The sequence below is a fragment of the Octopus sinensis genome, unplaced genomic scaffold, assembly GCF_006345805.1.
Source record: "Octopus sinensis unplaced genomic scaffold, ASM634580v1 Contig08756, whole genome shotgun sequence".
Classification (NCBI taxonomy): domain Eukaryota; kingdom Metazoa; phylum Mollusca; class Cephalopoda; order Octopoda; family Octopodidae; genus Octopus; species Octopus sinensis.
The window spans coordinates 174,927-247,015 of record NW_021831286.1 but is presented as its reverse complement, the minus strand read 5'-3'; the positions used below and the strand labels follow the sequence as shown (position 1 = coordinate 247,015).

Here is a 72,089-nt window from a genome sequence, read left to right as displayed (position 1 = left end):
AGTACCAAAAACGGAGATTAAAAACATTAAAATGATTATTATTTATCACGATACTCGATTCAGGGATATATAAGCAAATTTCGTGGAGGAGAGTAAAATCTCATATTGCAAAAATAGAAGAATGGTGGCAAAATAATGACCTAAATCTATCAAGGATAAAGTCAGCTAAATCGCAAAAAGCAGAAAAAAGATAAATCAATTCGTGAATACGAGCGAAATTAAAATTTCGGAGAGATTGAAATATCTTAAAGTATCTATCGACCGAAGAGGATATTTTAGCAAATATATAAAAACGAAAAGGGAAAAAGCACCGGATATGTTCAAGTTGCTGCTTTGATTTTGCTTTGAACCTGAAACGTTTTTGTTAACATACTCTGCGTGCATCGTGCCGTTTTAAAATATAACCTACAAGGATGGTATGAAACTAAAAATAGAATCAATGCAATATACGAGTGAAGTAGAGACATTTATTATTTAAAGACCAATACGGGCAAGCCAGTTAATTATAGTTAATCCCGTGATCGCCGATCCAAACGAGGGAGATCCTTCTGAAAGGTTCAATCCTTCCGCAAGAATCGGCCGAGACGACGATGTCCCAGGGTCTGAGAAGCTAAGAGTCCTTTTTCGGAAGGCATTAAGTGCCTCCTGAGCGTTGCCATATCCGAAGGAATTTCCACTGACATGGTGGACCCCGTCGCCACGCTAAGTAAGCCCGGAAGGTAAGAGATCCCCATTTCCAACTGTGTCGTGCCAGAAGTACTCGTTGCCGCACGGGCAGGGGACGATAACGAGAATTAGCCAGGATGAAAACTGTCCTCCTTCGGAATCGACTCACGACCATCCAAATCCATTATAAGTCTTCAAGCTAGAGACATTCGATGTGCTTGATAACTACCTCTTAAAAATGCAGACTTCTCATTCTCTTTTCTAACTGATGTTTGTGAGTAATAAAAGATTCTCTTCCTTTATGACCGCTAGATTTATGAAAGTGTTCATCCGAGGCTTTATTCCACCAAACATTATAAATTTGACCACATGGCACATGAAAAACTCGATGTCAGCTCATATGGTACGTAAAATACAACAATGATATTTTTTTTTGACCTAAAAAACCGTACTAGTATATTACCTACAAAGACAACACAAAACTCATCCGTGAATCACGGAGATGGTTAATGCCAAGTATTCAACAGGAGAAGACACATGCTCTCACTGTAAGTAAATTACTTATCAAAACAGAATGAGAAGTAGGTTAATTAACAAAAAGTGTTTCCAAGGCATTGATCGAGCAAATCTACTAAAATTGATACAATGGAACACAGTGACATACATTCTTTTAGTAATTTTATAATTTAAATTCCATAGTTAGTGGTACCACTCTTACGGGTGGAAAAATACCGACTTGGTAAACCAGCAGATTTTAATGGTAATAAAATATTTTCTAAAACAATTTTCCTCTTATGTGTTCCCCATTTCATAAAAAAATTTCCCTTGCAGGTTAAACTTTGTCCACCACTTTTTATTTGTTTTGGAAAAGGAAGAGATCAAAATGTTAGTCTGGTAAGAGATACACTCAAAATATATTCCTAGCGTTTTCTTACTTGCTTAAATCGTTTTAATATATATTTTTAATATATTTGGGGAGATGAAAACAATAATAAATAAACATCAATTTATATTTATTATTTATTAATGTACGGTTTTGTTGAGAAGGAATTGAATGCAACTCTCAAGTGTATAGACAACATTCTATCAAAAAAAATCAAACAACAGACTTTGAGAGACCTGATTTACAATCTACGGCCAATTCTGTATGAAAGATTTTTGAAATCCTGGGATTTGAATAACCCTCACTTCGGAAGCTCAACTCGATGTATCCGCAATTCATTACTCCGTGGAGACGACTCGATCATTCTGGCATGCCAACGAGCCTCTTTATCCAAGAAGGCACAAAAACAAATATTTCAAGAACTCGGGGAAACAACTATTTGGACAGATCCTCATTCTGTCGTTCTCCGAACCCACGACGAGGGAAACCAGATTTGTATTTTCAGTGAGAAATACACCCAACAACGCCCAAACGATAACGACATGCCGCTGTATTATCCAAATCCATTTGTTGTTCCGGATTTCTACTACCCTTCTTACGAGGATTATGTTATGTACACAGATTGGGGCCGGGGAGGATATTTCCATTCATGTGGAGGCAGTAACCAGTTTTACTACCAGTCTAAAGGTGTGCCTTCAGATGTTGTCGATGGTTGATTGACTAACGATTTAATCTATTAACATGTTTGTATGCATTGGTGTTGTTTTGTCAACATTTTTGATTTCGGAGTGTTCATTTTTATTGTTTTGTATTAAAAAAAGTATTTTCTGGATTAATTGCTGGTCAAGTGTGTTGATAATTCCGTATGCAATTAAAGACGGTCTGCGTATTGAGGTATTCAAGTGCTGTCATAATTTCTCATTGCTGACTAATCGATGACTAATTTGATATTGCTATTAGCTACTAATTATAAGCTTATTTTGATATTAAAAACGCAGCTAGATTAATCAAAATTCATAAATATGCGGAATTTATGGACCGAATTCCTACAATATGATATGATCTAAAAATATTTTTTGTTTCGTTATTTTTAGATGCACTTTCTCAATTGATTTATTGACAAACAGTATAGTTCATAATGGTTGATCGATTCACTTTATTTACACTCAGATATTGATTCGATTATATATAAAAAGACAATTTGGACATGACACAATCACGTTTTTGCAGGATTTTGATATTCGATCAATTCGTTTTTATATGGGCTTACCTGTTTCACGTCAATTGCACTTTAAATGGATTATGTCAATACGCATTTGAATATAAACCTCAAATTGTTTAAAATGCATGTTATTCGATTATCTGTTGTACTCTTAAGTAGCTTTCTACCATTTCAGAGAGCGTCACAGATTTAGTGTGGAGACGACTTTAAAAATCACTTTTTGTGCGTATTTATTTATCATTAAGTAATAATTAACTTTAATTAGGTGTTATTTGTTAAGTAATTAAATAGCAGAAAGTTATTACCAATCTGAATCGGTTTATTTGATGAAAAATAAAAATGTGATAAACAACATTGTAATATCACCAAAACTTATAAATGTTACTGATCAACACGGAAGAAATATTCTTCACTATCTCTGCATGCTCGGTGCCGACAACCTCCTCCTAGAAGCATTAAATCTGATTTCCGAATCTACTCACATCACTTCTAATCATTCCATAATCGACCAACAGGACATCACCGATGGACGTACACCCCTCCATTATTCACTTTTATACTCTAATCTGATATGTGCCAACCATCTTATTCAGGTAAAAAATTTTAACCACTGCTTAGAAGGGAGCGAGGACATTTTTGTTCGACAAAAACCACTGTCTGGCCTACGACCTTTGCCTACATCGAGTAAAACGTAAATTCTGGCATAGAGATGAAAGTAACCCTCAAAATCAAACATTTTCTAGAAAAATGGGAACTACGTTTATTTACTGACACTGTTATTTACAAACTTCCTGGCGGACTGACAATGGAAGGTCCCTACAAGCAAATTCGACCAAAAATAATGTCCTCACTCATCAGGGACTCAATCACAGTAGTTCAGGTGAGGATGTCTTGGATAGGCATAGGTGGCCGTCTCGAAGGGTCATACTTTATTTCTGACTGATTCGGGACTCGTTTATTCCTGCGGGGTTGGTTCTGGTGGTCGACTTGGTCACGGAGACACGGAAACATATCTGGTTATGAAAATACTCTTTTTTATCTTTACAGGAGCCCAAATTGATAGAAGCAATCAGTGATGTGGAACAAATTGCAGTTTCTGAAGGTTATTCTCTATTTTTGACAAATGGGTAGGTTTTTTGGTTTTTATACTGTAAAGGTCTGGCGTTTATGGATGTGGAGGGGGACAGTTTTCTCAATCTTTTTTTCCTGGAGGACGGACGTGTATTTTGTCCCCAAAAATGATTTACGGAAATGTCGAAGGTCCGGTTCTCGGGATTGTGGCTTCCGTGAATTGTATTTTTGTTTATACGGCAAAAAAGCTTATAATCTGGGGCGCAAATGAAGGACAGGCTGGTTTTGGGTTTTTAATATATTTTAAAGGGATAACCCCTTCTTTGACCACTCTTTCCCACATGGATGTATATGTGCGTGTCCCAGACTTTGCCAAAATCCAAATGGTGGCAGTCCAGTCTAAAACAACGGCAGTTTTGTCGACCCATTCTGACATTACCGTTTTCTACAATTACGGAGTGACCAAAGTGCCTTCCAGGTTCAGAAAGTTCCCTCAATTTAGGCAATTCGACATTACAAAGGTCGCTATTGCCCCATCCAAGCCCCTTCTTCTCATGTTAAGTAATCAAGGAATAGTTGGATTTTTGTTTAAATAAGCTTAGGTTTATTCGTGGACTCCTGACCAAGGACTTGGTCGTCTACTTTGGAATATTCCAAGATGCATGCAGTGCTCAATAGTGGACGTTACAGTTGGGGGCAAATATGTGTATTTTGTTACTCATGGACGTGTATTTTACTGTTTGCATGATTCTGTTGTGGAATATGGGAAATCTCATTTTATCGAGTCAACTTTGGCAGATTCGAAGGATGGGATATTCGTCAGGCCAGTTTCGGGGATTCGCAAGGCTCTTAGAATATGCTGCGATGACTCAACGGGGGCTAATTCTCACGTGATTTGTTTTAATCCTCAGGCTTTGTATGGCTCGTTATTGACTGAGATTTAGAATTAAACCAAAAACGTCATTTCCTGATCCGGTGTTACAAAATCACACAAAATCGACAAATTCGGACTCAGTTTTCACGGAAAATGAAATATTGTTAGAAGAAAGTCTACGGAATTTGAATTTGGGGTGGTTTTAGGTGTTTTCACGGTAGAATCTCGGGGTTTTTGTTAGAATCCTGCGAGGGAAAAGTCCTTAATTTTCCTCGTTCTGTTTTGTGTCCAAAAATTCCGTTTTTCTGTGTTATTTTAAGAGATAAGATGCCATGGGTGTGAATAATGTTATAATTTGTTAGAACGGGGATATTAAGCTAAGGATTGACTGCTCCAACTCGACACTCGACTTACTAGCGGAATACCTGCTGGACGACTCTTTTCTCAATTCTCCCCAAAGTTCTGAATTTTTATTTTTACTGATTAGAGGAGAAATGTGATGTGAGAGTAGTTCAAGAGCTGCTTATTTTAGCAGACTTTTTGATGTTTGATCAATTGAAACTGGACTGTTCTAATTTCCTGGCAAAATTCGGTTTATTCTAACCTGACTGAGTTTGTAGTCCATTCTCAAAATATTTTTGATTACGTAACCTTGTCATATCGGTACAAGGCGGGTGGTCTTTTGAAGATTTGTTTTGAAATGCTTTTGGAGGATTTGGACACTTTCTATGAATTGGAGTGAGATTTTGTGTTATATTTATTATCAGGAATTTCCATCGACTGACCGGAGATGCACTTTTGTTGTTTATTTCATTTCTGAAAACTAATTTAAGAGTATTTGTTTGAGTTATTGTTCAGAATGATGTTTCGGATTACCCTCTGATGGAAGATCAGGAAATATGGGAATGCATTGATGGACTGTCCGCAACCCCAAAACAAAGTCGACGTCCTCGAAAAAGTAAACCAACTCCAATAATGAGCCCTCCAATTGGAGATACGACAACTATAAGTCCACCCAGTTCGGAAAAATGTAGCCCACATTTTTTTTCTTGGCCTTCCACTAAAAATTGAAAGAAAAGACTAAGAGGGAGTCCCCGAATGGATGGTATCTTTAATTTAGTGACCAATAAGGGCAATGTCCCCGCCGAGTGGAATTGAGCGTAGTCCTTTGATTGAGATTATGCGAGAGCAGATTGTTAGTAGAAAAAGTGTGTCCGAACAGCCAAAGCCTTTTGAATTGTTGCAGGTTATATTTTTGTTTACAGTTGTTAGATTGAGGCTAAGGCCGTTGAAGAAATACGAGAGTATTATGAGGCGATTAATGGAGGGGATGATTACGTTCTAACCACGGTGACTGTTGGGAAACATATTTACCCAAGTAAAGCCCCATTGGACTGGTCTGCCCGTTCAAGTTCGAATTATTGCTGATTATTTAATATTTCCAATGAACATTTACATAAAAGATTTCATTTTATATTAAAAACGATTAACAAAATAATATCATAGGAGAGAACCCATTAGTCGGGAGGATTTCTGAGTGAGTGAATTTATTTCCTGGTCAATTCGTTCTATAAATGAAACGGCATCCCCACATATTAACGAATTCCGAGCAAGAAATCGAGTTCCACACCATGAGGACAGTCCATACCCACATAAGACTAAGAGTTAAAAAATTAAAAAACCAGCAGAAAATGTAACAGCAAATGCCATTTTAAATATTCGGACTCTCGGCCCGGCTGAAAGTGTATTTTTGTGTGTGTTGTAGATAAAGTAAATTGAAAGTAATGTTGTTGAAATAGTGGCCGTAGCCTGACACAGTGTGCATGGCTTTATTTCTGAGTCTGCACTTCTTTTGGATAATATGTCCTGGATTCGATTTATCATCAATTTAAAATAAGACCACTAAGTATTGTTAAGTTTAAATTAAAATACTACATATGCTTAAAAAAATTTTAAATAAAATTGATATTCGAATCTATTTGAATTTATAACATTAACAACAATTTCTTAATTTACCAAAACTGCGTCCACGTTTTAATGAACAATTTTAAAACTTTAAATGAGGCTAGATTCAGAATAAAAGAAATCATAAATTCATAAAAAATAAAAAAACATAAAAATTATTTTTTAAGCACCAAAAATACGACGTGGCAAAAAAGCAGGAGGCAAGCCATCAATGAGCACTGATTGGGGAACTTGAGCAACAACAAATTTATTTTCAGCCATAATATCACCGAGGAGAATATCCTATCAACATATAATCAGCTAAACAACAGAATAACAACATGTCTTCTTAACAACAGCCACCCTTCCAGATTCCTTGCATATAGTCCCCAAAGCATTCGGACTGCTCAAATAAACAGCTTTCTCGTCAACGAGATCGTAAAACACGTTCGTCCAGCAAATTTGACGATACCTTAAAGAATTGTCTTTTCCTTCAAGACCTTTGTAGATCACGGAATACTGACACGTCTCGTAATTAAACTCCACAACCTACAACAGTTAAATAACATACAAACAGTTCCATAAGAATAAACTATGCACAACAATGGGAATGAGCTGTGGAAAGACGCACAAGTAACAATATCGTCCAATTTTGGGATTTTATAATGAACGTGATCACAAATGGAAAATAAATTGATTTTTCCAGACGAATCCGCCACTGCCAAAAGACACCCATTTTTGGAAGTGCTCATATAATGAACGTATCCCACTTCTACAATCAAAAAAACAAAAAAACCAGCCATTCCGAAACTCAGCTGACAAAAAACAACATTATCCTCATTGACATTGGCCCAATGGATTATATTTTCACAAGAAAGCACAAAAAGTATTCCCGATTCCATCACAAGCTTGCGAACTGACGAAAAATCACGAAAAAACAATTTTTTGAAATTAAGAGAAATTTTTTGGTGGTTATTTTCAAAAATGTGGATAATAGTCAATTGCTGATCGACTGACAAATATGCAATTTTATTTTGAGCGGAATCAGTCGCAAATGAACTAATTCGCTGTTTTGTGTTGACTGTCCCTTTCAACTCAGGCACTGCAAATAAATTAAAAAAGTCACCTCCCTCAAACTGGGACTTTGGAAGTTCCCAAATCTCCAAACTGCAGTCGTACAGGAAGACAATGAATCGACCCATTTTTTGAACTACTCGGGAAGCATTCTACGACATTATAATGAAACGAACTAAAGAAATGACGGGAGATATCCTGAGTACAGCAGAATGAACAAGTCCTCTGAGAACTGTCATACTTCCATCAACACCTAAAACACAAAATCAACCCAAATTGGAACAGCCAGTGAGAAGATATCGCGATTGGAGTACTTTGAGTGCCACAATGTCATGACTGTGGACTCGCATGTGTGAGGATTTGACCCAACTGGTAAGGCCATTCCCCGATGCTCGGAGATCGTAGCGAACAACAAGCCCGTCCACTCCGGCAGAAAACATTCGATTATTCTATTCGACTATTTTAAGTAAAATTGACTTTTTCGACACAAGTAGTAGCCAAACAGAGAATGTCAGCCTCGTGAGATTGGAATGACTAAAATACACCAAAATGTCCACCTGAGTTAAAAAACCGATCGAAATATTCCAAAATGAAAGTGTCCCCGAAGAATCTCCAGTAGCCACAAGTCCGTCACTAAAATATATAAATTACGGACAACCTGCAAATATGAATTGTCCAAATAATAGTCTTGTTTGCTGATTTAGTCGAATTAGAGGCCGGAAGTAGCAGACATTGAATTATTAATCGAGAAGACAAGTCCCATACTTTTAAAGCGTCACCACAACCCCCCAAAATAAGCATCCTTTCGTCATCAAAGGTCAGAGAATAGACCGGATCTGAGAATCACACAACACAAAAACCTGTTTGTCTTTGTAAGGAATAGTCATATTCAAAAATACCGGGACCAACCTCCACCATGGCAATCCTCCCACTCTCAGTCCCAAACTAAAACTAACGGAAACCCTCTACAGCGAGTTTGGAGGCTAAATTAGAGCATGTCATGCAAGTAATTGAGCCAACATCGCCTGAAATGTGCATCTGTGTATTTCGGTTTATGGATTTACTACCATCGTCTTTAAATTGTTTCCGTCGATTTGATAAATCACGGAATTCACGTCGTAGGCGAACAGAGATGTCCCGCAGTACACAATTTGTTCGAGATTGCACTCTTTGAAAACAAGAGTCTAAAATTTAATTTTTTCTGGCAACTGATTCAACTATAAAGTTCACTCTGCAGTCACAAATATCGACAGTGTCGTTTGCTCTGGAAAATACGTATACTTTCGATACCGTAGAATGGCTATGTAATCTCCACTGGGGTTTAAAGCTATGTTTTTGATTCGTGTTGGTTTATATTCGTAGAAATTAAGGATGTGGCCATATGTGTTAGCAATCATATCAGACAAATTCAGAAAAAACGTTATAGTTAAAAATCTATTTATAATTTGAAAATATTCTCATTAAATTATAATTAATTAAAAGAGTATTAAATATATTTAATTAAATAAATGATTAAAATTATATTCGCAAATATACTTACATTGACACAAAGTAAAAGAAATATAAATAAAATCATTAAAAGAATATTTATGTTAAAATGAAAAATAAATATTTTATAAATTATAAATAGATGAATTGTTATAAAAAACAAAACTATCATGTGCTAACGTGGGTTTTATGTTTGTTAGGAAACTTATAAAATCAAATTATCACATCAACAAAACAAGTAAAATTTTACTCACATTTGTTAGTTCCAGACGAAATTCGTCTTAAAAAATTAACATGTCCCTCAAAATGTTCCATCCTTTTTGACGTGATACATTTATATTATTAAACTTAAGGTCAACGGAGATTTACGAAATCTTTTAAAATTTTTAAATAAAATTGGCGAAATCGACAAATTTTTCATCATCAAAAACATTAATAAAATTGTATTCAACATTTTATACAATTAGAAATCCGTTTTGTTGGTTCACCTCAACAAGTCGTTGGTAGGAAATCTGGCTCAATTTGTGTTTAATGGAAAAGTTCCCAACACCCATTTTAGTTCCAGTAATCCCCCATATGTTGGTTTCGATATGCTATTTCCACGAGAATATATATTCAACAGTAAAGAAACCAAGTATAAATATCACCACAAACCTTATATCAAAATGCGGGAGATATTTCCATCTTCTATGGATGTATTTTACAACTCAATAATTCCTTCTTAGCTCGATCAGGAATTTAGAACCAACATATCAAAATTTACTAAAAATTTGGAGGTTCATAATTATCTGAGAGACCACATCCGGTCACAAATTGGTCAAATTCTGAGTGAGAAAATGTCTTGTATGGTCGTCCCAATCGACGTTTTTACATCCGGAATGTTTGGTTTTGATTATCCGCTAAAACTATCTCTCCAGTCACTGAACGATTGTAACAATGAAGTAATAAATATTGTTGTACTTAAAGATGAGTCCCTTTGCTTATGATTCTGATAATTTCGTTCTCAACTCGCAGGAATTCGTCAGAGTTTTATCAAATTTACTAAAACTGAAAATTCCATTGTTAAAACATTACAAAGCGCATCCTTCTGTCGGTGAGTCATCCTCAAAGTATCGTCTCATTAGTTTTACATATGACTATATATATTTTGACATTGAAATATATCTGGAGTATGCGTATGTGAATCATTTTGTAGTAATTACACTAAACAGTGCAAATCAAATGAGGAATATACGCTAATGAATATGCTATTGCTTCAAATTATATACACGTGGTCGCGGAATCTTCTGAATTGGGGAAAGGAGGACAGCAATCTTCAAGAAACAGCACAAATTCGTTCTTTGTACGACACTAGTTACTATAACTCGGTGAGGAAACATCTGGATGTTCATTTATTTACTGTTACGAGGCTTGTAATGGATTTTTTGAAGCATTTTGATAATGAAAATGAGTCTCAGAATTACACTAATCGTATATTCGTCGCTTGGATTATTTTAGGTGATATTTTATGTGCTTTTTTTGCATTTTACAGTGATCCTGCACGTCTGCCTGCATTCTTAGGGTCCAATGAATGTGAAGCATCGAAATTCGTAAATATGTGTATTAAATGCATTCATGATGTTAAAAAATTCAAATTTGTAAGAGATCTTTTTTAATAAAGTATTATACATTTTTTCCCCGAATATTGGTTTCTCAGATTTTAAAATTTAAGTAATTATAGGAAAGACGATTTAAATTGTCGCTTTTTTAGCACAAATTATTCATTATTGTTATGAAAGAAATAAACTTGATGAAGTAGAAGTTGAGGATAACTCAAAATTGGGCATAAAAATTGATAACTGAAAACCAAGATCCAACTACCCTTACTGGATGGCCTCAAGAAAAGAAGTTGTGCACAGATTTGACAGACAAGGCTTGAAGATTCAATATTATTAGAAATACAAATGTCATTTATCATTAGATGGTTTCTCTCTTGCTTGAAACTATGTTTGAGACTGTTTAAAAACCTGTGACTATTTTTGTCAATTTTTACAATAAATTTAATCGCTGGCTCTAGTCACTATCAATATTTCTACGTATATATTATTATTATCAGCACTGCCGAGAACACATAAAACAAAATTCAATTGAGGCTTCCTTGTGCAGCGCAGACAATCTTTTGCGCCAATCCATGCCTCTCTGTTTCGCAAGATCTCTTAGTTCATTGAGGTCATCCATTGTTTTCAACTCTCTGCTTATCGCTTTTAAATCCTCATTTAGCGTGATAGGTAAGGTTGTTCCAGGTCTTCCTCGAAATGATTTTGTTTTTCCATGAATTATTCATCTATTTCGCGATTTTCCGGGACATCTAAGGTCCATCTTTAGAATGTGACCGAACAGTCTCCATCTAGATTTTCTGATTTCTGTTTTGATCTTCATTTTGTAGTGAATAAATGCCTTACGAAGCATACTACGGTCGAAACTGTCAATAGACTCCATTACCCGTTTAGACAAACCTCATGTCCCACAGTTATATATTAGAATGGGCATAACAAAGTATTTTTATATCATAAGCTTTATTTTTTCACAAAGTCATCTTTCCAAACTCCATATTTTAGATAGACTTCTGAAAGCATTAGATTTTCCGTCAGGCTACATTTTTCCTCATCCCCCAAAAGCGATCCGATTTTCTTATATTTTTTCCACGTCTTGTCGGATATCCTCTCTGCACGACTGAATGATGTAAATTCCGTTTTGTAAGTGTTCAAGGACCAGGGTCAGAAAATATCTTCAAGGACCATCTTTAAAAAATGTTATGAAGATGTTTGTTTATGTATTTGAGAAATTCAGAATCATCCGATAAAAAGTCCAGGTCAACTCATAATTTTGTTCTTTGATGGATGATCTGAAATTTCTCAATGGAGCCTCAAAATAACTAATAAATAGAATCCCCTTGTGGAACTCTCCGAGTTGTTTTAAAAAAATTAGAAGCGGTATTTCCTATTTTAACAGCCAGGTGAGTATCTTCTAGCAGCAAGGAAATCATTCTAACATCATCCGTGTCTAGAAATGCATTCATAATGTTAAAAAGTAGTCCCCTGTGTACAGAATCGAATGTACGACTCATGTCGATCCCCATAACTTCTAAGCTTTTTTTGTATTTCTGGAATATTGCGCCGTCGACTTTCCATTTGATTCGATTTAATACAATAAAAGAGAGGGTTTTCTGTAACACTGATGATAGAATTATTGATCTTAGACTGTTTTCGGGCCCTCTGGGTTTCCTGGTTTTGGTATTGGAATTAGCTATCCTCTCCCAATTCCAAGATCGTTTTTGTCTTCAAATAATTTGTTGATTATTTCATCGAATTCAGTGGGTCCATATTTTATTAACTCTGCAGGTATATTATCAGGATCAGCCGTTTTCCTGTAGTTTAGTTTTCCTATTGCTTTGATAGTTTCCGCGATATTTATACGTATAAAGAATTTAATGAAATTTGTTAACTTTCGGACAATTTTTAAACTTTTTTATAAATTTAATTTTATTGATTTATATTTATTTAATAGAGTTAAATTTTATTAAAAGTTTTTGTGTGTTTATGTGGTACGTAGTAATAAATTACTTTTATAGATGGACGATAAATCATCAATTCTCCAGGAAGAAATAGCAAAGATAGAAAATGATTTACAATTTCTCCATGAAACAATAATTAAAATTCAGAGTAACAATGCCGAAATATTAAGTATAGCACAGTTTGGGAAGCTTGAGGTCGAACAAATATCAATTTGTGATCCCCGACTGCTAATAAAAATGGAGGAAATTGAAGCAGCATACGAAAAGTGTTCTGATGCTATATCTAGACTATCACAAATATCTGACAATCTAAAGAATGTGTGATCTTTCGATTTATTGCTCTTTTAAATAGTTTTTTTAATTTTCCTGAATATATTCAAGTCAATAAGCTCACAAAAAATTGGAGACATTACTGATTGGTCCAAAAAGCACATTGATAAAAAAATTTATATTTTGTAGCAAATCTAATTTACTCAAATCAGAATTCATCGTTAATATTTTGTTTGAGTCATATTAATGTCTATTTTCTGACTTCAAATGATGTAAGACAATCTAATGCGGATTCTTGGTCAGAAAATTGTCACTTAATGTGTAATTGAGGCTGTTTTTAGATATGTATTTATATAAAATAATTAATATATCATTTATTCAAGACAGTTTGTTGAGAATTTAAGAAATTAGCTCTTGTTTTAAAAATAGCGTTTAGAAATATTTTTCAATAAAATTCTTACAAGATTTTGAATTGTTTACTAAAAATGAATTTCAAAATTTATCAGAAATATATTATCCTTTTTTTCATAATAGGCACAGATAAATCTAATTTAATGAAACCTTTCTGGTTCCGCCAGCGCATCGGCCTGGCCATCGTTCACGGCAACTCACACTGCGTCCTTGCCGCTGCCATATTACTTACTCCGTTTCTCTCCGTCATTAATAAAGGAATTCGTTGGTATAAAAATGAAACCTTTTATTGTTAATAAAAAGTGATTTAAAAATGACTAGTTTACAAATAGTTTGTTTAATATTGAGTAAATTACAGTTGTAAGGTGTCACAAGCCGAGAGTGAAACCGAACCGAGACTGAAATCATGACAGCTGTCATAACATCGACTTCACAAGCTCGTTATAACTACAACAAACACAGAAAAAATGAAAATCATCTTCAAGAAATGTACGAAACAAATTATTGTGAGCATAACGCTCTGGATGCACAGGTCAATTTGTGCTTTTATTTTTCAGTAGGTATTAGTCCGTTTAGGAAAATCGAGGCATCCCGAGCTACAACACCATTGAGAAAAATACTTAACGCAGACAGACGGTGAAGAAAACTTGGAAAGTGTGCATAATATTGCTGAATCAACAGAACCAGACCGTAAAGACATTCCCAAAACATGTAATGAAGATTTATAATTTTACAAAAGGTGATTAGAATTTTGGTTTTCCTCGGATAGACCTAAATTCTGCTTATTATAAAAGGATAAATAAAAAGATGGGAGTGCATGGATTGAAATATGAATTTAAAATTGGAGATAATGTATCAAATTAATAAACCAAAGGCAGTCTAGGTCTTAAACTACTATCGATCGAGAAGACATTGCTCCTCAGGATGACAATGGAATACTCAAAGGGTTTGTATTCAGAAAAATCATAAAACTAATCACTTACTACGTCTGCAAAGGTTTGAGCATCCCTACAGAGATGCTGTTACTATTGTTGCAAAATTTTCCAACAATTTTGTCAATGTTAAAGATAGTGAGAGAATAGTGAGGAAGGTGCATTCTAAACGCCTTGAAAAGATACTTAAAAATAATTAGTTAATGTTTTCTTTGAAAAATATTTGATTATCTTATTTTTGACTTTTAGCGAAGCTCCTGGGTTCGAATCTCACTGTAGACACATGACTTCGTTTGGATTAGCAAGTTTCTTTTTCTGTCTTGATCTTTACGAAAAAAGTGTGGCCGACGTAAGCGAGATGTCAACATGTCGTTCTCATCTTGCGGGAGAGCTCTTAATAATAATATTTTTGACAAGAATTGGCATTGATGATAGCTGTCATGGTTTCAGTCTCGGCTTGCGACATGAGGTATGGAGATAGCCTTTTTCTACCTGTAAATTAGTTGTTTGGCCTATATCAGTGGTTCTCAACCTTTATTTTTGTATCGTCCCCTTGGAATTTTTTTCGCCCCTCCAATTTTTATATCGCCCCCTTATTTCATTTGTAAAAATTTTTATTTACAAAATAAGAGTTTTAATGAGATCCTTGTGGTTGATGAAGATTGACAAGTTTTTCAAAATTTGTACTTCTTTTCGTAAGTGTAATTCTAATGTCGCCTCTTTCTTCTATATTTAGTTTGTTTCTTTTTTTTCCGATCATACTATTTATTAATATCACAAATCTTTCAAGACAATTTCCCTTGGATAACCATCTTACTTCGGTATGTAAAAGTAACCTAACATAATCTTCATTTTGATTAGTGCAGTATTCACGAAAAACACGATCGTACTTGCTGTTTCTTTTAATTTTATTGATAACTTTGATAACAATTTGCATTGATGCATTCAATTCTTCAGATAATTTTTTTGCTATTAAATGATGCCGATGTAAAATACAATGAATTGAAGTGGACATTGGAGATTTTTGTTTTAGAAAAGCTAAAAAAAACACGATATTTTCCAACCATAGCCATTGCGCCATCAGTTGCGCACGATAAAATATGTTCAAATGGAATATCATTTAAGAATAAATAAGATTCAAACATTTTGAATATTGACAATCCTGTAGTATCCGTGACTAAAGATTTTGCAAATAATAACTCTTCTTGCAAAATAGAATCATCATCGAAATATCTTTATAAAAAGTATTTATAAAAAGTAATACCTTACATATGCCATCAAAATTGACTGATTATCAACGACAACTGATTCGTCAAGTTGGACTGAAAACTTGCGTTCTCTGAGAAATAAAATTAAAGATTGTTCAATTTCATTAGAAATTTCATCAATTCTTCTTCGTATAGTGTCGTTGCTTAATGGAATAGTCTTCATAATATTTGAAGAATCTTTTTGTAAGATATCGTTTATAAATAAATTTAAACAAGGACGGATGACATTTTCTGCAATCGAATGGGCATTACCTATAAATTAAAATAATAATGCAACCAGTTTTTGCGATTATCTCTGCAACTTTATATGAATAAGATAATCCAGAGACATTTTGAGATATATTTTTATTAAAGATTGACGGTAAGGTGTTTTTATTTTCAAAATTCTTTTTTAATTCTAGAAAAAAGTCTGGCTTTTTTCCAATTGAATTATGATGTTTTCGCTTTAAATGTTCAATCAAACGAGACGGTTTCATTGCCTCATTCGAAAAAATTGTACCACATTGAAGACAAAGTGGTTTATTAGGATCTTGAGGATCTTTAATAAATCCAAGAGAAATATATTCATCTTTATACATTCTGACTTTTTTTTGAACACGACCCATAAAGATAACTAGAAATCACGCTTAAAAATTTAAATACATATAATATGTGAATATATAAAAAAAAAAAATTTTAATAAATATATAAAATATTAGATTCGATTATATATTTTTATTTTTTCAAAGATTATCGACTTCTAACATAAGATTTTAATTTTTCAAATATTAGCAATCAGCAATCGCCCCCCTGGCAGAAAAAATCGCCCCTAGGGGGCGAATCGCCCACCGTTGAGAACCACTGGCCTATATGATGTAATCGGATAAAAATATCTGCAGTCAACTACACACAATTGACAGTTGGATACAATGCTTCTACAACAGGACAGAAAGAATGAAAGATGGAGCCGAGTCGGAGTGTTGAAAAAAGACGTTCGATAAGTTCGAAGTAATCGACGTGTAAAAATTGGAGTACTGAAACAGTCTATTAATTAAATCTTGCATTTTAGATTTAAAAGACACATTTTCAAGGAAACTTCTCTACAAGTCTGGATCATTCCATTTATCACAGAATTCAATTTCCCGTTATATGGACGAGTCAGTGTCTTCTTGGTGTTCCAATGCGGGCTAATTTAAGCCACCAAGAGAACATTAAAAAAAGATGGAATTCAAGTATAACCATATCTTGAATCAATCAATAATTTCTACTATTTATATGATAAGACCGATTATATTCAGATGAAATTGAAAACTTTAATCTTAGTTTATTTATAGTACTTTTATTCAATGACTGGAATTGCATCATTTGGAAACTTTATATTGTGATTGGTTAAGGTTGGCCAAACTTATTTGTATGCAAAAAATTTTCTCCCGGAGAGCACTTGCTGACCGGATACATGAGTTTATGTATTACAAAAATACAGGTTGATCTAAAGATGTTAAGTATTCTAACAATAAAATCAACATACTCATTTTTTAATACTTTTTACTCTTTTATCAGCAAGAGAAATATTAAGGGATAACTTTAGACAGTGAACATGTTCAATATCAGTCAGAACGTGGAGAATTGTAAAAAATGTTAAAAATAATGTCCACATTTAAGCTTATTTGAATGCTTATAATGTTTTGGAAAACTATTCTGTGACATGTGAATATGTTTTATGAATAAATGGAGTATATCGGCTAACTCTATTTTTAACTAAGATAAAAAAGATTAACATTAATAACACACAGCTATTATTATTATTAAAACCAAGATCACCGTCCAAAACATAGAACTAATTAATCAGATAATCCCGGCTTCTCTGAGGAGGGTCCTCATCTTTGCCCGATGCTGATCCCTAGTCCCAGCACAATTTCTATGAGGACGCGGTGGTGGAGTTTTAGGGCTTGTAGGCCCATGGTTCCTTCACAAGATTTCTTTAAATGAGGCGATGGATAGATGTTCATTCGGTCCTTGTAGTGCTTTCCGAAATCTTTCTTGAGTTTTTTCGATTTTTTCATGGTTCGTTTCACTGACAAACCCTCCCCACGCCCCACAAGCATAACTAATTGAGGGTTCGGTGAAGCGCGCGCTTAACGCCGCTGGATTCCCCTCAATGTTAGAACCGATAGGACTAGACCGTGAGTACGGAAAACGTCCTGATGGGTCGACTTTATTCCCGTTCAGGGAGGGAATGGCACTCGTGTGGGATGTTACCTGCGTAGAGTCATTTTCCTCATCATCGCTGATTGACTCCGCTTCTCGTCCTGGATCTGCATCTCCCCTTGCAGAATCTAGGAAAACTGCAAAATATGGCTCGTTGACCGATACCTGCTGCTTCATTCTCTGGTTTCGAGACCAGTGGGATAATTAGACCCAAAGCGCTCAGAGATTGGTTTAATCATCTCGAGGAGTCACGACAGTCGTGAAACGAGCTGGCATTTTCAGCGGATATCGTTCGCGATATTACGTGGAAATTTCCTGTCCATCTACTTGGCGACTCATCTAATTTAGTTAAATTCTCTTTTTCATTTTCAAATATTTTGTTAGAAAAAGAAGTTGTTTTGCTGCTTTTTAGCTGGTGGTTTTGAATTGATTTAAAATAATAATAGTTTATTGAATGAATTATAACCACTTATTGAATAAAAGTACTGGAAGTTAATTATTTTTTAAGTAGAACTTGATTTCAATTGCTGTAACCTATTATTGAAAATTAGTATTTGAGTGAGCCAAACCTTACAAATAAGTATTCATCTCAAACTTTTTTTACTGTTTTAGTATAAAAATAATCACAATCACCAGATTTGTCTTTTAAAAACCTAGATTTTAGCGAAAAAGTTACTTTCTGTTTCATTTCTAATTCTTAAAATAATAATTCAATTCTATTTTTATGTAATATTTATTGGTATATTTACATATATTAGTTTAATAGACATTCATTATAATTTTTAATATCAATTTAAAGATTTTGTTAAAAAAATTACGAATTAAGTAGAATGTTTGAATTTTGGTAATTTAAATTATATAGCAACTATAATTATTACAATTTTTTCCAAGATTACGTGCGTATAAAATTATTTAACAATCAATGTCCTAGTTTTATATCAGAAGTGAAATTACAATAATTTTGTAATTTTCTATTATAATTCATATAGATAAAATTATTTTAAGTTGATATGAAAAAATTATGGATATAATAATGATTCAAATTGTTTTATTTAGTTTAAATGGAAAATCAAATAACAAAGTGTCAGATGAATATGTAGTTAAAATTATGGTTAACTAGTCAACCTAAACAAAAAATTATATTGCTAAAAATGGTAATTGATTTGAATTATTTTTTAATTTTTAACAGACAATTCAAACTAATCGATCTACGATAGAAGTACGTGCTACTAACATATATAAAATTTATGACGGGATACTAAATATTATTGAATCATTGGTGTTTAGAATATGAATTTTTTATGCTCTCGTATTGAAAATACTGATAATAAAGAAAATATTCCGCCAGAAAATTACAAATCAAATAAAAGACACAAAAATGAACATTTCCAAAATAAAGAATTGGCTAGAAAATTATGTAAATAATTTTTAGAGCGAAATAGGTTCTGGATGGAATGTTCAGTGCCCACTCTGTAAATTGGACAAATTTGTACATTATAAAAACAAAATGGTTAACTGCAGTTATTGCAAACACCGTTTCTGTAAATATTGCAAAATATCTACACATATGTATTCAAAACCTTGTTGGAATGCAGATTTAATATCGAAGGATTCTTATATGAGAGATTTAATTTTGCTACCAGAAAAAATACTAGAAAATAATTTATATCTAAAAACTTTATAGTTTTTTAAAAATCATATTTTTATCTTGTTTTTATCAATAGAATAATAATTACTGGACAAAAAACATATTTATAAAGCTGTTTGTTTTCATCTTGTTCTAATCTTTAGGGTGATAATTAGAGGATAGAAAACATATCCACTAATTGTTTTATTTATTATGTACATTGAGCCTTATAATTAATAACTCATTAACGTGAATGCATTTCAAATATGTTAATGTCAAATAAAACATAAAATGACAAAGTAGTGTCATTACCCTGCATTTAACATGTTGTTTTAGTGCTATCAATAATTGTTTTTTTACAATACAATTAATATTTATTAGACCTTATTAAATTTATATTGACCTAGTTATGGTTTCATAAATAAATTATAAATATTGATGCATTAACAGAAATTTACTAAATATTACCAATTTATTTATAAAACAGAGTCAGATAAGCTAGAATGTGTGAACATGTAAAATGATGTAGATTCATTAATCCATGGATGTTCGAATAGCAAAATGACAATAAAAAATCTTTTTAAAGTCAGGTTAATTTACGCGAATCGTTCTTTCGGTATTGTTGTTTATTAAAGAGACATTTCAGTCACTGTCTTTTTTAAATAAGTTTTAAATAAAAAAGAAAATTAAATTAACATTTTCAGAAAACAGGAATTGAGATGGACCGGAATAGGTGAGATTTGATTTTGAAATAATTTCTAAACACATCAGTATTAGTTTTAAAAACTTGTCTATAATTTTGTAAACTATTTTTACTACAAATTAAAATCCCACAAATAACAAAAATATCGACAATTTTTTAAGTTATTAGTGATGAATAATCACAAAATTTTAATTCTTAAACAATATCTAAATTTGAATTGTATCATTAACATATTGACCACATACCTCCGTTTAAGGCGAAAAAAAATATATTATAGAATATAAATAATTTAACAAGTAGTCAATAATCTAATAATGATATATTTTTCAATATCTAATTCTGGGGAAGAGTAGCTTTTTAAACAGATAAATAAAAAAATTGAATAACAATATTCAAATGGAATAGAAGCACGGTGCTTGAGTTTTACGAGAGAGCAGCATCATACTTTAAAGCAGGCAAATTTCCAGAGCACCGCTTGATCAGTTTGGAAAGACTCTTCACAACCAGAACATATAGGTTTCCTGTTTATACGTTCTCGTTAGTTTAACTAGATCTTTATTGTTTACGCTGATCTTTCTGGGTTTAGACCTTGCATACGAACTATTCTGACTACGTTCTTTAATTCGGAACGAGATACTGTTCATTTTAACTTTGGTTGCTGTTTTTGAACAGAGGCAGCCTTCGTGATTTGTCATATGATTATTATCGACTGTTAATGTACATATGGAATACAACAACTTGATATTCCTTATAAATCCAATTGGTCGAACAAATGACGAATACTCCTCAAATTGCACGTACAAATAAAAAAACAGTTTATTTTTATAACCAAACGTCTTAAAGTCCTTCTCGGGCATATATCTCACTTCGACTACCTTCACTTTCTTCAAAACCTAGAACATAATTAAAAAAAGAAAGAACCAATTTTATAATATCGATGTCAAAATTATTTCCCCGGCTAAACCATTTAATAGCAACTGTCGGAATATAACTGTGTCCGGCTTTTCTGACTTGTCCAAACAGGCCTCCTATTCTTGTCGCATCGGAAAACACAGCTTTTTTGACATGACCTGAACACTCTCAGAACAGAACTAATGCGTCCCGTATGCCACTCAATTTGATAAACCGACATTCAAATGACTAAATTTATTACGTCCTGTGAATCAATTCCTTGAAACTAAGGAATTGTGTGCTCGACTTAATTGTGTGCAAATTATTCAGGTCGAATGAACGGGAAAAGTTCTGTTTAATGATTCAATTTATATTTTTAATGGCTTTCCAGTTTTTAATCGTTTTTCCAATGCTCCGAATGTCTGACAGTTTTACAGTTACACTTATTCTATTTATTGGCTTAAGAAACAGTCCTTATTTGGCCAATAACTCAACCAAATCAGACAAGTCTTCAAAACTGCCAAAGCATAAATCCATTCTAAGGATTCAATCTCATTTAGAGATTGACCGCCATTGAGATCTTTCAATTAGGAATAAACCAATTACAATCAAGTTAATTAGGAGTATAATAAACTAATAAATAAATCAGCCAACTCGAGGTTGAGTGAACGAGCAGACAACTCCACGATAATCTGATTCCCCTCGTCCCCCGAACTCACAACCAATTTTGCAATAACTAACAAATCTTCCCCATTTATTTGTCCTCCCATCATTAAAGTATGAGACATTTTCTGGTCATTCCCGACTGTTTCACTTCCTTCAATTGGAACAAGTCCATAAAAGTTGACCAACAAATCAACAGCATCTAAAGATTATAAAACATGTATAACCTCCAATTCGTCGTTGTCCGGGCAAATTAAAAACTTCGACACGTCCATTTTCCTCACCCAACTCACTCCATGCGATCTTAAAGTCCCCCGCAAATTGAGGACTGCACACAAAATCAGCAAAATTAATGCAAATCTTCTCCAACTACCAATCAAGTCATAAATATACTTCATATCTCTCCGGGGATCCCTCAGAGTCTTCCTCGCATAGTCCGAATCGGAGAGTGCATTTAAATTCAGCACTGCCTGAGATAAATATCGACAAAGTACGACTGTATTCGTCGCTAGGAAGACAGAACAGAGTCGATGTCAGTCCAAATGACTCCCCGTCAATAATATCTGCCGGTGTCTGCCTGACTACATGATATTGGGTCTGATGGGATGGGTTCGTCTCCACAAACACGTCTCTTATTCCCACGTCTGGGAGAGTGTTATCCACATGGAACTATTTGTATGAGGAATATCACATACCACAAGGACAATATAATTGGAATATACCAATTTGTGGCATTTTACAACAAAGTCCGATTCCTGATCACTCAAATTGACAACTTGACTGCACATTTTGACAACGTTTCCAATTCCCTCATATATTAAACAGTGTTCTAAGTAATGCTAAATAAACCACACCTTCATAAATATCGTTAGTAGTTTCAACGAGACAACTAAATTATACATTAATACAATTACCCTTTTCTTTACAGGGGGAGTAAACGGGGACAGAAATAGCATCAGTACTGAAAGGCTCACTCTGCGAGTTGGACTTGTATTGAACCAAGGCAAGCCTTAGTGGTTCCAGCCTCACAGTCATTCCTATCATAGCAGTACAATCTTACTTAGTGACTTTAGACTACACCCAGATTTGAGCAGATAATGATAAAACGTTGCCCGATCTCTGATCTCGTCGTTCATGTCGGTCAAAAGTCTACAAAATTTCAAAACAGGAACCTTCCAAGAATAGTGGCAATGGTCTGGGATAAATCAGCACAGGTCAGTCCTATCCAGGCCAAAGTCGACACAGCAACAGCACGCACTCTTGGGACGTCCAGAGTAATTCGATTGTATATAAATCGAATAAATCGAAAAGGATTGGGGGTATTCGAAGCTTCAGTGGACAGCGAATACAGAATCCTCACTGTAATCGAACTTTCGTCACAGTCTTCGATAAGTTCACACAAATTGAGAAGTCCTTAAATAAAACGAGACAAACACACCAATTTCCCTTGAAGAAGGATTTTCTCGGATCATTTCATTGATTGCACTCACAATCGCCGATTTACACTTTGGACCACTCTAAACACGTCCAAAACACAAATAACTTGAATTCGAAACATTTGAGTAAGAAACTTCATCAGATACTTATGTGTCCTCACAAATTTTTTTGCCACGTTTCTACAAGAATACAAAAAACAATAACTTTATTGACTCAATAACGATTGTACGGAACTGGTCGGGGATTTCTTTCATCATTCCACTCAGTCGTTTCATTAGCTTTTCCACACTGTTTTCGGGACATACCTAAAAACAAAAAACAATCCAACTTTCAGAAGCACATTCAACGCCAACGTTACCACACAGCGATTTGGGTCGTTTAACAAATTGTGCAGAACGTCAATGTTCTTGCCGGGAATTTCAATGCTACTGTCGATGGCCTGTTCATATTGTCACCCATTCTGACCTTGTTAAGTATTTTGAGAGCCATAAATTTCAGCGCAGGTTCGGAATCACTCAAATAAGTGAACATTGATGCGATTATGAGCTTGGTGTCCTTCATTTTGACTTCATCGCCAAGAGGTGAGCTGTTTTTGTGCTCGAAATATTCAGCAATGGCCGCCGAGGCTTCGAGTACCACCATTTTCTTCTTACTGCACATATTTCTGCTAATAAACAAATACAAATCCCGAATTCTTCAAATTAGAAACCAAATCCCTACTTTTCCGAGAAAACGTTGTTTTTTAAGATTTTTAAAGCCACCCTGATCTAAAAATAACACATTTTATACTACATTATAACAAATGGTGTACTGAAATGCAGATCTATCGTCAATTATATTCTGCTGGACAGTCCCACTATCCCTCATGTTCAATTTGTACATCAAAACTGCAGAGTGGTACTATAAAAACATATTGGGAAGACTAAACCTGCATTACTTTGTTATTTGACTGGGAATAGATCTGACGAACTGAGGCTTGGACTGCTTTCCCAATCTCAGGACACTCAACAATCAATTCCTTCCTAATTTTGAGTCAAATCATACGTTTAGGACAGCAAGGGCATGACAAGTGGATGTCCTGGCGTGATTGTCGATAGATTGACGAAAACTACGCAACATGTTGGCAGACTGAAACAAATCTTTCTGTTTTGTCAAACAAAGTCAAAGAAAAACCTCATAAATACTCCACACGACTTTAAATGCAGCAGAACTGATATTTTCAGTCTAAATTTAAAAATGGAAGGACAGACCTGATCTCCCATATCCTTCACGACACTAAATAGATCACAAAAAATGTACAAATTATAAATAGCAATGGCTGAGGTGGGATCAGGGCTCAATTCACGGATGGCCAAATAGCAAAATCTCCTCAAAGTGGGCTAAATTGTTAAATTCATCATTTTCTACTGTTGTGAACTTGAAGAGCCTTGTTATTGCAAAAAACGTGTCTGTTCGTTCAGAATCTGTCAATTTTTCGCCCTAGAGTTATAGTTTAGTGGTTTTTATTACGGTTTGTAACATGTAGACAAAATGAGAGAGTGTATCAATGCATTTGTTTACTTCTGATGCTCTTAAATCGCCACTGCTCCGAATCTATTTTAACTTTAGACAGTTAATAATGATAACATCGTTTAATAGGGCATTTTTGGTGAATTTGTTGAGATTGAATTCTGGAATTTAATAATATAATAATACTCTTTTCATTAATGTTCATTTTCAATTATTATTACAAAGAAATGTTATAAATAAATGTGTAGGAAGAAGGAGACCACAAGGAAGCTTAATGAAAAGTACAACTCATTTAATTATTTTTACTATTTTGTAAATTAATTTAAATAATAAAAATTAAAACTGTTGTTTTAGAGGCGATATAATAGAATAAAAATAGATTTCGTCCAAATCTAAATTTTTCAAATTATTTTGCCTTTAAGCTGTTTAGCTTTCCTATTTCCTTCCTGGGTTTATGTAAGGGGATTAACTTTCTGATTCCGATGTTAATTTTGGAGTGTTCTTCAAAAGTTTTGTTCAGGATGTAAGCAATAAGTTTTTGGAGCTCTTCAGGAGCATATTTCATGAGCTCTGCATTAACATTATCTGGACCTGGAGCTTTTTAGTTGTTTAGTTTGGACAGAGATTTTTTAAGTTCCGATAAGGTGATTTCTTTAGATAGTTTTCTGGGCGCTCCATCGAAAGGGTAAAGCGTTTCTTCGTTTTCAAAATTGAAATATTTTTCAATAGTGGTCGGCTATAGTGTCTGTGCGTTCCTGGTTGTTGTAAATCGTTCTTCCGAGTTCATCATGAATTGTTAGGTTTCCGATTTCTTTTTTCGCGTTAGCATCTTTACAGATGCAAACATTTGCGCTTCGTTTTTGTACTTCCCCACTTCATTTGCAAGGTTTTGAGCCTTGTTTTGTAGTTTTTCTGACATTTTTTCTTGATTTCTCGCATGATTTTGTTTCTTTGAATTTTGAACTCAGCTGTTTTCACTTGGTTTTGGGTATTTATGTGTTTGATACGTAGATCCTTTTGTATATGAGAGAGGTAATCTATTTGCGGGTCGTGTATTCCTTTGAAGGTTTTGGGAATTGTCCCAATCGTATGTTTTGCCACTGATTTTATTTTGTTTTTGAGTTTATTCCATATAAATTGAGATTGATCGATTCTATGGTTTGTGATATTTTAGCTGAGTAGTTATTTCAGTAGACAGGATAGTTTCTTAAGCGTTCGACTGCTAATCTGGCTTCTCTGTGTCTGTTTTTGACTCTGTTAATCCAAAATCTTCTCTTTAGGAGAAGTTTGATTACCAATAGTTTATGGTCACTCAATGTTACCGTTCCTCCATATGTTCTGGCGTCACAGAGTAAAGCTTTCTGTGATTGTTGGCAAAGTATGTAGTCAATTTGGTTATATATTTTGATTGAGTGTCCGTCTGAGTTTCTGCGCTCTCCGATCCAGGTCGTGATATGCCTTGCAGCATGTTGGAATGCTGTGTTGCAAATGAATAATTTTTTATTGTTTGCGAAGTTGGCCATAGTTGCCCCAGACATGTTCCTCCAACCTCTCCCATGGGTACCTATAAAACTCAGTTCTTTGTCCCTTTTCCGATCTTTGCGTTCCAGTCTCCGCTTATGTAGAGTAGATAGCTCGTGGATATTTCCATAAGGGTCGTAGAGTGAACTATAAAGGTCATCCAGTTCCGTCTGGTTTTTAGAGACTCTTGGAGAAGTAGGTGCATATACATTTATAATTGTAATTGTCGATTTAGATCCAGTTTCCAATTGAATTACGCAGATTCTGTCATTTACTTTCCATATTCTTTTTATATATTCCCGAAGTCTGATATCCACCGCGAACCCCATTCCGTAATGGTGACAGTCCGAGGGGAGCAAGATAAGCTCATGATCAGCATTTTGTTCATTTAGTCCTTCTTTGACTTTGGTCTCTTGCAGGCAGCAGATAGTGATGTTGTATCTTTTCAGATCCTAGCAGGGTGACCTCCTTTTGACCGACGACTTTAGCCCTCGAGCGTTGAAGGATGCTAGCATGAACAGAGAGTTTGAGAAAGGTGAAAAAGACATTAGTGCAATTTGAGGTGCGTCACCAACCTCAACCGAAACGTCACCAACCTCAGCTCAACTCACTTCGTAAAATTCTATCACTAATTGCTTTGGAGAGAATTAAAGGCCCACTACGTGAATTTATCGGACCCAGCCAAAGTGGGTTTGTCTCTGGAAGATCAACTTTCGATGCTGTTTGGAGCCACAAATGGATGTGTGCTTCATGCCAAAAATATAAAGAAGAGTACCACATAATGGGAATCGACCTATCTAAAGCATTTAACTCAATCAGTAGAATTAAGATGATACAAATATTAACGCCACTACTCGACGAAGATTGCATCAGAATAATTTGTTACCTACTCTCCTCCACTCAACTATTTATCCAGCTTGGAAAACAGAAATCCAGGGTATTTGAAACAAACAAGGGCACCTTCCAAGGAGACGCCTTATCCCCAGTCTCATTCATCGTATATCTGCAGGCGACCCTACGAAATGTCAGGAATAATATCCCCAGACATATTACAGAAGTCATCTTTGCAGATGACATAGATTTCACGGCAACAGATCGCCAACTAGAAGGTACTATGGACAAATTGGCCAACACTTTTGAAAAATCATTCCTAAAAATTAACACTGAGAAAACAAAATACACTATAGTGAGGCGATGTGACGAACGACACGAGGAAAAATGGAGGCATATAAAGAAACTTGGCACTCTCTTGGGAACTCACAGTGCAGAAAATGGAAAATCTCAATTCCTTCCACAGAATGCAGCTAAAATACATCCTAGGAATCTTTTGGCCAAAACGGATTTCAAACAAACATCTCTACTCCAGATACAATGCACACCCGTTGGACAAAGAAATAAGAAGCAAGAATGGAGAGGAAAATTAGTGCAAATATCGCAATAGAACACCACTACGCCCCCCACCCGGGAACAAACTTCCAAGAAGACCACGAATCACTCTACCAACCCTCCTGCACCAGGACCTAACTTTGATTGGAAAAAGGCTGAAATCAGCAGACGATCTTGAGCACTTGAGAGAACTATCAAGGAACAGAGGGACTTGGAAGCGATTAACAAAACGCATCCAGGAGAGGGTGGCACAAGCGAGATAACTTTATTTTGCGGTGTGTTTATTAATAATAATAATTTTGCCTTTTTAATGTTGCTTGATTTAATTTCATCCTTATAAATCGTTAATATTTATTTTCATAAAAATTTTATTTAATATGTTTTTAAATCAAACAAATTATATTCAATTAATAAAATAAAATTTCAATTGCGGGATGTGGAATGTGGCTGGTTAGCCAAAAAATCAAATAAATAAATAGATGCAAGTTTTGGTTCAGATCTCGGCGAAACCAAGGCTTTTGGTTCCCCAGTTGACAAAAAAGTATTCTTAAAAAATCAAAAATAGACAAAAAATCGTTCACAAACATTGGTGCCTTGTTCAATAGCCCAATTAATGTTATCAAACCAAATAGACGACCGATTCGTTATAGGGAATGTGGAACTATCTCAAATCACAATCATCGGACTAATAAAGAACGTAAAGGAGTCCCCTTCCCGAGTTGATTATGACTTGGACGACCACAGCGGATACTCAATTCAAGTCAAACTATTTGTGGATATCGAGGTACCTTCCAATCCCCCAAAACAGGACAATATATCCACTCTTCATCACGAGGGACAATATGTGAGAGTTTTTGGCAATATTCGTTCATTTTCCTCTTTGAAGAGTGTGGTGGCCTTCAGGATTGTGCCTGTTGTGGATATTAATGAGATCACTATGCACATTGCTGAAGTCATTCACTCCCATATGTCTCTCAGTCGTCCCCCTAAGGAGGTCACCTCTAAGAAGATGGCTGTCAAGTCTAATGAGTCGTTTGTCCATGGAGGGCTCAGTGTTCTTCAACAGCAGGTCATGGAGGCCATTCGGAACAACAAGGATGAGCAAGGAATACATATTAGTGCATTGCAGAGGCAGTTGAGGGGTGTGGGGACCAGTTCATTGAGGTAGTCATAAGTAGACTAGTCTGTTAGTGAGGCAGTTGATCTTCTGAGTGAGGAGGGATACATTTACTCGACTATTGATGAACATCACTTTAAAACTACTGATTGTTGATTTCTTGTTATTTTGTCTTGTTTTTTGAATTTATTGTTTTTTGATAGACTGTTTAATGTCGGGGAAAGGTTTAAAAATTGGGAGAATTCCCGTCAGATAAATTATGGATTAAAAACAATTTAAGAATATATTCGATAAATTATGGATTAAAAACAATTTAAGAATATTTTCAATATAGGAATTGGATTAAGTCAACAAAATGGTTAACCAAATAAAGGACTATGTCGTCCACTAGTTCTCACTACATGGCTGTATCAATAATAATCAAATCAGAGGATTGTGTCCCTAAAAGTATTCTACAAAGACAATTAAAAAGTTAAAGATGTCGGTATATGAATCATATAAACATTTGAACCTTAAAGACAGTGTTCTATTTAAAAAAATAGCTTGGGGAGATTTATCCCCTAAACCAGGGGTTAGCAAATACTTTTGGAAAAATGCAAATTTTAAACATTTTGGAAATTTCGATAAATTGAAGAGCCTCCTTTTATCCACTTGTCCAAATCAAAAATTCAAATTCATAAAATTAATTAGACATTCATTAAAAATGATTAAGAATTCATTAAACAAAATAAAATTAATTAGACGCATTAATGAGAAATTTGATTCCTCGTTTCTTATTTATTAACTGCATGGGCCACCTTTTCCTTTCCCAATTCTTTGCAAAAACGTAGGAAACCCTGTCCATTCTTTCGCGTCGCCTCCTCGGAAGCAAGGCTGCCAAATGAGGTGTCAGTGTGGAGCATAATCTTCCTTCTGAGTAAGTTCAAAAGTTCCGCTTTGAACAAACAATTGCAAACCTCCAGGCTGAGCAGGCATACTCAACCGTCGGGGCAATCACTTGTTGGTATAGACCTTGCTGACACAATCTTTCAGGGGGAAGGGACTCTTCTTTAACAGCGCTTTCAAAACGTTCCACTTTCGAAGACCTTTAGCTAGAGCCTCCTCTACGTGACTTGAGAACGTCATTTAGGAGTCGAAAACTACGCCAAGGATCTTCTGGGTACGCGAAGAGGGAATAGGATTGTCTCCAATGAATAGTTCCGGTCCATCCTTGAATCTTCTATCAGTAGTGAAGAGGGTGAATTGGGATTTAGATGCAGACACACACAACATGTTTGCAGATAGCCAATCACATACACGATTGAGGTGTGACTGTGACTGGACCTGTGACTGGACCTCGTTTCTTTGGTGAGTTGGCTAATTCGTTGATTTTAACCTGAGGTTAGACTCCAGATTTGAATATGTAATTCTGTTTCTTAATTTCGATTTTATATAATTCATGTGCGAAAAACTTTGTTCACGTGGTTTTAATGAAACATGCCTTGATAGCCTGTTTTTTCCGACCCCTGCTTTAAACAAATCGAAATTTGTTTTAAACTTCTCAAATTTTCAGGTTTTAAATTAGATTGCCGAACGATGTACACTTTTTCACTGTAATCAGAAAGTCCCATTTTTTAAATCAGTCTCAAGTCTATCAATTTTTTAAAGACATTTTTATATACTTTTCGAATACTGCTCAGAGTTGTTGATTATGAATTCCTCTTTTTTAAACGGAAATATTATTTTCGGTAAATTATTCATTTAAGTAAAGATTATTGAAGCGAATAAATTTGTGGTGAGTTTTTATTACAAATAATCGACAGCAGCTTAAGAAACATTTCTTTAATATAAATGAGATTTTTAAAATTGAATATTCTAATTTAAAAATGTTTTTTATAAAAATAGGGTTAAATCTTTTTGATTTTTCTATTCTATAAAATATAATGGCTAAAGACTAAGCTATGGATAATGGATCCGGACAGTCGTGAGTTCGATTCTGAAAAAGGCTAGTTTTCATCCGGAAGTCAATTCTCGTTATCGTTCCCCTGCCCGTGAGGCAACGAGTACTTCTGGTACGACACAGTTGAAAAATGGGGATCTCTTACCTTCCTTCCAGTCTTAGCGTGGCGTTATGGGGTCCACCATGTCAGTTGGAACTTCCAATCGGATATGGCAACGCTCAGGAGGCACTTAATGCCTACCGAAAAAAGGACTTCTAGAACTCTGACCCTTGGGACATCGTCGTCTCAGGCCGTTCATTGGGCAGGATCGAACCTTTCAGTAGGATCTCCCTCGCTTGAATCGGGGGTTACGGGGATTATAATAATTAACTGGCTTACCCGTGTTTGGTCTTTAAATAAAATAAAAATTCTATAAAATATGGCGAATTTCTTATTTGAAAATGTAATCGGCTTAAGACACGATCCGCGGGCCGTATCTTTGACATTCCTGATCTATAGCATCATTTAATTACTGAATTTTTCAGCATCCATAACAACTGATCGTTGATTATATCATTTCTAATCACGTGTTTCTGCATTAAAAAATCCAAAATAATTTTATAATTTTTTATGTTTAATGAAAGAGTTTCAAATCGTATTGTTCTTCTAAAATAAGACAGGAATCATTTAAACATAATCTATTCGATTTTAGACGATATTTTTTATTCAAATTGCAAAAGTTTCGTTATAGTTAATTCTTAAAATTTGTATATATCAAAATTCCCATTAAATAACAGTGAACTGAATAGATTGTGTATATAAAAGAAGAATTAATATTTATTTTTATCTAAAATTTCCTTTAGAAAAGTAATTTTCATTTTTTGCATTTCAATTTCTTGTTCCAACTTTGAAATTTCAGTCAAAAGAGAATTTTTTTGTGCTTCAAGACTGACGATAAATTCCGATTTTCTCGAACGAGAATCTGATGCATATTTTCTATTTTTGAGAACTCTCCTTCGGTACTTCAGGTGGTCAGCAGTTTCGGGTGGGATAGATTTCAGCATTTCGTTAAACTCCCGGACACTCAAATCGAGCAACTCATTTTCATTCAGCATGAGACTCCACAAAACCGTTAAAATTAACCACAAAATATTTTAAAAGTTATAAATAAAATTCTAATAGTAATCTATGTTTAATAATTTGTTTATTTGTTATTTTTGATATTTTATAGGATGCTCAAAATCACCTCTAAATTTATTTATCATCTTTTCAAATCTTATCATACAGTGATATTCCCCTGTTCCAGTCCAGTTGAGTATTTTACAAAATGCCAATCTCTACATTAGAATAGCGTCTTTGTTTGGCATAGATTCGAGAAACAGGCGGATTCGAGAATCTTCCATAGGAAATTCAACATTTTTGACTAAAACAAGCGGATTCGAGAAGCAGTGGATTCGAGAGGTTTTACTGTATTTATCAACAAAAATCAATAAATGGCCTTTTTTCAAATAGATTACAACTTTACCAAGTCAGAATCCGAATTACATTGGTTAAGAGAATGGGGAAATAATTTTGCTCATTAATTATTTCAAAAATTATATATGGTAAGATTCACTTTCTGTATAAATTTCCAATTGTTTAACTATCATGTACCGTCACTGTAGTTGAGTACATTTTTATGTCATAATAGAATTGTAACAAAAATTTTGATTCTGACCACAACATACATAGAAATATTGCATGTTTTCTATAATAAAAGTCGAGATTTTTTCACTGTATCTGAACCTTCAACCTTCCAGAGATATATAGCACTAAAAAAGTCAAAATATATTGCCAATGCATGAGACTTATCTATTTTTACTGTAACTAATTAGTGTTATTTTAGCAAATCATTGAACATCTTTAAGCCGATAAATCAAAACAAGAAATTTCGGTGCAAGACTTTAAGCATCAGAATTCTTATGGATATTTCGTTTGATGCTTTCCGATCCAGTTCTTTCTTCCAATTTACTAAAGATACATATATTCTAAAAATTTGCTGTCTTTTAAACGAGCGCGGACTGCCATTAAGACTGTTCACTGTCGGAAAGCGTAGGGACATTGCGCGAGTTTAACACTTAACTTTTCCAGCCCGAACGTCGAGTATGGGTGAATGCAGTGCCATCCGAATTGTGAACATTTTCGTTTACAATTTGAAGTTTATTTACCATTAGTCACAATTTTTCAAAAAACGATATGGCTATAAAATCGAAATTTTTTTATTATATCTATCTGAACTAGATGGAGCAGAAACAGCCACAGCACAAAAGAAAAATAGATGGAGCAGAGACACACTTCTTCGTTTGGATTCTCTTCGTTTGGATTAGCTTGTTTCTCAATAACATGTTCTCTCTCTGTCTTGATCTTATGTGCCGCACAAGCTTTGTCATGATCCATGGCATCGCGAAAGTGCGTCTAATAATAATAATAATCTATCTGAACATTCAGAAAGCATTCGATAATGTTTATCGCTTAGCAATCCACGAATAACTACGTACAAAATGAATTTTAAACGATCTTATTTCAAAACAAATAGGAATTGATTTTTGACAATTTATTGCTATGACAATGGTATGTTTATGCTGCGGTTTGATGGAATCACGTTGTAATGTTTAATCAAAATGTGTAACCACAATAAATTCAATATTGAATGATTAATTCATTTGTGAAACCTTAGAGCTAAAAAATATCGAAAATATAACATTTTTTTTAATTTCACAATTTTTTAAAAACAGACACGGAAAATAAAAGGAAAAATCGACCTTTTTCCTAATGCTGCTATTACTATAAAAAACAATAGTGGTTAAACTTCCTGTCAGAAAAACATAATAAAATGACCAAATCTCACAATTATATGCTGATAGGGTCGCCAAGTATAAATTTAAGTTTTCGAAGTGACCTTTGCAGTTCTTTAATTGTTTTAGACTCATCTTTTATTAGCTAAACAAAAATATAAGCACTTGATACCATTCGCTTTTTTTCAAGTTCTTTTTTGGACTGAATGACTTTTTCTTTGATTTTTTTAACTTCGTTGATCGTGTCAAAAATATCATTCTAAAATCAAATTTCATAAAGAGACTTTCTGTTGACTTTTGAATTTTTCATTGATTTCTAAACACAGTTTTTTATATTCATTTTTAGCCGAATCTTTTCTATAAATGTTTATTTGTGTCTTCATAAACTCTCGTTTGAACATTCGCTTCCACAAAAGCATTTCTAATGTATAAAACTAAACTTACCATTTTCGACGACTGGTGGGTTATTAGTGTCCTCTAGTTTACTTGTAAGTTCATTTTGTTCCAATTCATGCTTTTTATTTTTTAGAGATGAACTCAAATTTGTCGTGTCCTAATAAATTGGATTCACCAACAACTGAAAGTGGATTGTTAGTTTCATTTTCGTAGCAAATAAACCCCGCGGTGGGCACCACGTAAATAGAGGAGTCGTCAATGAGAGTTAAAAGCGTCGATATTGTATTTGTGCATTCCATTTCTCTCGGCATCTGAATAATAGATCATTCTAATAGTACTAGTTTCAAAAAACTGTCTTGATAATACAAAAATTTGAAATTCCCATTTGAAAAGTCTTTTTCCAAGATTTTTCTGAGTCGACTTATAAGAAAACTGACGTTGATTCTAAAATTTTTATAACTTGAAAATTACGTAACAATTTTTGGTTCTTTTAGTTTTTTCAAGGCATTTTTTTTATTTGTTAAAACAACATTTTTAAACATTTGTCGAGGGCAGATGAATATAGAAACGGAACGATTGAACCTCATTTCAAGCACCGTTGAATTATATCGAATAAAATATAAATCATTAACGAGTAATTAATCATCCAAAAAATTGATAAATTAAAAAAAATCGCTTCTAACACGTGTCTGTCAATATGAGAAATATTCTAATATTAGGTCTTTTCGTAGAGTTTATATTACAAAATTCTTATTAAAATATTGAATTATGCTGAAAATATATTTTTAAATAAAATATCAGGTGCTGTGGTATGTCGATCGAGAGCTTGTATTTGTGGTACGAAATAATAATATTGAATTCTAGCGTGGATTCTAGTTGTGTAATGATAAACAGTGACTATAACCCTTCTCGTCTTGAAGCAGTGGTTGAAGCAGCTGGGTCTATTGCTAACTCCACTCTCCACGCTCGACACGAAAACACAATCGGACTAATTTCACTGTAATTTTGCACATATATCACATTCAGTGGTGGCAAATTACACATCACGCTGACTGACAGCATGCCTCTTGTCAATAGTCGTCTCCAGTCACTTAAACCTGCTGGTACTTCCAATTTTGTAAAGTCCCTCTATTTGGCCTGTGTATGTCTGAATATTTCCATTTTCAGCTGTCTGTCCAGAACCGTCCAAACGCCTCTCATCGGCCTAGAATTATCGTATTTGTGGGTAGTCTCATCACCGACACGGAGAATGAGGTTTGTTCTACTCACAGAGTTTAGCTGTTGGGATTATACAAGCGAGTTCGGAAAAATGGAATATCTCTGGATATAGTTAATGTTGAGCCCAGAAATATTGATATTCTTGATTCTTTTATGGACAGATTCTCCAATGATGAGACCAGTCATTTACTTCACGTTCCACCTTCCAGAAATGTGAAAGAAGCGGTTCATTCCTCTCCGATAATGATCCAACGACCTGAAGGAATGTCTTCCAATATGGAATTGGAGGATGACCCCGATTTGATGATGGCTATCCGAGCCTCCATGATGGATCAGCAAAGTAGTTCTTCTCTGATATATTTCAGGAGTGCAGACTGAGTCTAATGTGGACGAAATGGACGAGGATGCTCAATTGCTGATGGCCATTCAAATGTCTCTCCAAAACAGTATTAGGAATGTTGTGATATTGTAGATCTCCCTCAGTCTGAACAGCAGTCCGATGTATTCACGTTTGGTCATTCTTAGAACGACAAAGAGATGGAGGATAAGACTGATCAGGACACTCACTAATATTTTTGTTGGGTCTTTCCTTATAAACTGATATGTTTAATTGACTAAAAACTATTTAGGAATTTAATATTATAGGGTTTCTCGATGTATTTTTAAATTTTTTGCAGTCAAAATTAGAAAAGTTAAAATTCACTCTATTGTAAAAAACTGCAATCAAATTATTCAGATATTAATTAAATTTGTCCTTTTGGTTTCTACATTCTTAAAGTGATTCAGTTAGCCAAGCCCGTCTCTTTCCCTTCGAGGTACGATAGGTCCTGGCGATGTTGTAGATACACTTATTTGGTGATAAATCTCGTTTATTCTTTTTCCAAGTTCAAGCGTTCTTTCAACTTTGTTTATATAAGAAACAATTATGCTCTTAAGGGTTTTCTTAATAGTGAGTGATTGAATGATTGCGTGCGTTCCTTCACTGATGTTAAGCGAACGTGCATATTTTAGGAATTTTTGAGTAACCAGTCCATCTTATGTTAATACAATAGGCACTATTTTCACTTTCGCATGATAGATTAATTCCAGCTTTTTGGATATGAGGTCATATTTTACACTTACTTTAAGTTTTGGAAAGATGTTATTCCAACTTCGATCAACAAAATTTGATTCTTTATCTTGTCGAAAACAAACAAATCGGGTTTATTATGTTCCTGATTTCAACCTTCCATTCGCCGATACAGATTCTACCGAATTTGTTTCGAGTTTTTTATCATTCTTGAGTCTAAATTCTCGACAAAAATGAAAGTAGATGCATCTCACTACTTCATCATGCCTCCTGACATAATCCCCATGTAACGTAATCGACTATTTCATCCAATTTCATCCACATAATCCCCACATTGAGTAATGTTCTGAAAAGAATAGATTTCTATTCAGACCGTGAGAAATTATTGCCTTTTGCCAGCCAGTGACTAGAGTTTTGTTATTCATAAAATCCTCCGTAGCACTTTTGTATAGGATGTAATGAAGACATTAAAAAAATCTGGTCCAGTAGGTACTTGTTCAGTTTTTAGTTAAGTAAAACTGATTCTTCAAGTAGATATTTATGCTTCAAGTATTCTTCAATAATGGCCAGATGAGTTTTTTTCAGCTTTTCGATCTCAAGAATTAAAAAGCTTCTTTTGCAGACACCACTTCGATTGACTTCTTTCATCATTCAAACAATTACATCCTCACTTTTCGAGATAAGTTTCAAGTCATCGAAGAAGAGAAAGTGATTTGTCAAAAATAACGTGCCCAGATTTCCTTGCCCATAGAGACCTTCGGGAAGAAACAAAGACAAATAGCATGGGGGAAAAACTATCCCCGAATGTACTTGCCATTTAGCCTTAGTTCACATTTATATTAAAAGGACATTCATTAATTAAAAGAATATAAAAAAGTATAAAATTTCAATATGAGAAGCATTATCGAACGGATTTTAATAATTTTCATTATACAATGAAATAGCCAGAAAAAAGAAATGATGTTAAAAATTTAAGATTGGAGTAAGTTTCGATCACAAGAAACAAAATTTGAAAATTCAAATTGTATTTTTATTAATAAAGCTAGTTTTGCTGTGGTAAGTAAACCAAAAAAGGTCAATTTAAAAAGGGATTTGACCTTATGTTAAGGTAGCGACTGGAAGAAGTCTCAACGTTTCTTTTTTGCCAGTTTTAAATAAATATGTAAATGATCATTATCTTAATGGTGAGAATTTAAAGCGAGATTTAATAAATTATTGTAAAATGAAAAACATTGAATCTACATCATTATTTGCTGGAAAAATTTAGTTATAAAAGCTGAAACTCAAAATAAAAAAATTCTTTATATAGGAAAATGCTTGGTTACATTTGTATGTATGAGAAAAGAGAAACAATAAATAAATAAAAGTTCTTTTTATATTTTTGATTTTGATTGTGAAAAATCTGTAATAGATCGAGAAACCCTATATTATTTTTCAAATAAAAGTTTACGTGTTTAGTGGTATGATATCTAACCTATCAAATGCAACCCAGTGGCCGATAACCAAAGAAGGTTATCAAATAGGGGAAATAATAGGTATTAAATATTTATTTGATCGGAAAGGAAATGGAGCGACCGCAGTGGTCCACAGGGGTATTTCCGTGTCAAATAAATGTGGATGTGCCATAAAGAAACTCAACTTATCAGTCCACAACATATCAGTTGAGAAACTACATGTAATCAAACCATAAATAAATTGACAGAAAGAAATAGAATCCATGTTAAACTGCAATCATGAAAATGTAGTCAAATACTACACATCGTTTGTTGTGGAGGAAGAATTGTGGATTGTCATGCAGTTGTGTGACAGAGGCTCACTGCTTGATCACATAAAAATGAGAATAAAATCTGGCAAGTACACTCAAAGTGGAATTTTGGATGAAATCACAATCGCAACTGTGCTTCGTGAAGTGCTGAAGGGAGTCGAATATATACACAACTCCCACGAAATTCATAGGTTTTTGTTTTTTCTTATTTTTAGGGACATTAAGGCAGCGAATATTCTCCTAGGGGCAGATGGATCGGTCATTTTGGCCGATTTTGGGGTCACTGCCATTGTTAACAACAATTTTGACAACCGAGATCAGTCTAGACATACCTTTGTGGGGACTCCGTGTTGGATGGCTCCAGAAATTATGCAACAATCCGACGGATACAACGAGAAAGTCGATATTTGGAGTTTGGGGATCACCACAATTGAAATGGCCACAGGAGTTGCCCCCTACCACAAATTTCCGCCATTGAAGGTGTTGATGCTCACTTTACGGAATGATCCGCCCACTCTCGAGACATGTGTCGACTTTCCCGACCGTTTCAAATGTTACTCCAAGGTGTTTAGAAAATTTATTGGGGATTGTCTTCAGAAGGATCATTCCAAGAGGTACCATGATTTTACATTTTAGATTATCTGCCAAGAATCTCCTCAAACATGAGCTACTAAAGAAGGCCAGAGATAAGGCACATATTTTCAAGTCATTTGAGTTGGATTGTCCACTTTCGCTTACTTTCAAAGTACTCTTTTTCTCACTATTTAAGTCCTCTGATTCCAAATTCCCCACAAATCAAGAAAACGAGGCTACATGGACTTTTTCAGATGGGGCTGAGGTGTGTGAGTCGACTATTTCATCCAATTCTCCATTAGTGGGTGTTCCATCAGTCATTAACTTTATTCTCCGTATTCGGTTGAGTAGAATGAGTGATGTGGTAGGAATGAGGACTTTGAGTTGAGGGACATTCGATTTGAATTTCGTCCAGGAAAGGAAACTTCGGATGGAGTGGCCAGAGAGTTGGTCGAGTCCCGATTGATTGAGAGTAGAGATATGGTTGTAGGTGTCCCCATCTGTTCTCATTTTTAGTGGCTGCTAATCTTGAAAAGTTGATAGAGTCTTGTATTCCAGGGCAGCAAATCACTTTTCCTTTGGTATGTCGGGCATTCTTATTATAGAACCATGCTGGATTAGAATCAAGTAAAACACATGTTCAGAATGAGGGAAATCTTGTCGGATTTGCCTTTCTGCGTATAGTCTCTCTTCAATGACTACTCATTTATTATAATAAATTTATTTACTCAGTAATTCTACCACTTTGATAGGTGGATTGGTGTGATATGGCCTAGCGACATTGGTGTTTGTCCGAACAGGTAGGTCAGGGACAGATTTCACTGATTCTTGGTCCAAACTGCATATTAAATGTTCAGAATGTGTTTTGGGCATGCTTTCATTCATTCGGAATAGTAGATTGGTTGTTTTATATCACCGAATTCTCCTCAATATATAGGCTAGCTCGAGAATAGATAGCCAGTTTTTTAGTAGGAAGAATCTAAAATGGAGAATTAAAAAGCTTTATCATTTGTTCCCACTTTTAAATACAGTCAAAACGATGTAACCAAACATACCAGTTTCTTAGTAAGAAGAATCTTCTTAGTAGAAAGAATCTAATGTGAAACACTTTTCAAAAGTTGGAGAATTAAGAAAATTTATTATTTGGTCCCATTTCTAAATACACTCAAAATTCGCTAAAAAATTTTTCCCCGAAATCGACAGAATTTTTCGCATAGAGAGAGGCCGGTGTATTGGAAATTCGTTTTTTATTAAGAAAGAAACTAATTAACTAAGTAATTTTACTAACTAAGTCCAGAGCCTTCGAAGTGAGCAGAAGGCGGCACTCCACGCACCTCCTCCCCTTCTTCCTCCTCTTCTCTGGCACTGTAGACCTTCGAGAAGGTGCAGTCCAGCGCCTCTTGCTGACTAAACGTCAGGAAAGGGCTGGATCGGCGAGCATCAAACGAGACACTCTCCAGAGTCCTCTTAAGAACAGTTGACTGTATATAAGCCTGTAGAGACTTATCTACATCCAACGTCTTAAGTACCGCTTGTGGTATTTGGTGACCAGTCCATCCCATGTCATCACACACGGGATGACATGGGATGGACTGGTGCATCAGTCCTAGCTCGTTTGCAAGGAGGTCATACTTCCTCCTTTTCTCCACTTCCACTATCTGCAAACGGTCTAGGCACGTGATGCCCACCTCCACGATAACAATCTCCCCGGTGACCTTATCGTGGACCACAATGTCGGGTCTGTTGTGCTGGACAACAATCGAGGTGCGTATGGGGGTATCCACCTTAATGCACACCCGCGAGTTCTCACACACCGATTGAACTCGATGGGTTCGCAACTTTCTGGACCGCCTCAAGCCGTACTTATTGCAGAGCAAAAGATGGAGGGACCTCACCACCTCGTTATGCCTCATGTGTAATCATGGTAAAGCATACTCCCGCACTTCGTGGCTAAATGGTCAACGGTCATTGCCTTACTCTTACAGTGGTTACACTGTTTCCGTTGACCATTAAAAAGTTTCTATCCTGCAAATATGAGAACAACCCTTCTGATCGGGGAGAGTTATTCCCATATTTCAGCCACGTAGATGACGACGATACGTCAATGTGCGGGTTGTCCAGGCTGCTAAAGAGAGTCTTGTGAAGGACTTTTAAGTTGATCTTTTTAATTAAAGACTCCTTTTGAAGTTTGATCAACTCCTTCACATTAACTTGGGTAGCACCTAGACCATACTTAGCCGACACATAGCCTTTTATGGTCCCTAGGTGTGTACCACGCGCTTTTTCAGCAGCAAGGATGGCAGCCTTCCTTTGGGATACACTCGACCCACTCCACAAGGTGTCGTGCATCTTAGTAAGAATTCGCTCACTTAAGGTACGATGTTACTCAGTCCACGTCCTAGCTGCCCGCGAGACAAGTACAATCTCTCTTATTGCTTGCCAACACGTGGACATGATTCTCTCGGAGTACTCTTCGGACAATAAGGTCCATTTCATCGTACTCACTCGGCTCGAATTCGATCAGGCCAACGTAGTAGTTTAGCAATGAGATGGCATACTCGTTCAAGGCATGAAATAAGTTCCGTGCATTGAGCCGAGTCTTACATAACATTGCCGCCCTACTACGCACACCCTCCACTACACACTTTCTCGTTTCGGGTGTGATTAATGAGGCTGGACTCTCAACCACACCAAGATACTTATATCCTTGGTGTTCCTCCAAGACTTTGACTAGGTCACCACACACAGGGGTGTTAGTCGCCGACTTGTCGTAGTTGAGCTCCAACCCCACGGCCTTCATGAAACCTTTCAGGACTTTACCCATTGAGTGAAGGATCTCTGAAGACGACGAGCGAACAGCTTAATGTCGTCTATGAACATGAGATGGTTGGTGCTAAAACACCCTCCTTCATGTTCGATCGACATTTGTTCGAATTGGGCAGTGAGGACTCTACTCAGCGGTTCTAGGCAGAGGACGAACAGCAGCGGAGACATGCTGTCGCCCTGTAATATGCCCCTCTCTAGTTTCACCTCGCCTATATCGCATTTGTTGTAATTTAGATGGACGTTCCACCTGTCCATCACAGTTGCAACAAATTTGATAAACCACATTGGCAACTTAAGCCTTCGCAGACACTCAACGAGGTAGGCATGATCAACCGAGTCATATGCCTTCTTCACATCCACCCACATTGACACTAGTGAGTTTCCGTGGGCTCTCGCGAGGCATTTGTTGATCAGTGCCTGCTCCTTAGCTCCCTGGCAATCCCGCCGAGTACCTAACTGGTTCTCGGACAGAATCCCATTCACCTCCACGAAATTTCTGACCTCAGTAGCCACCACCTTAGTCATCAACTTGTACAGGTTGGGCATACAGGTTATCGGACGATAATCTGTCGGAGCGGAAGGGTTATCTACTTTAGGGATCAAATAAGTGACCCCAGTACATAACCACTCTGGAATCGAGCCAGGGTCTAGTGTAAACTGTTCGATTGCTCGACACATGCAATCATGGATAGGTTTGCAATTTTAATAAAGAAATTATACACTTTATCGACCCCAGGTGTCTTCCAGTCAGAGAGACGGGTTACTGCTTCATCGAACTTCTTGCGGATGTCAGGGACACCACAAGACTCGGTCATCAAGGGAGCATCGGGTCCACAAAACGGAAACGACACACCCTTGCGAGGACGTGCTTTCCACATACTCCCCCATGTGTCAAGCATTTCGGCCTTTTGCTGGGTACCCTCCTTCGTCTCTCCGTGCAACCGACGACGATAGAACGACCTGCGATTAAATTCAAACAGGTTGTTCTCCCGCCTGCGCTGACACCGAGACTCATGAGTTGAGAGCTTCTTCTGATAAACGAGAATCAGCTCCTCTCTCTGCCCGGACACGCCTCAACTCGTTGAGGTCCCATTTGGCAGCTCGTTCCCGACGAAGTAAAGTACGCACCAAGGGGGGAGTCTTGCCCTTGACCCCATTGCTCACATTCAAAATGTGCCCAGTCAGCGCTTCCAGCTCGGCTTTCCTTGCGGCTACTTTTGCGGCAATGTTTTCTCTCCATCTACTCTTTGGGGCAGGCCTCTGAGTGATTTCATCATAGGTTGTCTGTGCCGAGTACAAATAGAGAGAAACTCGTCCATTGTCTCCGGAGGCTCACGCACGATCGCGTAAGCTATGGCACGATTGATGCAACCCATCACGTCACTTCTGAGTTGCCACCGAGGTATCTTTCGGGTCACTCTGCGGTCCGCAAGGGGGACAACACGATTCGCAGAGATATGCCTACTAAATATCTCCTTAACCTGCAAGAGTAGCGATAACTCACTACTCTGGTGCTCGTGTTGTTCAGAACACGGGGGGCATCCTGACGGCGTAACCGCAGCGGCGGCAGTCCTCCCCCGCGAGCCAGGAGGAGGGGTCTTGGCCAGCTTCTTCAGTGCATCTAACGATAGGTTCGAGCTAAAGCGTCGATTGAAACACTGAAGCAGGGTAGGCCACCCATTTCTGGGCATCCTGGAAGCTCTTCCCAACACTTGGGAAAGGGCGGATTTAACCCAGTCCTCCGGGTCGTGCACTCGATCCCTTCTGCAATGGCAAAGACGATGTTCTTGCCATCGGACGTCTGTCTCTCCGATGCGGTTGTCCATCCTGCTCTAGGTATATTATTATTAATAATATTGTTAGTTTCTTGTTGTCCAGGTAGAGCACACATCGAGATAGTAGCACGTTGCATAACAGACAATGGAAATTCGTTAAATTTACGTAAAAGTGAAACAGTAAGATTAATAAAAATATGTCAATAAGTCTAAGTTGAGATTGCCTCTTATATAAATTCGATTCTGCAATCGCTGTTGACGGGATCCAGTAATGCAGGGTCTGAGCAAAATAGCAGATTTTGTTTATCACTTGTTAAACATTTGTGTTAATTTTCTATATGTTTTTGCTCTGTTTTCTTATCAAAATCTGAGTCACTATCATTATCTTCTGAAGCTGCAACTGTTTGGTATTTCAACTAGAGATGATTCCAGTCTTTTGGATTTTCAGTAGGTAGTTCCAATTTCAAGTTGAGAAATTCTTCTCCTATTATTGAATTATTGACTAGTCTATTTACTAGAAGTAAATTGTTTTCAAGATTGTCGTTCAAATCATATATTTTGACTGGAATCCCACTTATTAAAACTGAGGTCGATTGTGATTGATTTCACGTCTATTCAAGCTGTATTAATTCATCGAATAGCATTTAACAAAGAAAAGTTTTTCAAGTAATTTCTATCTTTGTTTTCAATTCAATGTTAAAGACGATTAATAGAATTAGATCAATGATTGATGTCAGAAGGCCGCTTTATGATGAAAGGAAATTCAAGTTGGGACTAAAAAATACGGCCGATATTTGAAATAAAGGAAATCCGGTATATCAAAAATGAAATATCAGTAATGGCCTATGATGTGAATCGAAACCAGAAATTGAGTCCAGTTTTAAGGGAATTCCGGTATACCGAGAAGTCGATTTAAATGGCTTTGACCAGGGGTGGCCAACCTTTTTCACCGGCGAGCTACTTTTCATTTTGCGATTTTTTGGAGATCGACTATATATTTTAATATCAAAATTTTATTTTACAATTAAAAATTAATGCGATTTTGGCATTGTAATTCACTTGCGATTATTTCAAATTCTGGCTCGTATAAGCTTATTGCTATTCTCATGCAATCCCCAAGGATGGTCATCCGTTAAACGTGTCCTGTATTGAGATTTTATCATTTTCATACTTGAAAATGATGTTTCGGATAAATATGTGCTTCTAAAGCATGAAAGAATTCGTTGATACGAATCAATCAAAATTGGATATTTTTCTGAGACATAAATTCCACATGTTGACATTTGAATGTAATTTTAAAGTGATGTCATTTTTTAGATTTATAATTCTATTTGACTTTTTCTTCGATCAACGTCAAAAATCTTGCTAAATTCTTCTGAAATATTTTCGATGTCTACATCCATGAACGGAGAAACAAAGAAACTGCATACAGTACCGGTCATATGTTTTAGACATTCTGAAAAAATCCCAGTGTTTGATTTTTCTAAAGAAAAATCCAATAAAATAAAAGTTTTTTAGTAAGTATTATCTATATTATTATATATTTATCATTTTCAATCTTATCTTCGCTTTATCTTCGACTTCTTCATATGTTTAAGGATTTTGTCGAAATTGGCCCAGTCATATGTTTTAGACATTTTATTTAAATTCATTATATTTCAATAAAATTTATACTTTTTTTCTATTTTCGTATCGGAAACGTGTTTTAAATTAATTTGAAAGCAGTATGCCACGACTTTCTGTTGAACAGCGTCATAGAATTGTTTTTATGCGAGAAAATGGTCATACCGTACAGGAAATATCGATTTTACTTGGAATATCCAGATGCGCCGTAAATCACCTTACCAACGGTATTTGGATGGAAATGGGTTTTACGACAGACCAAAATCTGGAAGAAATTGTATTCTTTCGGCACGTGCTCAAAGGAATCTTGTACGTGAGTCTCGACGTTTTTCCCAAAAAAACAGCGAATGATGGAAAAGTGCCTTGATATTGTGCGAAGGAAATGTAGATTCCGTAGAATATCAACGAATCTTGGAACAAGGGCTTTCTGAGATATATGATGATAACTTTATTTTCCAACAAGATGGTGCATCATGTCATACTTCACGGTCTACAAAAATTATTGCTTGAAAAAGAGTGAATATTTTAAACAATTGGCCTGCACAATCGCCAGATCTTAGCATAATAGAAAATTGCTGGCATTATTTAAAGAGCAAAATCAGAATAGAAACCCTCAGAACGTTAAGCAACTATGGGAGATGGCAAAAGATGAATGGAACAAGATGGGAGATGATTATATTCAAAACTTGTATTGTCGATCCCAAATAGAATACATGATGATGTAATATCGAAAAAAGGAGATGTAACTAAATACTAACTTGTGTTTTAATTAAAAAAAAGTTTTAACTTTTAAAAATTCCAGATTATGGATGTGCATCGTAAATGTCTAAAACATATGACTGGGCCAGTTTCGACAAAATCTATAAAAAGATCAAGATGTCGAAAATACAGTGACGATGAGATTGGGAAAAATAAATAACTAAAAAAAATGGATAATGCTTAATGAAAAGCATTTTTTTAATAAGATTTTTCTTTAGAAAAATCAAACACTGGGATTTTTTCAGAATGTCTAAAACAATGACGGTACTGTAATATAGTAATTTTCTTGAAATCGCTAAATCTGTTATTAAACTCGTTCATTATTTTTCTAGTACCATAGCAAATTCATTGACATAATGATTTTTATTCACAAGTTGTTTTGTGAATTCATCTTCAATGTTAGGAAAATGGGTAAATTTTCTTTTCTGATTTGAGATATCCATAATTCCAACTTCATTATGAAAGCATTTATTGAACTGATCATATCGATAATATATCTATTCTTTCCCTGTAATTCTAAATTGAGAAAACACGAACATGCGTAAAGATCCTTTTTTAACTGCGAAAGAAAGAAGATTTTCAGAAATGCTTTCAGCCCTTCTGACAATTGACTGTTTTGAGAGCTGAAGCTCTTTGATGCAATTTGAAATTTCCTGTTTATTTTTCATACCATCAAATAGTGAATCGGCAGCTTCCAAAAAACAAGATTTTAAAATTTCCCCATCAGTGAAAGGTTTTTTATGTTTTACGAGGAGACGAGTCACTCGCAATGATGCAATTGTTGCAGATATGGACGAATTAATAAACTTTTTCAAAATTGTATGTTGTGAAAAAAAGATTTTTTTAATTGTTCAACTTTCTCTTCCCGTAATAAGGAATTTAAAGGAAAGTGTTTGTTGAACTCGGGATGTAAAGAATTAAAATGCCGACAAAGATTTCCCCTTTTTGGTAATGAAATGATTTTATTGCATAGCATACATGTGCATTTTCCATGTGCATCGTAAAAATATAGTTTTTTCCCATTTGGCATTAAATTTATATGATTTGGACTTTTTGTTACACCTCATAACAAGACACGTGAAAAATACTTACTTTAATATTGATAAATATTTTTTTTATAATAATTTAAATACAAAAAAAATAATTAGCAATTTATATATCGAGCGATCGACCACGAAACATGCCGCGATCGACCGGTTAGCCACCCCTGGCTTTGACTGTATAGAAGATTTAAACAAAATCCTTGGTGGAAAATACACCCGTTTACACAATCTTGTAGTTCCCACTTGCAGATTCAACTATGGATGTTTTAAATATAAGTCGAGAAGGTTCAGATTATCGGTCGGTACTTTTTCGGCGTAAATATGTAAATGTATCAGAAAAATTTTTCGATTGAAGGAACTATATTTATTATTTTAATATTATTATTTATATAATATTTGTAATAAATATTTTGTTTTGTTGCATGTCCCTTTCTTCTAAATTTAAGTTATATGGATTTGCAATTAATAAGTAAATTAATATATATATGAATACAGTGAAGCATGTGATTATATAAACAACGAGTTGGCTGGAATTCCTACCGTCAAACGGGAAGAAATAATTGAATATATATTCCAAAGTCTTCAAAAATACAATTGTAAAATTACTTTAAAAAATATATTTAAATTTCGAAAATAACAAACTAAGTGACTAAACAATTCGTCGACGTCGCTGCCTGTGCTCGAATTCTCAAAGACTGTCCTCTTCTCACCCAAAACCAGCCCGGAAATCCCCGTTTATCCGTGTCGGACGCTTTTGAAATGCCCCGACTGGTCATACAAGATTCAACTAACCGTTACCGCCTGTACTACTCAAGTAATCACCGATAGTTCTAATTCACATTCCCGCCTTGTAGCAGACGCTAAAGATAAAATAAATTTTTTCCGTTCAAGATACAACTTGATTTACCGCGTATTTATAGTTTGGTTAACCTGGTAGTGTCTCCTCAGGAATCCGCTACTTCAGTCCCAGGGACAGTCCAAGGTCATTTTAATTCACTAAATATCAGTTAACCAACATCGAGACTATGATTGCTCAGGAAGAACTCAAAAATGTGTTGGTATTTGGGATGTTGTATCAATTTTGTGAGGTTTTTAATGTGTTTTGATGTGTTTTAGAATCAGTGGTTTCTCGAGGATTTGACCGGAAAAATTGCTGTTGATTTTCACGAACTGTTTTTTGGGGTTTTTTGATTTTTTAGGAATTCCAAGAAGGCTTCTTCTGTGACGGGTCATTTGTGCTAGGCGAAGGAAAATGCCAAGAAAAAATTTTTTATCCGTCAAAAATAGGTTACCCGCCTTCTGAAAACCGTCATTTGTCAAGGAATTTGTATTTTTATATTTTTAGACAGGTTCTCTCGACGTGTGCTGATTTGGGGATCCCTGAATCTTCTTCTGGGGGAGAAGGAAATATTTTGTTTCTCTCAAACGTACATTTGGACATTAAACAAGTTTTATTTCCGAATAACATGTTTTCTTAGACTTTTGTGAAATTGGACAAACTTTTTGAAGGTTTTATGTCCCATCCGCCACTGCTTTTTGTTTTTTGTGGAAATTTCACCAGCAAATCTCGATCCAGTCCCGATTTGTCACGTTTGCTTCTAATTTTATGTTTTTACAGAACTTTTCAATGATTTTGGGAGTTTATTGGTTAAACATCGAAGAATTCTGAATTCTTCCACGTTTATATTCCTTCCTGGTCCAACCGATCCCGTGTTTGGGGATATTCTTCCAAGGTTGTGTGTCCTTTCTACCATAGACCGGCCATTCCGTCAAAAATAACAGACGGGCTGCGGTCTCTTAGTCCATCAACGATATTTTTCACGTCCAATCCGTGCAAAATAACACTTTTTGGACTTTCTATTGTCGTTTCCCGTTCTGATATTGTGCATAAAATGTCACGTGCTTCCATTGCTCCTCGAACTGGTGGATCATTCGCTTCAAAAGTTGGCAAGACAGTGCTTTCTCAGTACCATCTGAGTCCAATGAGTTGTTATATGTCTCCTGTTTACTGGACTTATGATAACTCATTATATTTGTATCCTCACCCTGATGTGTTGGTGTTGGCTGATGGAGGCAAGTCGTTTACTTTAAAGAAAGAGGGAGAGACTGTCATTATTAATCCTGTAAATAATGGGTTTTTTATTTGTTTAGGGTTCATTCTGTGATTCAGGATATTCCTTCAAGATTTTTGATTGTGAAAGTGGAAATGTAGAGGATAGTCAGATTCTATGATTTTATTTGATTCTTTGCTTCAATACTTATATTCAGTTATTGAGAGTAGGGGCGTATTCAGGAACATTCCAATACTCAATTGGTAAAAGATTGAATGAAAATAAATTTTGAGGTTTAAAAAATGAAATTATTGCTTGATTTATACACAAAATGTAACAGTACGAATAATCTACACTTATCACTAGAAATTTTTTGGTGCCTTTTAAACAATTATTGTTATAAAATTAAATTCTAATTCATCCACATTAATTCTTTGATTGAGAGGACGAGCGAATAGACAGGCAGTTTCAGCGCAATATCGCGAGCGAAATGCGCTGAAAAAGCCAGCTAGACTTACGTTTCTCATGACTCTTCCTTGAGATCATCAAACCAATCCCCGAAAGGAACTCCAGAGCTTTCGTCTCGAAAGTCGGGGAGACGAAAAGGCAGGTGTTCTCCAATGAGGCGTATTTTGGGTTTTTTTCGTTTCGGCATGCGCGGCGGCTGAGCCAGAACGGGAAGCAGAGTTAATAAGAGATGACGAGGAAAACGAGTCGACACAGGTGACGTCCCAAACGAGAGCGAGTCTCCCCTTGAACGGGAATAGCGTGGACCCATCGGGACCTTTTCCGTCACCACGGTCTAACCCAACCCGCTACAGGACCGAAACAATATTATTCAAGGCGGCTGGGTATTCGGCCGGCACTGAGGCGACAAGGGAATGGGTGTACCCCTCTCCTGTCAATGACTTTTCCGCATCTGCACTGATAAGCCTGACAAATCTCGATCCCAAGGCGTAGACACAAACCAATGCGGACGGATTCGTTGTCCAGGAACATTCCAGCAGAGGAAATCGGCAAAGCGTCAAGCAAATCGGGCGGGTGGGGTTGACAGGCACAATTAATGCTTGCTAACTGAAACTGTTTAGCACGTAGGCGGATATCTTCGAGTACAATTTATTTCATCCCAGTTCTTTTGAACTGAGGGGACGTCCGGAATTTTAAACCCACGAGAAATCCACATGTTGACACCTGCCGCGTATTCCAACAACTCGGGTTGTTCAGATAAAGAGAAAAGAACAGAGTTGACGAAACTAGCGGGAGCAGACAACGAGGAAAGGTAACATGGGAGGGATAAATCTCCACAAGAACAAATGCCGATGCCCCCGTAACGAATAGGTAGATTAACCCGTCGCATGTCTGAAGGTTTGAATTTGATATTTACAAGTAGCTCAAACGCTTTCGAGACCACGTTGTCGAGACGAGATAAGTGATTTTGTTTGAGAAAGCAGGGCGATGAGCGCATGAGATAAGTTAACTTCGCTATAAAGAGATAGTTCTTGAACAAGAAAATGCCCAAATGGGATTCAAGTTTGTAAATACGGGAGATTAGGGTTTCCAATTCTTCGTGCCTGTTACTCAAAGCTTTCTTAGTAGCCCTGCTGTTGATTGGAAAACCCAGGATGACAAGGTCATCAAGCTGGGTGATGCACAGATCTTCAATATGGTGAGATAAGATGGAAAAAATATGTTTGAATTCTGAAGGGCTTGCTGACAAACATATCAGCTTAGATTTGGATCTATTAAAAGCGAGCCCAATAGACACAAAACCAGAAATAACTTTTTCTGCATCATTCTTGACGATCTCCAAAGCCCCACCAAGAGTAACATCATTGAGGTACCAAATGTTGAGCTCAGAAAACAATTGGCGATCAACACCGAATGAGAATAAAAGGGGCCCAAGGGGGTCGCCTTGTTGAATACCAGTTTCAGACATAATAACATTATCGGCAAACAAGAGACAGCTGGGGGAGGCATAAGACAAATGGACGATCGGATATAAGGCAGGGAAAAGACTTCGGACAGTCGAGTTGAACGCGTTTTTGACATCAATTTTAAGGAGGAATATGATTTCATTACATTTTGCAAAAGTCAGCTACTGTATGCCATGGGCGGCTGCTTCGCAAGCTCCTTTCACGCCAACGCCCAGTTGAATTTGGAAAAATAGCTGATATCGAATTCTGAATTTTTGAAAAACTCGCAGTCTGTTTTAATTTGCTGCGAGACGGACAAGCGGTCACCACAAAGAGGGCCGTTTGAAGGGCTGCCCAGACAGACGGGGACAAATGAAAGAAACTTGCACCAAGAATTCGAGGCCAGAGCCCGCTCCACAACTAGAGCTAAGGAATTAGCCACTTGAATCCTGTCCGATTTAGGAATGCGTGTCGGGATAGACTTCGATTTCCGGAAACGAGACAAAAGTACAAGAAAAATTAACGAGCATTGGATCAAGACCGGTCTTTAGATATTTTGGGAGGAGTCAAGGCATCGATGTACAGCGGAGTAGAAGAACAGCAAAAACATTTCCAGTTTGGGATGCTTGCCGAGCTGATCTTCAATAAGCCGACACTGAAGAGCATTGTCACAAATAAGCGTGTAGTGAGACTATATAAGGAACCACTAAAAAAAATCAAAGAAATGAAGGACCCCAACTTTGATACATCGTCAATCGAGCGGCATGAGAAAAATTGGGAAGGAATTTCCATTTTAAAAATGAAAAAACATATTTTCAAAAGAATGGGCTTAAATTGCGTTTTTTCTGTGAAGATGAAATCGAATTAAAGTGCGTTGAGGTGCAACTTAATAAATAAAAGTTAGGCGGAGCATAACCACTTTGAAATTAAGAAATCTCAATTATGGATTGAAGAGAGAAGAAATCTCTAAGGTGATTTCGCTTTGTGCTTTATTCAAAACTCCTTTCAGTAAATATTTTTAGTCGAAAAAATTATTGTCTACAAAGCCTCCAATTACGCCAATCATTGCAAGGAGATGTTAAGATAGATACATTGCGGATTTAATTGACCTCTAAAGATTTTCGGCGATGAATGATGGCTTTAGCTGGGTATGAATTTGATGTTACTAAAATAGATTCGAGTATACGAACTACTCGAATAAATTTTTCTCATCTGAGAATTCTTTTCTTTTTTCAGAGACTTTGTCCCTATATTCGATATTTTATGCACTTCATCAGACAGGTGTACCCATCTCTTTGTTGGAGAAATAATGGAGGGTAAGAATGGAGCTTCAATCAAGTCAGTGCGAATGTACAACGTTCCTCTCCCATTCTGTTCCAATATGAAACAATCATACTTTGGGTGTAGGCATGCGTCATTCTATTTAAGTTCACTGCTTTAAATAGTTAAAAAGTTTCAAATCACTAGAGTATAGTGTCAAGCAAGTTCTTTAACTTTGAAAAACAGCATGGGGTTTTAGGACCAACAGACGACTAATTATTTTCAAAAACTGATTTTAGGAAAATTTGTTTATCTTATAATCCAAAATGTTAGGTAAATCAGAGTGGTATAAATATTCAAAATATATTAAAAAACAAATTTATTTAGTCAAAAAATAGAAAGAATGTAAACTCACTGCAAAAATAAAAACATACTTGCTTATATCAATGAATAATAAATACACCCTTTGGACATAGCCCATAAAGATCAGCATACGCGGCAATTTCATATTGTCACCCACTAATAGGTCGTTCTAGACATTAAAATAATATATTTACGTGATTGGAATATTGGAATGTCATTATTTTTATTAGAAAAAATATAGGCAAAGGAGAACTCAATAATTTAATTTGAATATTCAACAAAAAAACAATCAATGCGTGCAAAATCGGGAAAAAAATTTCAAATATTTTAAAATTTCTATTTTTTGTCTTTTTTTCGATATTTATATCAAAATTCCGACTTGATAATATTGGTGGTTCGTCCCTTGAGTTTAATGTCGCTTTTCTTTGTTCTATGTCATGTTTGAGATTTGGTATTTTTGAGTTTGTTAGAAATTTTAATCTTTCTTCTCTGTTTTGTAAAATAGCTCTCCTACGAACAGACGAATCTTCAGACATCAACAATGCAAGAATTCAAAAATATCTATTTAATAACACATTAATTAAATGAAATAATTAGAATAATTAACTTCCCTGTTCTCTTTGAAAAAATTCTCTTTGTGTTGCTGGGGCAAGCAATATCTTAGTCATTTACGGGACTGTAGCTAGTTGTTAAGATTTTATCAAATTTTTAAAAAAAGCTCAAATTTTTGATTATTTAGTCGAAATTTTCTTTTTTTGTGCTTAGCTAACTTTTTAAATCACCATGATTTTTTTCATTCTTTAAAGAAATTATTTTTGCTCTTTTTTGAGAGTTTATTTTTATATTTAAAGAGGGACAATGCATGGCAACCAAGTGGTTTTTCTTTAATCAATTTGTCAATTACAAACTTCAAATGTTGTCTTCATAAATCAATTTGTCAATTACAAACTTCAAATGTTATCTTCATAAATCAATTTGTTAATTACAAACTTCAAATGTATAGCTGTTCTTTTAATAAGTTTCGTGCTAGTTTAGGCACTGCAGTTCAGGTATTTAGTTTCAGAAGAGTCAGGATAACCACTCAGAAAGAACACATAATTCAAATAATACCTATATTAATCAAGCATGATAAAAAGTAATATGTTGCGGACCGAGCGCACGACCAATCAAATTCACTCAATATCAAATTAACTTATTTTATTGATAGATCAAGAATAATTATTATTTCTAACTGTTATCTAACTTTTTGAGTTGTTTGGAATGTACTCTATAATCTCCATTTGGGACAGAACTCTGGCTTGGGGAACCTCTATTTTTGGGGAAACCTCTATTTTTTGGGTAGTTTGATAAAGGTTAAAGATAAAAATTGACAAGGAATTAAGTGAAAATAAGCATCTTAATGAACGAGATATTGTAGATAAGTACAAAATTAGTAAAGTTGACTCAATCAAAGTTGACTTTTGGGAAGCTGAATTCGAATTTATCTTTAGTTGAATTAAAAACATTTACTGTTAGTTTTGGGAGTTTGTTGAAGTTTAGCTGCTTCTACATCAGTATTTCCTGAAACACTATTGAATCCAGGAATTCCACATCTTTCAAGGGGCCTAACTGAAAAGTTGCAGATATTGGCTACATAAGGCTTCCAAAGCATTGTAAGTTTGTGTAGGCCGTTTACATTTGAAAAATATAGTTTCCCCTTTTTAATTAGGAAATTTTCCGCTTTCTTTTTGAGTTGATACTTCTTATGTTTGGAAAGATCGACCTCATTATTGAATATAGATTTTTTTTTTTTTTTTGGTCAAAAAGTTAAATGTAATTAACAAATAGTTATTAACTAACTAAATTTCCGGCCTCGTAAATGGAAACACAGTTTCCACGTACTATGGCCAAGGAAATCCTTTCGAAAAGCCACTTGGACTCGCGTGGGTCTCCCCGTTTATGGGAGATCATGCGGCCAAGCTTTTTTAGAAAGGAAAGAGACTTTTCGCCGATGACGCCGGAAGTCTCGACGGCGATGGGAGTGAACAGATACCGTTCAGAGAGCTCCTTGTACTTTCCAATCTTCATCTTCTCGGTTTTCCGAGAGACTGAGCCAGGCTCGACAGCTGAAGAAGGAAGGTTGAGCTCCGAGAAAGTGTCTGAACACGTCGCATCCCATAACAGAGACTTGCCGAACTCAAACGGGAAAGTCGATAGGCCGTCGGGTCTTTTTCCGTCTCCCCTCGCAAGCCCGACGGGTTCGAGGATTGATGGAATCCCAGCGGCCGTGAGCCCCCTCTGAATAACGTCGTTAAGTGCTGCATGGCGTGGTGCGCGCCCTGCACTGCGACGACAGGAAAGGGGATGTAGACCAAAACGGTCAATGACAGCACCACAACGACATTTGTGTATTTCGCAGATTTCCAATCCAAGACGCAATGATAAACCAATTCGTAGGCAATCTTGTCTAGTAAGTTACCGGTGGAAGGGACAGGGAGAGCATCCAGCCAGGCCCCACTCCCTGTGCAGCAGCCTGCGCGAGACATGCAAGTCTGTGCTGATCGAAATTTTTGCGTAGATGTACGTCAAGAGCTTCACAAGAAATGGCATCCCATTGAGCTTGGATACACGGGTCACTGGGTCTTTTGTTGTACAATGAATCCCACAGGTCCAAAGCGGCCACGTGATCAACTGACATTTTTCGACATTTTGAATATAGATTATATTCATCTTGATCTTTAAGAACAAACGTTGTCCCGACATGACAAACTTGAGACAAAGTTATGTTAACGTGGATAATATTTCATCTAAGTGACTTGATATGTCAGCAAAAAATTATTTACATCTTTTATGAAATAAATGATAAATACGAATAACTTCACGAATAATCTAAATTTACAAAAAAAATGAAGATGACGGGTGTATGACAGGTATCAAAGTCACTTGTTGGGCTTTCCCCTGCTCATAAGGGAAGGTGGTCTCTTCTGTCCAACCCAACCGGCTCGAGGATTGACGGGACACTTTCTGTATGGTTGCGTTGGGTTCACTGTGGCTAGGGGCACGACCGGCACTCAGACACCTAGGCAAGAGGGTGCATACTGTACTCGTCAACAGTTTCCCCACAGCGGCATTTGTGCGCTTGACAGCCCGACACGGGGGGATTGCGATCCTAAGGCAATCATTGTCTACCAGATTCCCAATGAAATGGAGAGCCTTTAACCAAACACCGCTGCTTTGACAGCGACCTGAACGTAAGCAACACCTGAACGTAAGCAACCAAGTCGGTATTTATTGAAAACAGAAGCCAGGTGTTCGAAAGTTGCCTGAAAAGATAAAACTGGACAGTGATCACCCTGAATTTTATTCAACATTCTGTTAAAAGCATCTAAAACTTGATTTCCACCACAAAATTAAAACATTTCTGTTTAAACTTTTAATCAACACGAACACAATTAAAAAAATCTAGAAAATTTCTTTTTAAAGCCAATTTTTCTAAATAAATGTTTTTCGAAAATTTTAATCCGCGTCACAAGCTGGCATGTATTTTAGCCGGAATCGCCATTAATATATTAATTGTTATTAAACTTAACTGCAGCGAAAAAATTTAATAAATAAGACTGAAAACATGTTATTTGAAATACTTAAATTCGTGAATTAGTATTTATAGTGATTTAGTTGACCAGAAACTTTTTGCTAAAAATATAAATATTTTTAAATACAATAACGCATCATATTTCGACGAAGTCTGATTTTTTTCCCAAAGATCATTCCAATTACAATAATAATGATTGCAAACAAATTAATAATTGGGATAATATACAAAATGATGAACATTGTTCCTTTAATTATATCGAATTTTTTCTATAATATTTACCTTTTGAAAATTGTTTTTTAAACTTAGATGGATTTTTGCCTAACGTAGAATTCTTTATTTTTTTTGTTGTGATTGCAATAGTACTGTAGCCAGTTGTCAAAGTCTGTTTTTACATTTTTATTAATTACTTTTTTAACAGGTGTATTTAAATTGGGGATCCATGGAATTTTACTATCCACAGTTTTACTGATTCGTAAATTATGGAGATATAAAATTTGTTCTAATGATAATATTCGATTACTAAAATATAAAACAAAATTATCAACGATTCACTATTATTCATCACATTCCAGAAATTCTGGTTATCCGAAAGCCCTATGAAAAGCAATAATTGATAGATGATTTTTCCAAAATATACCTACGACTATTTCACATTAAACAACTTAACTTTTTCATTTGTTTCTTGAATATTTAAATTAGTTATATTTACTGTTAGATTTGAAGAATTACTAAATATTTTAATTACAATATATACACTATTCTGATCGTTAAGTGCTCAATTGATGAATTTGCTTCGACCTCATTAATCTTCAGTAAAGGTAGAAGGGCCTTAATATATAATCTAATTAATTTACATTTTCAATGGTCTCAATTTGATTTTTCTAAGTATATTAACTTCATTACTTTTATACCGGGACATTTCCAAAGTCAATATTCATAAAAAGATCACCTCATATATAATTTAAGTAAAAAATACCAGAAATTAAACCAAAGAAACTTATAATGAACAACATACTTCGTAGCATTAAAGTTAATAATTTATGTCGAAAATATAGATTAAAAAATTACGGTTAGAGTTCGTTTTTAATTCATTTCCGGTCAACAACTTACACAAAGTTTGGACTGTCAATGACCGTATTTTTTGTGCTTCAATTGAAGTTGAGTAACCGTAATACACTTTGCGTAATAAACGTTCATGCTCCTGACAAACTTGATGATTTCTTTTCCGCTCTTTAATCTGTATGCACTGAATTACAGCACTCCATCATTATATTCATTGCCAAGATTTAAATACGTTAAAAAAGAAACTTCGAAGCAAGCCTTAGTGTTCATGATAAAGAAGTGAAAAACTTTTTTGGTAATATCCTCTTGGAATTCTGCACTGCATTTGCATTTATTTAAAAAATTATAAGGACTCATTAGATTATTATCTGAACAACTCTCCACTTTGCTTCCATTGTTTAAAATAACTACAAGAAGCTTTTTATCCTGATCTGTAAGCATCTTGAGCTTGCTCAAAGGTCATGTTATCATATATCAAGTCATGTTTTATTAAAACCTGTAAAGAATGTGAAGAATTATTTCACAATTTTTCAAATCAAACAGAAATCATGAATAAGATAATGAATATATAAAGCCAATTTTTCTAAAACTATAGACCTCACAGAGAGTTATCACAGTTTGTCGCTTTTCATTTTTTGATTAAAAATGTCTTTCAAAGGATTTTAAAATTAATTTTTGAAAATTATTCATTTAGATTAAAGCTAGATTAACTTACTTCAACTGGAATAATATTTGGATATCACGTTTTCTTTAATGGTTTTTTTCTACATAAAAATAAATGTTTTCCGAAAATTTTAATCCGCGTCACAAGCTGGCATGTATTTTAGCCGGAATCGGCATTAATATATTAATTGTTATTAAACTTAACTGCAGCGAAAAAATTTAATAAATAAGACAGAAAACATGTTATTTGAAATACTTAAATTCGTGAATTAGTATTTATAGTGATTTAGTTGACCAGAAACTTTTTGCTAAAAATATAAATATTTTTAAATACAATAACGCATCATATTTCGACGAAGTCTGATTTTTTTCCCAAAGATCATTCCAATTACAATAATAATGATTGCAAACAAATTAATAATGATTGCAACTAAAGGGAGAATAAACTGGACTATAGAACAGTGGTCCAAAGTTATTTTTTCTGACGAATCTAAGTTTCTGCTGTCAATTGGTGAAAAAGGTGCGTATGTTTGGCGTAAAAGAAATGAAACAATTCATCCTTCATGCATAAATCAAAAGCTTCATTACAGAAAAGGAGCTATGGTGTGGGCAGCGATGAGTTTTAATGGGTTAAGCCCGCTTTCAATTATTGATTCAACTGTAAATGGATTAGTATACAGAGAAATATTAGAAAAAAATTTAATTTCAACTGGTCAAAAGTTGTATGATGGATGTAATTACATTTTTCAACAGGACAATGCTCCTGCACACACTGCAAAAGATACGATTGAGTGGATTCAAAACCAAAAAATTAATCTTATGAAATGGCCTCCTAATTCGCCTGATCTTAATCCATTCGAAAATCTTTGGGGAATAATGAAACAAAAAGTTATGGCTCTTGGAATAAAAACGATAGAGGATCTAAAAAATGAACTGAAAATCATATGGAATGAAATTAAAATTGAAGAAATAAAAATTTTAATTGAATCAATGCCAAAAAGAGTAGATGCTGTACTAAAATCTCGAGGGAAAAACATCAAATACTAGAAAATATTATAATCCTTTGTTACATGACAAAAATTATTATAATGTTTTGGTACATGACAATATATTTTTAGCATGTAATATATTTTTAAGAATTAATTTATTTAAGAATAGTTAGATAAGTCAATTTAGAAATTACATGCTAAAAATTAACACTTAAAAATTGATATAAGTAGAGATACAAATGATTTATTGATAAATTTGCCAATATTATAATGTTTTGGTACAGACTGTATATCTTTACCTGCAAAAATAGTAGCCGACAGAACTTTAAAGTTATTTCGAATGTATTTATTCAACAATATATTAACATGAGTTTGGCTAATTCAATTTCAATAGCAAAGACATTGCAAAAACATTTTCCCTGTCATATTTTTGTGTCTCTGTTTGTTTTTTATGTGTTTGTATTTCGAGGCTTTTTGGGCAAAAACTTTTAGGTAAATTTCTTCAATATTTGGAAGAAAATAATCAAACTATAAATAAAAATTATTTTAAAACATGTTCTTTTGTTAAATTTATTCAACAATATATTAACATGAGGAAACTTCATGATTTAATGAAAAAAGGCAACTCTATCGTTCGTTCTGTATTATTGTTTCTTAACCTTTTTAGACCGGGGACCACTTTAGGCTGTGGAATTTGACTGGAGACCACATGAAACAAAAAATGTAATAAAAATTAAAAAAATAAAAAATCATAATATTTAGAGTTACTGTGATTTTTGATCCTGAATATCGCGTACAGAAACACTGCTCTATGTGCTAAAGTGAGCACTTAAAATTTATCGCTACTTAAATTAACGCAGCAGAGCTCGAAATGCACTTATCAGACTTGACATGTAAGGAATTATGGACATCAATGTTTATTCGCCTTTAGAAGAACTTCAAAAACTTGGAAAGAAAAAATTATTCGACGAATTAAGAGTGTTAGTGATGTTATATTAAAGAAACCCGAAAATTTGATTTTCGAAACTTGGAGTTCTCTTCCGGATTTTTTTAATGAAAAAAATTGAATATTGGGTCAACTAATTATCATTGAATTCTTGAATTGGAAAATGATAAAAGATGACTTTTTAATTTGTAAAAATTTTTAAAAATGTAAAAAATTAGCTCTTCTTCAAAAGTATTTTCCAATCCCTAACCTAACAACAACCGTGCACCTGGATATGAAGAAGTCCCAGCCGAACTTCTAAAATATTTACCTGACTTACTTTCGTTGATAATAACTAAAATTTTTAACAGCTGTTTTTGGCATCATTGTTTGCTTTCACTGAACAAAAGATAATTAATCACCTATCCAAAAGATAAAAAAACAAAAAAGTGACCTAAGAAACCCGAAGATGAGGGTTTTGCTGAATACTACGAAAAAATATTTTTGACCATTGCACTTACAGAATATCCAAATAAGTCAAGGAATATCTGTCTTTGAGGAAAAGTGGTTTTGTACCCAGATGATTCATTGTCGATGCAGTATGGAGACATTGTTAGTTTGTTGTGGAATGTCAGAAATATAAAGTTGTGATCTATATCCTCAAAATTTACCTCAGGAAAGCGTTCGATTGCATTGATCGGAATAAAGTACTCAACTTGCTTATGAATATTGTTGATGAAGACAGTGTAGAAATAATTCGGCTACTTCTATTAAATACTTCTCTCCTTGTAAAACTTGGAATGACACAATCTCGAAAATTTATTACTAGTACTAAAAGCCCTCAATGAAATCTGTTTTGAGAGAATTAAAAAACAAACTTAATCATACATGAAACCAAACAAATTTTCAGCAAATGGTCATTGAACGTTAATATCGACAAATTGAAAGAAAACCACTCATATAGAGGAAAAATGGAGATGAAAAAAATAGCCTGGAAACACTACTGGGAAGATATTTTTCACAGAAATTAAGTTTTTCTGCGATCTATAACTCAAAATTGTATCCAACCAAAAGAATAGGCTTCGAACTGGAATCTTATTCATTTGTTGAATCCTAGCTTGAGGGCAACCTGCTAGCCATGAATTTTTCCAGGTTGCCCTAAGAACCCGACCGGAATTCAAAGTATCCCGGAACCCTTTAAGTAACTGGCTCGCGGAGTTCGTACAATAAAGGCAGATGGTCGCTTCCGATATCGGGCAATAAAATTGTTTTACTAACCCAATTTAGCATTTCAGGACTGACCAGGGCAAGCCCTAGCAAGTCTTGTCCTCCTCGCAAGTCGATGTGGTTTGGCTCACTTGAAGATCGTCTTCAGAGCCAACCCATGCGCGTTGGTTACCCTGACATCAAGCTCTATGTGCTTGGCATTCAGATCCCCAACAACCATCGCCTTCGGATGCTTTCCAAGGAACTCCCGTACGTGTCAGGAACAAGTTCTTCAAATACATCGCCCCTAAATAAAATGTAAAGTTACCAATGCGAATCCTCACTTAAAGAAATTCACATAGGCTACAAGAACATAAACCTGAACTTTGCAAAGCGAAGTACGGCTTGTGAAAGAGGCTAGTTCCCGTGCCACATATTGACCCCGTTTTCCAAGGTATGTGACAGTAGTTGTAGCCATTAACTACGTACGGACCCGCATTTACATTCGTTTCGTTGACTACCCGAATGTCCGCACTCGTGATGGCCAACATTCTTCGAACTGCGTCTCATTACCGAACAAGGAGCGCGCGTTCACCGATATGATGTTGAGCATCATGTCGGCTCCTCGCCAAGGATCTTCTTGGTCTCAGCCATGTTGCAGAGTAGCATATCTGCTACACTGCACTTCGTCTTTACATAGTTTTAGTAGACGCACACATAACTGCACCGCAGGACTAACGCTGTCCTGGGGGGGAGTGCAATGGGATTTCTACGTATGGAAGACGCCTTTCCCCCAGGTTTTGCTTGGCGGTGCCACCTGTAGCCCACTCGGAAGAGATTGCACGTTTCGGCATCCAAGCTTAGCGGACTTTGTCGGCGAAGGCGGTAATTTAAATAAAATTTGTATGCATTATTTTATTTTAAATTATAGCGTGTTGTTTAGTGGCTATGCCAAAAATACAGTGAAACCTCTCGAATCCGCTGCTTCTCGAATCCGCCGCTTCTCGAATCCGCTTGTTTTAATCAAAAATTTGAAATTTCCTATGAATGATTCTTGAATCCGCTTGTTTCTCGAATCCGCTCCTCAAGTATTATGAAAAATAATTTTTTTATCTAATTGTAAGTTAAATTAATTAACATTTTAAAATTCTCATTACACGTTAAATTGTATTTTGTGATGCGTCGCTGTGTTAGACTTTCTATCAACGAAAAAATTTCTATACTACGTTATATTTCTGACAACCCATTCGTTTCTGCACCTCAAATTTCCAGGATTTTTTCTTCACGGTTAAAAAAGAAAATTCTCCGAGAACTATAAACGACCTTAAATCAAAATCGGACCTTTTGAATAGGACTGACATCAAAAATTAAACATAACGAGAATTCCAAAACTCAAATTTAATGAAATTGATGTAGCGATGATAACATGGATTAACTTAGTGGAATCTAGCGGAGCAATTCTATCAGATTCGATGTTAATTGCAAAAGCTCTTAAATTTGGAAAAAATTTTCCAGAATTTAAAGCAAGTCGTGGGTGGCTAGAAAAGTTTAAATTACGAAATGGTATCAAGTTAAGAAATTTCACGGAGACAGTGGATCAGTAAATCATGATGAAAAATCTATTACTGATTTTAATGAAACAATGAGTTTAAAAATTGAACAATATGGATTGGACAATGTTTATAATGCAGATGAAACTGGTGTTTTTTACAAGGCGATTCCTTCCAAAAGTGTGTGCACCAAATCACGGCCTGGAATAAAGTTGTCGAAGGATCGATTTTCGTTACTCTTATGCGCAAATTTTCTGGTTCCGATAAAAGAAGGCCTGTGATGATAGGAAGATTCAAAAGTCCAAGGTGTTTTAAAAATTTCAACATTGGAAAATATGTTACCTACACCCATTCCAATAAGGCATGGATGAACCGTGAAATTTTTAACAAGTGGCTCAGTGATTTTGATTGTGAACTTGCAAAGAAAAAAAGAAAAATTCTACTTGTAATAGATCAATGTCCATCTCATCAAATTATTGTCGAATTTTTAAACAAATCTGAACAAGCTGGTACATTACAGTCAAAAAAAGTTCAATCAGTTAGTGATTTTATTTATAATTATACTTAGGAAACAATTATTGAAGAGGAATCAAATGAAAAAAAGTTGATCTCTCAGAAGCCTTCAGAGCTCTAGAGATTATTAAAACTTATGCTTCTCAGGTAAATGCAGATATAGATGATCATGAAAATATTATGCGAATTGGGGAATGTTAAGAAAATCAATTAAAAAAATAAAATTTCTGATTTTTTGAATATAAATAATTTATGTATTCAGTCATTTGTATATAAAAGAAATACTTAATCTATATTGTAAGTTCATATTTCAACTATAAAATATTATTAAATTGCCTCTCGAATCCGCCGATTTCTCGAATCCGCCGATTTTTTGGTCGGTCCCAAAATCGGCGGATTCGAGAGGTTTTACTGTACTTTCTTGTGCTTTAAGGAAAAATTTTGAGGCGTTGGAAAACTCCATATTCGAAAGGGAAATATTAAAGATGTTTAAAGTTGGGAAGGGAACAGTATCTATAATAAAAATGGAAACTAAACAAGAATTTTATTCAAATACTATTACTGACGCAGTTCTATACAAAAATTATGAATCAGATCTATCATCAAAACTTGATCGTCTGGTTTTTGATCTTTTCAGGAATCTGAGGCAAGATGGGATTACAGTTCCCGGATGTTTAATTAAAAAAATTGCCAGAAATATCGTGACTCGTATAAATTTTAGCAGCTTTAAAAGCTCTAATGGATGGCTAGCCCGCTTTAAAAAACCTCATGAACTATTTTTTAGAGGAATTTCTGGTGAAAAGAATTCCTTCGACAAAAATTTAATTAAAAAATTTTACGAAGAGTATGATGACTTTATGAATAAGTTAAACATGGAAGACATTTTAATTGTGACGAAACCTGCTTTTTCATTAAAAAGAATCCAAATAAATCATTTGTCACTAAATATGAAAATTGCTTTGGTAGAAAAATCCGTAAAGAAAAAATAACAATTCTTTTATGCTGTTTTATTAAAGGTGAGAAGTCAAAACCTTTGATTATTGAAAAGTATAAATCTCCCAGATACCTTAAGAATATAAGACTGAGGATTATGAAGTAATGATTTTAAATTATACATATATATTATATAAGATGCGTCAAAAAATGCATGGATGACTATTAATATTTTCAACAATTGGTTACAGAAAATTAATGATGAAATATTTTCACAAAATCGAAAAATTTTAATTATTTTTGATAATGCTACGTGTCATAGATTTCCAAATTATTCAAATCTTACTTTCCTCAAACTTCAGAAGAATACAACTACCATTTTTCAACCCCTTGATATGGTGGATCATTAATTCTTTTAAATTATCTTATTCAAATGTATTCTATGAAGCAATTTGTATTGGCGATATTTATGAGACTTATTATGAGACATTATTGAAGATAAATATGCTAAAATTGTCATATTTATAAGAGAAACATGGAATTGAGTAACAAAAGACACAATAACTAATAAAATAAATGAATTAAGAATTAATGATTTCGAAATTAATCAAAAAATTCAATCTTAACTTTTGGAGACTCATATTTCAGATGTAATACAAATAGAATTTGATGAACTGAAAATGACCCTCAATTATATGATGGGTGGGATGCTGAAATTGTGAATCATAACATCAAAGACACGATGAATATAATAAATATTTTAGAAAATTCATTATTCAATGTATGTCCCGAAGCACTTAATGAATATTATGTTTTTAAAATGAACGTCTCCAAGAAATTAAAAAAATGTAATATTGGAGGGAAGATTAGCGATTACTTTTTTTAATTGATAAATAAAATAAATTTTCGACTTTTAAGTGCTATTTTATTTTAAAAAATTAAATAAAAAGTTAAAAAAGGGTATAAATTAACATACCCTCGATATCTGGGGCCTCCCCTGTATTCAGGGCTGATTTCTATTGGAGCAGGCAGGGGTTTAACTGTATCATCATTGATTAATAAATCAAAAGTTTAGTAAATTACTATTAAAAATCTTTTTAATCAAATGGACGTCTAAGTAAACAAACAAGCAATATCTTAGAGTTTTAGATTTTAATTATAACAAAACGTGACGGACAAATAAAATTTTGTCGCATCTATAACTCGAAATTGTACTTAAACTAACAGAGTAGAATTCACATTAGACCAGGGGTGGTCAACCGGTCGATCGCGGCATGTTTCGTGGTCGATCGCTCGATATATAAATTGTTAATTATTTTTTTTGTATTTAAATTATTATAAAAAAATATTTATCAATATTAAAGTAAGTATTTTTCACGTGTCTTGTTATGAGGTGTAACAAAAAGTCCAAATCATATAAATTTAATGCCAAATGGGAAAAAGACTATATTTTTACGATGCACATGGAAAAATGCACATGTATGCTATGCAATAAAATCATTTCATTACCAAAAAGGGGAAATCTTTGTCGGCATTTTAATTCTTTACATCCCGAGTTCAACAAACACTTTCCTTTAAATTCCTTATTACGGGAAGAGAAAGTTGAACAATTAAAAAAATCTTTTTTTTCACAACATACAATTTTGAAAAAGTTTATTAATTCGTCCAGATCTGCAACAATTGCATCATTGCGAGTGACTCGTCTCCTCGTAAAACACAAAAAACCTTTCACTGATGGGGAAATTTTAAAATCTTGTTTTTTGGAAGCTGCCGATTCACTATTTGATGGTATGAAAAATAAACAGGAAATTTCAAATTGCATCAAAGAGCTTCAGCTCTCAAAACAGTCAATTGTCAGAAGGGCTGAAAGCATTTCTGAAAATCTTCTTTCGCAGTTAAAAAAGGATCTTTACGCATGTTCGTGTTTTTCTTTACAGTTTGACGAATCAAACGATGCTATTGATATCGCCCAACTATGTGTATTTTCCCGTTTAATCTTCCATGATCTAACTGTCAAGGAAGAGTTATTTGCTATTATACCTATGAAAGAAAGAACAACTGGTGAAAATATTTATAATTCTTTCAAACGTTTTTGTTATCATTCGAATTATTACCGTTAATGAAGAAACTTGTATCCATAACAACAGATGGAGCTCCTGCAATGATTGGGAATCAAAATGGATTTATTGCATTTTGTCGGAAAGATGAACATTTTCCGAAATTTTTATCATATCATTGCATCATTCACCAACATGCATTATGTGGGAAAATGTTAAATTTCAACTATGTTATGGAGACAACAGTTAAAATTATTAATTCCATCCGAGCCAAGCCCCTACAAAGAAGATTATTTCGACTTTTTCTAGAACAAGTCGATGCAATCTATGGCGATCTACCTTTACATTGTGACATAAGATGGTTAAGCAAGGGATTAATTCTCAGTCGTTTCAGAGAATTATTATCATACATTAAAGAATTTTCTAAAGAAAACAACAAGAATTGGCATTTTCTTGAAAATCCTGATTGGCTAATAAACTTGGCATTTTTAACCGATATTACCAGCAAACTGAATGAACTCAATTTAGAATTACAGGGAAAGAATAGATATATTATCGATATGATCAGTTCAATAAATGCTTTCATAATAAAGTTGGAATTATGGATATCTCAAATCAGAAAAGAAAATTTTACCCATTTTCCTAACATTGAAGATGAATTCACAAAACAACTTGTGAATAAAAATCATTATGTCAATGAATTTGCTATGGTACTAGAAAAAATAATGAACGAGTTTAATAACAGATTTAGCGATTTCAAGAAAATTACTATATTATGCAGTTTCTTTGTTTCTCCGTTCATGGATGTAGACATCGAAAATATTTCAGAAGAATTTAGCAAGATTTTTGACGTTGATCGAAGAAAAAGTCAAATAGAAATTATAAATCTAAAAAATGACATCACTTTAAAATTACATTTAAATGCCAACATGTGGAAATTTATGTCTCAGGAAAAATATCCAATTTTGATTGATTCGTATCAACGAATTCTTTCATGCTTTGGAAGCACATATTTATCCGAAACATCATTTTCAAGTATGAAAATGATAAAATCTCAATACAGGACACGTTTAACGGATGACCATCTTGGGGATTGCATGAGAATAGCAATAAGCTTATACGAGCCAGAATTTGAAATAATCGCAAGTGAATTACAATGCCAAAAATCGCATTAATTTTTAATTGTAAAATAAAATTTTTGATATTAAAATATATAAGTCGATCTCCAAAAAATCGCAAAATGAAAAGTAGCTCGCCGGTGAAAAAGGTTGGCCACCCCTGCATTAGACAATCTTATTCGAATACATTTTATTAACCGAAATTGTCTTTTTGTATCCCACGGGACTCAATCCAGAACGATTTAAGCCTTTAAAATAAAATAATAACAAAAAGAGTGCATAAGAAAGGAAAAAGTGCAAAAGTGAAATCAAAGACTTAATTGATGTATTTTTATTTAAAAAATTATAGTTTATATGGGACATTATCGAGTTGAATGTTTTCAATAAACGTGGTAATGTCAAGGACATGGTTCAGCAAGTTCTCGGCCTTTGAACATTCGATCAGAAGTTTGTCAGCCAAATCTTTATTAGTTTTCTCAAGTTGAATGATTTTCTCATTCTACAATCATTTTAATGTGGTAAACCTGCGGAAGAATTTCTATTTCTTGTGGAAGCGATTCAATTAAATTATTTATGTCGTGGGTAAGTCGTGTGATCTGTTTACTATAAAGTTCAGGGTAATCTTCAGATTCGGATGCTTTTGGAGAGATAGAACCGTCTAAAGGAACTGGACTGGATGTTTGTTGTATTATCCCTACACTATTCGTAAATAGTTCACCCAGCTTGTTACAGTGATTATAAATAACAACCATGTTTATGCATTCCTGCAGCTGAGTTACACGATCGGCCATCAACACGAAGAAGATATTCTGATTATTTATTAGATAAAATTATTTTATATTCATTATATTAACAAATAAAAAAATATCAATTACAAAAACTTAATCAGTAATCTTGGTTCAAGGTTAATGCAACAGACTGGCCATAGGTATCGAGTGGCTTATGTGACATATTCAACAACGGAAGATATTTCTTTTTATAAATAAGTTATTAACAGCGATAATATGTCGCGAGCGCAGCGCGCGACCGAGCGCTAGACGCGACTTTGACAGCTAACAAGCCTGTCATCAACAAATATATTTATTAAATTATTTAAATTTAACATGATTTAAAATTAAAATTGAAATAACTTAAGTTTTCCATTGAATCCCATAAAATAATTTATAAGTAGACTTAATAGAAAAGTAAAATCAATGAATACTGAACGCTAATTTGGTTTAGGTTGTGAGGGGGTAAATAATTTAACAGATCTCATTGCTATTTTTTCGTTTTAATCTCTAAAATTAGGTCTTCTAATCAAAAATGAACTGTGCAGACAGGCTTGCTCCTTCAGAAATTCTTGTTTTGACATTTTAATAATTATGAAGCATTTAGATTTTTTCTCATTATTCTAAAATATCCATTATAAATTTTAAAATATTATTTTTATTATGAAATCGGTTTTAAAGCTCATTCTGCTTTGGCATCGATTTTAAATTTTGTTATCGAATATATTTAAACCCAATACCAGCCTGGGTATTTGTCAATTTATAGATTTGTTGATTGATCGGATCTAGAAATTGAGTGGTCGCTCGCTGCGCTCGGTCGCTCGCTGCGCTCGCGACATAATATAATGCGGATGGCTGATTATTTCGTTTACCTTCTATAAAGATTCAGCAATTCGTTTTGTCTGGTCACATAAGTAGTGACGAATAACTTTGCTTTAAAATCTTAAAATTTTAAAGAAGTGTATTATATCTCACAAAATGGTGACCATATATCTCAAACTGCAAAAATGAAAAACAATTCTTTAGGTATTTTGGGTTTGACCTATATTTTCGGTATAAATTATAATTCTTCGTTAACTTTTAATGCTACGAAGTATGTTGTTCATTATAGGTTTCTTTGGTTTAATTTCTGGTATTTTTTACTTAAATTATATATGAGGTGATCTTGTTCTGAATATTGACTTTGGAAATGTCCCGGTATGAAAGTATTGAAGTTAATATATTTAGGAAAATCAAATCGATATTATTGAAAATGTAAAATAATTAGATTATATATTAAGGCCCTTCTACCTTCACTGAAGATTAATGAGGTCGAAGCAAATTCATCAGTTGAGCATTTAACAATCAGAATAGTGTATATATTGTAATTAACATATTTAGTAATTCTCCAAATCCAACAGTAAATATAACTAATTTAAATATTCAAGAAACAAAAAAAAATGTTAAGTGATTTAATGTGAAATAGTCGTAGATATATTTTGGAAAAATCATCTATCAATTATTGCTTTTTATAGGGCTGTCGGATAGTCAAGATTTGAAGAATTTTATTAATAATAGCGAACTGTTGATTCTGTTTTTCTTATTTTAGCAGTCGAATACTATCCAAAGAACAGTCTCTATATTGCCATAATTTAAAATTTAATGAAACTCTCCATAATAAAATTCCATGGATTGCCAGTTCAAACAACTCCGGTATTATTTGAAAATATGAATAATATTTTTAGCGATCCACTTTACAAGACATACAACTAAAAAAACACCACAAAACCTAGTACAAAGTCTACAACTAAAAAAACACAAAACCTAGTACAAAGTCTACAACGAAACAAACCACAACCCTAACCAATTCTAACTGCGAAAAGTCACAACTGCGGTAGAAACTAAAAAAAACGACACAAAGTAATTAATAAAAATGTAAAAACAGACTTTGACAACGGGCCACACTATACAAACAAACAAAATAAATGATTCTACGTTGGCCAAAATATCAATTCAAAAGGGTAAATATTATTGCAAAAAATCAATATAGTTAAAAAACAGTTCTCAACATATTGTATATTATCCCAATTATTAATTTGGTTGCAATCATTATCATTATAATTGGAATGACCTTTGGAAAAAAACTCAAAAATCATCAGCAAGATGAGTTATTGTATTTGAAAATATTTATATTTCTAGCCAAAAATTTCTAGACAGTTAAATAACTCTAAATACTAATTCAACAATTCTGGTATTTAAAATAACACGTTCGTAACCTTATATATTTTTTTCGCTGCTGTTAAGTTTAGTAGCAACTCGTATATTAATGGCGATTGCGACTAAATTCGTGATATCTTCTGAAGTAAATCAAAATTTGCGAAAAACCTTCTATTTTTGATGTGGAAAAAACCCGATGACAAAAACATGATATCTATATTTGATTCAAATTGACTTAAGTTAATCTAACTTCAATGTAAAGAGAATAATTTTTAGAAATCAACTTTCAAATCTTTTAAAAGAAACTTTTAAATAAAGAATTAATAGCTACAAACTGCTAAAATTGTCGGTCTCTGTGAGGTTTATAGTTTAATTTTATTTTTATTGATCAAAAGACCAGGGTAAGCCAGTTAATTATGATCCCCAGTGATCCCCGATTCATGCAAGCGAAGTAGATCTTTTCTGAAAGGTTCGAACCTGCCCACAATGATCGGACTGAGACGAAGATGTCCCAGGGTCAGAAGTCCTTTTTCGGTAGGTAGGCATGTGAGGTGTATAGTTCGATAAAAATTGGTTTTAAAATGAATTTTATATGATTTTCATATTTTTGTTTGTGTTGATTCACAGGTTGAACAGAAATTTTATAAATTTTATGGCCCATGGGTACATATTCTTCAATTTTGTAGTCGAAATTAAGTATGTGCAGTAGACTAAAAGGTCATCACTTAACAAATGTACCTGTATTTAACATCATCTTTATGTAAAAGTTCAAGAATACACCCAAATTTGTGCTTCGTATCTTGGGAAAACTATTCAATGCCAGTTAGGACAATGGTCATGTCCCAACTGACTGGAAACGGGAAATCGTCCGAATGATCTCAAAACCCGGAAACCGAATACGCGGTCAGGAAGCTATAAAACAATTAGGCTTATCTGCACAACCTCAAAGATAATGGAAACAATCATTTTCAATCGTTTATCGGCTTAAGTTAAGCAAAATAATATACTTGCGAAACAACAGTGGGGATTTAGACCTGGCCGATCAACCGGTCACTGTTTTTCGCTTTTTGAGAAAGAACTGTCTCGGGCCAAACTTGTTTAACGGTGGTTTGCTTGGATGTTTGCGAGGTCTTTGGGAGTGTCTGGCACTTTGGGCTGTTAGAGAAAGTGGCAGAATTGAATGCTAAGCTGAAAACCGTCAGATGGCTAGAGAATTTCTTTGTGAAAATTTCCTATCGAACCCCGTAAATCTGAGAAAGAAAGGTTCCTCGGGGATCAGTTCTCAGCTCCTTGCTCTTCAATATATTTCTGGCCGACGTCCCGAAACCGCATTTTCCTACGAGCAGACTAATTATTTACGCGGACGATATCTTGGTTAGGGATTTCTCAATATTGGGATTCCGACACAGAACGAGGTTTTCTCGAAGCAGACTAGAACCGTACTTGGAGGAACTAGAAATCTGATTTATTAGATTTCGATGATTAATGACAAAAAACCGACTTTCAAAAATTATGGGAACCTACAAAGAACCTACGCTACTTGAGAGTAACAATAGACACCGCCGGGTCCTCAAACTATATGTGGCCGCAAAGCGTAAACAATGTGCGGATTCTAAAAGTACTAAAATGTTTCCGTAATTAAACGACAATTAGTATTTAGTTGACAATACGGACCTGTATTTAGTTCGAAAAAATTGAATTAGCCAATGTTTGTTTCGATGTCACCTTATAGGCATATGTCATGTCCGGGCTCTTGTTAGGATAGTTTTTTGCGTTTTTCTTAAAAAATCTCCATGTAGGTGAGTTATGATAAATCGACTCACATCAGCCGGCAAATCTGTTTGTCCTTTAGTGCTTCAAGCAAATAAAACAAAGATTCAAATAAAACTTTTATTCATGTGCTGATAAAAATTTTCTGTGATTTTCTGTGAGATTTTTATAACTATTTCAATGGATTTTTTTGCTGGATTATTGTTTGTAAAAATGTAAAATCTTTCTTATAAATATTTCAAGATTATAAAAAGAATTTATTTAATGAAAACCAAGAGTGAAATAAAAATTCAAATTCCATTTGTACATATATCTAAATATATGACATTATATATACATGTTTTTGGCTCAGATATTTCGACGTTTCTAGTTACTTGAAAGTACTTTGGCGGAGGACGCTCTTTTAAATAATTGAAAACTCCACATTTCATAATTATAACAATCACAACTAAGACGACCAGGATAATAAGAGCAGTTATTATAATCACAATTGAAGGAAAATTAATTTGTATATAATTGGGGCAAGATTCGCCCCCACAATCAATTTTTAAATGACATTTTTTCCCAGAATATCCAGAAAAACATTTGCATGTGAAATTATAGATTTCGTTGTTAGCACATATTCCATTTTTACAAGGTTTATATTTTTCACAATAATCATTTGCTATGTAAAATTTAATTT

The 72,089-nt window shown here is 34.6% G+C and overlaps 3 protein-coding genes across 3 annotated transcripts; all 3 read left to right on the top strand.

Moving 5' to 3' along the window:
- The first annotated feature begins 28,064 nt into the window (after positions 1 to 28,064).
- Positions 28,065 to 28,853, top strand: LOC115227970 (replication protein A 32 kDa subunit-like). Its single transcript, XM_029798657.2, has 2 exons — positions 28,065 to 28,744; positions 28,778 to 28,853. The coding sequence occupies exons 1-2, from the start codon at positions 28,194 to 28,196 to the stop codon at positions 28,851 to 28,853; spliced, it is 627 nt and encodes a 208-aa protein (XP_029654517.2). The 5' UTR covers positions 28,065 to 28,193.
- Positions 28,854 to 34,729: 5,876 nt separating this feature from the next.
- LOC115227969 (serine/threonine-protein kinase OSR1-like) lies at positions 34,730 to 38,874 on the top strand. The gene is given in 6 exon segments (XM_029798656.2): positions 34,730 to 34,845; positions 35,014 to 35,100; positions 35,226 to 35,404; positions 37,176 to 37,189; positions 37,836 to 38,531; positions 38,533 to 38,874. Coding segments are annotated over 6 exon segments (1,419 nt in total). The 3' UTR covers positions 38,860 to 38,874.
- A 26,744-nt stretch (positions 38,875 to 65,618) lies between these two features.
- Positions 65,619 to 70,269, top strand: LOC115227968 (general transcription factor II-I repeat domain-containing protein 2B-like). The gene is made up of 2 exons (XM_029798654.1): positions 65,619 to 66,423; positions 70,265 to 70,269. Exons 1-2 carry the CDS (start codon positions 65,619 to 65,621, stop codon positions 70,267 to 70,269), a joined length of 810 nt encoding a protein of 269 aa, XP_029654514.1.
- The last annotated feature ends 1,820 nt before the right edge of the window (positions 70,270 to 72,089 follow it).

Coding starts and splice junctions, on each gene's coding strand:
- LOC115227970 (XM_029798657.2), top strand. CDS start 28,194: ATGTTATCAAACCAAATAGACGACCGATTCGTTATAGGGAATGTGGAA. Junction 28,745..28,777: donor GTGGGGACCAGTTCATTGAG/GTAGTCATAAGT, acceptor TGTTAGTGAGGC/AGTTGATCTTCTGAGTGAGG.
- LOC115227968 (XM_029798654.1), top strand. CDS start 65,619: ATGAAGAAACTTGTATCCATAACAACAGATGGAGCTCCTGCAATGATT.